Here is a 69,785-nt window from a genome sequence, read left to right on the forward strand (position 1 = left end):
GCTGATTCTCACTCTTCTCATACAACACATTGTTTTTGTTTACTTGTAAGATCTGTTAGTACATACATGACATAGAATCCAAGCTAAAGTCACTCCCCTTATGTAATAGAATTCTCCACCAACGGCCCTTACACATTTATTCTTATGTTAAACCTTAGACAGATAGACAGATAAAAAGAACTTTTCTTAAAAAAAGATACAAATATCTTGTTTTTTTAACATGAAAAGACAAAATTTATTCTGAAGCTAATCAAAAACTGAAATTGATCATAAAAAAGCTTATTGTCTTTTACACTTATTTTAAAATTTAATGTGCATAATTTTTCAACAGAAAGTCATCATAGATTGTATTCACAGTTGGCTGACTCCATGCAGGGGCTTCTTAAAAAGAACAAGCAGAAGTTGGCCTTTCCTTTCATGTTCATCTAGTAGGTGATATCTATCATTGAATAATTCAGTTTTTTATGATAATATTGACTATACATCTCCTATAGTTAGGTTCAATATGGCGTAATATGAGTTGGAGATATTCACCTTGATAATGTTTTTAGAGGTTTAAAATGGTTGATTTTCTTATATGACTCAACAAAACTTGATCCGCTAGATCTTAGTGAAAAATTGAGCAAAACTTTAAAGAAATTCAAGTTGGTTTTAATCCAAAAACATTAGTTCTCAAGAAAATTATATTTCCCAAGTGAAACTGCGAGCTACTGCTCACTGATGATACCCCCGCCGCAAGTGGATAATATTAATAGTGTAAAAATATGCAAGTGTTCGATTAACAGGAAGTTGTCGAGTGATGAATCTGAAAACGCATCACACTGTATAGCTGACTTATATAAATCCTGAAACCAAATTTCAGAAATCCTTGTATTGTAGACCCTGATAAAAATGTGACGAAAATTTTCAACTTGGCTATCATGTGTAAAACCATACAAGTGTTCGGTAAACAGGAAGTTGTCAAGTGATCAATCTGAAAACGCATCACACGGTATAGCTGACTTAAATAAACCCTGAAACCAAATTTCAGAAATCCTTGTATTGTAGTTCCTGAGAAAAATGTGACGAAAAATATTCATTGAACAGACGGACTGACGAACTGACGGAAGGACAGACAGAGGTAAAACAGTATACCCCCCCTTTTTTAAAGCCGGGGTATAATTATTATTGTCAAAAAATAATTAAATAAAAGACCCTATATCATGTATATTTTGAATGCATGGTCCCTTTTTTCAATGCTTAAAATATTAAGCAATTATGTGTGAAGGGAGATAACTCAAGATATTTTAGTTACAACATATACATATGTATCTGCAAGTCAAACTCATGACTAGTAGAAAATCAAGATAAAAACTTGTGAAATCAATTAACAGATATACAGTTGTTGTTAAAAGGAGGTAAGGTTAACAGCCCTTTCAAAGTTTCCGTGCACATTTTGGAATATTGATGCTGTCTTCTTCCACCAATTATGACAGAAAGGAAAATCATGACTATAGTATTATCATTTTTTTTATTCCTTAAATTACTATGATTACTAGAACATGTACAGAGATATCATACATGTAAAAAACTCATTTTACTTCCTTTGTATTTTTGTAAAACAAAATATTGTCTGCCTAAAACTTGGAATTCAAAAATCTGCAAATAAAATTATCTTTGGTTGATTGTCAATTATTAAATGATTATTACAGCATTTCATACCTTTGGGGCCTTTTTTCTTCTTCATTTTTTCCAATGATTTCTCTTTCTTCTTTCTCCTTTTCTCTTCTCTTTCTCTTTGTCTCTGAGCAGCTGTAATTGGCTTGTTTTTATTGTTCTCTTCGTTTAAAGATTCTGCAGTGTAAAAGTCAAACAGCTTAAGAAAATCTGACATACCAAAAGTGTAAAATTCAAATAGTTGAAGAAAATCTAGCATACATTTTGTCCAATAGTATAGATACCTGCCCTTCTGTTGACAGGTTAATCTTAAGACATTTTTTCTATAAAAACATGTCCTTCTAGATCTGTTGAAGGTTTGATCTTAAGACATATTTTTCAATAGATACTTGTTCTTTTGTTGAAGGTTTGAACTTTAAGACATTTTTTTTCTATAAACACTTGTTCTTCTAGATCTGTTGAAGGTTTGATCTTAAGACATATTTTTCTATAGATACTTGTCCTTTTGTTGAAGGTTTGATCTTAAGACAAAAATTTCTATAGATACTCGTCCTTTTGTTGAAGGTTTGATCTTAAGACATATTTTTCAATAGATACTCGTCCTTCTAGATCTGTTGAAGGTTTGATCTTAAGACATATTTTTCAATAGATACTTGTCCTTCTAGATCTGTTGAAGGTGTGATCTTAAGACACATTTTTCTATAGATACTCGTTCTTTTGTTGAAGGTTTGAACTTTAAGACATTTTTTTTCTATAAACACTTGTTCTACTTGATCTGTTGAAGGTTTGATCTTAAGACATATTTTTCTATAGATACTTGTCCTTTTGTTGAAGGTTTGATCTTAAGACAAAAATTTCTATAGATACTCGTCCTTTTGTTGAAGGTTTGATCTTAAGACATATTTTTCAATAGATACTCGTCCTTTTAGATCTGTTGAAGGTGTGATCTTAAGACATATTTTTCAATAGATACTCGTCCTTTTAGATCTGTTGAAGGTGTGATCTTAAGACATATTTTTCTATAGATACTTGTCCTTTTGTTGAAGGTTTGATCTTAAGACAAAAATTTCTATAGATACTCATCCTTTTGTTGAAGGTTTGATCTTAAGACATATTTTTCAATAGATACTCATCCTTCTAGATCTGTTGAAGGTGTGATCTTAAGACATATTTTTCTATAGATACTCGTCCTTTTGTTGAAGGTTTGATCTTAAGACATATTTTTCAATAGATTCTCGTCCTTCTAGATCTGTTGAAGGTGTGATCTTAAGACATATTTTTCTATAGATACTCATCCTTTTTTTGAAGGTTTGATCTTAAGACATATTTTTCTATTATATGTTGTCATTTTGCTAGTGGTCTCATACACCTTATCGCTAGTTGTCCACCATGATTGGACATCACAAAGGTTCCAGTAAAACTATGACCTCATAATACAAAATATCTGACGCCACAATGGAAAAAAATTTAATAGAAAAGCGACTACTGTGTGACGTCAATAGTTCAAGTGGGACAGATTCTCTTGGCAACCGGGACAGATTTCCAAATAGCGAAATCAAAGGTGTTTTGATATTATATTTCAAATCTAATTTTTTCACATTAATAATATTTCATTTTGCAACTGTTTTGAAGAGATGAATTATTATGACCTACCTTGTCTTTGTTTTCTTAGATTGGCATTCATCAAGGCTGCTTTTATTAATTCTTTTGTGTTGGAGGACACAGTATGACCTTCTTGACCCTTGACCTCAGGTTTTGTAGCTTCTTTCACTTTCTGTGAATCAACTGTATGAATAGTTTCCTTTTTGGAGTCTTCAACTTTTGCACTATGCATTTCTACATCAGTTAATGACCTTGGTTCCAGATTGCCTACTTCAACTTTGACCTTGCTTGATTCAGGTACAACCTGTTCTGTGGTTACCGTTGCCTTGGATACAGAAGGTTCCTTTGGGGCTGGACGAAGAAATGCATTGAATGTTTTAGGCTGATGATATTCCATACTCTCTGTATATATCATATCTCTTAACTGTTCTAAATTTAATTGCTACAAAAAAAAATCATTCTGTGGGTTCAGTTATTCACTTTGTATAAACCATAGATATTGTATCATTGGGTCATAAATTGGTGCTTTTTAAGTCCACCATTTTCTTCATAAGAAAATGCCTGTACCAAAGCAAGGATATGATAGTTGTTCATGTTGTTATAAATTTGTTTGATGTGGTTGAGCTTTTGATTTTGCCATTAAATTTTGATTACAAAAGTCTAAAATTTTCCTTAGACTTTATTAATTTTGTTAATATACCTTTTATCACTCCAAACGATCAACATAGTTCTGATGTTTTACCCAACACTGGTCACCAAAATAATTTATTGAAAAAATATTTAATTGTGAACTTTCATAAAGTTTTTTTAGTTTTAAAGGTTCTAACACAAGTATGTGGTTTACTCAAAGCAATCTTATTTACTGTTAATCTGATAGCCATCAGGTTAAACAGAGTTTTGAAAAATTGTGCTTAACATCATCAAACAAACAAATACCTTGCAAATTAAGGTAAAAGCTGCTACTAGATATAAGAAGATGTGGTATGAGTGCCAATGAGATTACTCTCCATCCAAGTCACAAATTGTGAAAGTAAAAAATTATAGGTCAAAGTACAGTCTTCAACACGGAGCCTTGGCTCAACCCGAACAGCAAGCTATAAAGGGCCCCAAAATAATTAGTGTAAAACCATTCAAACAAGAACAACAGTCTAATCTATAAAACTAGAGGCTCTAAAGAGCCTGTGTCGCTCACCTTGGTATATGTGAATTAAACAAAGGAAGCAGACAGTTCATGACAAAATTGTGTTTAGGTGATTGTGATGTGTTTGTACATCTTACTTTACTGAACATTCTTGCTGCTTACAATTATCTCTATCTATAATAAACTTGTCCTTGTAGTTTCAGTGGAAAATGTTAGTAAAAATTTACAAATTTTATGAAAATTGTTAAAAATTGATTATAAAGGACAATAACTTCTTAGGGGGTCAATTGACCATTTTGGTCATTTTGACTTATTTTTTAGTCTTAAATTGCTGTACATTATTGCTGTTTACAGTTTATCTCTATCTATAATAATATTCAAGATAATAACCCAAAACAGCAAAATTTCCTTAAAATTACCAATTTAGGGGCAGAAACCTAACATCGAGTTGTCCGATTCATCTAAAAATTTCAGGGCAGATAGATCTTGACCAGATAAACAATTTTACCCCATGTCAGATTTGCTCTAAATGCTTTGGTTTTTGAGTTATAAGCCAAAAACTGCATTTTACCCCTATGTTCTATTTTTAGCCATGGCGGCCATCCTGGTAAAAAAACACAAATTTTAAACTAGATACATAAATGATGATTGTGGCCAACTTTGGTTTAATTTGGCCCAGTAGTTTCAGAGGAGAAGATTTTTGTAAAAGATCATGGAGATTTACGAAAAATGGTTAAAAATTGACTATAAAGGGCAATAACTCCTAAAGGGGTCAACTGACCATTTTGGTCATGTTGACTTATTTGTAAATCTTACTTTGCTGAACATTATTGCTGTTTACAGTTTATCTCCATCTATAATAATATTCAAGGTAGTAACCAAAAACAGTAAAATTTCCTTAAAATTACCAATTTAGGGGCAGCAACCTGAACAATGGGTTGTCTGATTCATCTGAAAATTTCAGGGTAGTTAGATCTTGACCTGATAAACAATTTTACCCCGTGTCAGATTTGCTCTAAATGCTTTGGTTTTTGAGTTATAAGCCAAAAACTGCATTTTTCCCCTATGTTCTATTTTTAGCCATGGCGGCCATCTTGATTGGTTGGCCGGGTCAAAAAACACAAATTTTAAACGAGATACACCAATGATGATTGTGGCCAAGTTTGGTTTAATTTGGCCCAGTAGTTTCAGAGGAGAAGATTTTTGTAAAAGTTAACGATGACGGACGACAGACGACGGACGCCAAGTGATGGGAAAAGCTCACTTGGCCTTTTAGGCCAGGTGAGCCAAAAAAAGAAAAGTAATGTTCTTTTTTTTTGCAGGCACAATTGTACACATCTATCTTTTTTAGATTTTTTTGTATCCAAATTTGTCCTTTAAAAGACAGTCAGGGATATAACTCTATAGGGTTATTACAGGAAAATAACATACATTTGTTATTGTGGACTTAAAAATCAAAGAACTGTGATAACATATGTATGTTACATGTTTCAAAGGGACAATATACATCATAAATTTAGTTAAAATTTATACAAGTTCTGTTGATATTACTATTGTCTTTATGTTTACTTAACTATTGAAAGATGTAACAGTTCATAGAACTCCACTTTTGGATAGTACACCTATATGTTATTACAGAAAAAATATGTCTGTAATAACTAAAGGGTGTTATCTCAGCTTTTCTATATCACTTCAAAGCATTTGCTCAGATATAAATCATGCTTAATTACAATGTAATTTAATTTGTTGTAAGAAATAATGACCAGAACATGTAATGAGGTTCTGCGCAAGTTTCTCAGTAATTCCCAAGTGTCTTATATAATAAGTTACATTCATTTAATAACTAAGCCTTGTTATCACAGCTAAGTAATCCTTAATAGCCTTGTCATCATTGATTAACCATGGTTAATCAAAAATGTATTAATTTAATTTAGAAATTAATTATCAAGGCTATGCATTTAGTTTCTGCGCAAAGTCTCAAGAGTTCCCTAGAGTTCACTATAGATTCAATAATTTTACATATAACAAACATATGTTATTACAGATATAGAAAATTAAAGGAAAAGTATCTGTAATAACAGATGTAAGTTATTTTCTGTAATAACCCTATAGAGTTATATCCCTGACTGAAAGAAGGGCAATTCATAAACATGATAAAAGTAACACAATGCAACATGAATGTGATGTACATACCTGATTTTCAAATTCAAAATTAAATGCTGGAACACATACAGGTTCATCATCCGGGTCATGGTATTTTGAGAAATAATGATGTTTTAAAGCCTCCTCCACAGTTATTCTCTCACCAGGGTGCAGCACTAATATTCGACTCAATAAGTTTATTGCTTTACGACTTGCTTTTGGAAACAGAGTTGTCCATGCAATACCTTCTCTTTTACCAAGTTCTAAAATAAAGAACCAATATTATTGCATATAATATAATATTTCCCACAGAAAGTACCCAAAAGTTAGCGTGCAACAAATTATAATATTGCACTAGTGCAATAAATCTTCAAAATTCATGACGTCATCAACGACAAAATCTTAATTTAAACCAATTTTTACTTTCAAATATTATATTGATATACAATAAAAAGGGTTATTGCATGAATATTGGGATATATTGTCCCTGGTAGAACATATATTGCACTCGCAAGCTCATGCAATATAAAATTCTACTCAGGACAATTTTCCCCAATATTCATGCAATAACCCTATATCATCATACTGTGGATTCATTATTAGTCATAAGATGCCTATTAACTCATGGATATTTGTGGGTATAGGTAAAGCAAGGATTCAAATGTTCAATAAAGAGCATGGTGTGTTGAAGACCCATTGGTGGCCTGGGGCGGTTTTTGGTCTCTTTGGTTGAGTTGTTGTCTTTGTTATTCTCGTGGTGTATTGTCTATTGCTTGGTCCGTTTCTGTGTGCTGTTGCGTTTCGGTGTTGTGTCTTTGTTCTCCACTTATATTTGCGTTTCCCTCGGTTTTGGTTTGTTGCCCCGATTTTGTTTTTTGTCCATGGACTTATGAGTTTTGAACAGCGGTATACTACTGTTGCCTTTATTTACGTATTCCAATTTCCATTCTCAATTTTATTTTCTATTGGCTTGAATGGATATTTTGGCTATACCAGAAAAGTAATCCTCTATTGATCAGTGAAAATATAAATTCACGAATAATAAATAAATCCACAAATCAGTGTGGAATTCTCACAATTGTCATAATGGGATTTCTGGTGTATTGTAATCATTTTTGGCCAAACTACTTTTTTGGGGTTTGGAGGTAAAAAAATGGTATGCTAAAAATGAAAAATGTAATATTTGAAAAAAAATGTGAAATTTTCCATGTAAACATGGTAAAAAGGTACATGTATGACAAAAATCATCCAATTTAAAAAGAGGGCTTTCTTTCATTAATTCTATTTAACATGTTTAACATATTTAATTATGTATCAAATTTCATGAGAAGCGGTTTGATTTGAATTGTCATATTAATTTTTTATTAACAAACAGACTTTTTCAACTGTCTTGTTGTAAATTTCTGTGTCATTTTGGTCTCTTGTGGAGAGTTGTCTCATTGGCCATCAAACCATCTTCTTTTTTTATATTGTATACACAGTGTTCCAGCTAGGATTTCAAAAGGGCAGGGTGCCAATCCTGAAAAAGGGCATTTAACTCGCGATATGATAATATGAAAAGGGCATATTTTAATAAAAGATATTAATCAAACATAGTGTTTATTCGTTGAATCACAGGTTATACAAGAACAACATATAGAACTCTATCTTTCTACTTTTTAGGCTGAAAAACTTGTCAAGCAGCTTGTCACACAAGTTTTTTGATTATTGCTTGGCACAGTTGAACTTTATATGCAGTATGTTTTAATTTGAAAGGTCACCTGTTTCATTCTGTTTCTATGGTCTGCCACATTTTACAAGTTTTACCTTTCTACCCCTGCTGTGCTTCATGGTAATACAGCACAAAACAGATGTGCTCAGTAAATGCACAATATTAGGATATATAGCAACAGTGAAAATTGTATCAAAAATAAAGAATACAGAAAAAGATAACCAAGGTCCCCTACCAACACTGCTACTAAGACCCTCTTTAACTTTTCCCATAACTCAAAATAAATACCTAAACATATATATTCTTAAGCAAGAAGTATGTAGACATATTTTAGAATATGTAAATGGGTTACTCAATGCTAGGAGAAAAATCAGATTGATTTATCTTTCTTTATTCGGGTGTGCTCCTTCTTTGGAGGATTATAAACAGTACGTAAATATGATGTAAATAGGATCACAATATGGCGGCTGATTTTGTTATTTTCGTATCAAAAATGAAGGCAGTCAATGACAAATACGTCTGAATTTTCTATTTATTTCACGGAAAACAAGTAAAACAATGTCTTCAACGAGTTTATAATGGTTTTCAACTTTCTGTCATTACGTTTCCTCCATGAAACTACGGTAAACATCGCAAATTGTGCCCAAGTTGTTGTATGCACATTTCTTCAAAGATAATTGCCGACTTACCGATTCTATTTGAATGATCATTAATGATCCATCCGATAAACGGATTACCTATAACAACAGATTATGACACCAGTTGTAACCATTGATTAGCTTGGGGTCGTAAAAAAAATTATCAACTTTCCCCAGGTAAAATTTAGTAATTAGCGTATCATATCAATATGAACAAATTAATATACAATCCTTCTTCAAAAAAGGCAGGGCGCCCTGGAAACTGTAAAAAGGGCACAGGGCGCCACTCGGGAAAGGGCGGGCGCCGCGCCCTCTGAAAACGGGCTAGCTGGAACACTGATACAATTAAGTGTCCGGTGACTTACAAAAAATAGGAGGAGCACCAGAAATGAATACAAATGTATACTTGATATACATGATTTAAGTGTACTTTTATGCACATTGTCATGATTGTGAAGAGTGCATTCATTGTTGATACTTACGCTTTACAAAGTTTTTGATTAGATCTGAGTTACATAAATCCATGACGGCTTGCGATGGTGATCCTAGTACACCTATAATATATCTTATCTGCTGTATGTAATCTTTTCCTAAAATAGAAGATAACACACTAATAAATTTTGTTGTATTATAAAACTATTTCACAACTGAATGCTCCACAGGGAGCAGCTTTATATGACCACAGAGGTCGAACCTTGAACAGTTGGGGCAAGTATGTACACAACATTCAAGCTCGATACAGCTCTGAATTTGGATTGTGATAAAATAGTTGACACAGCAAAGGTTTCTGACACAGAATGGGTGTGGTCTAATAAACTGTAAAAAAAAAAATCTGAAATGAGAAAATTTTTACACCTCACCCCTCCCCACAGTCAGGGGTACTACTTGTACAAGTTATTTTTAATTACTTGAAGAAGTAATATTAATATACTTATATAAGTAAATTTGTAAGCCATTATACAAGTGAATTTTATTTACTTGTATAGGTAAAAAATAAAATTGGCTGAGTTATGTCATTCCGATTTTTTTTACTTGTATAAGTAAATAAGTCATCCTATCTTCTTTTAATGAATTCTGCGGACTTCTTTGCTCTAATGTAATTTTAAGTTATCTGCCCTTTGCAGATGTCTTTACTTAACATCTAAGTGTAATTTCATGGGCAATAAAAGTCCCATTTGTCTGTCAATTAAAAAATATGAGCTAACCTGCGAAAAATCATAAAAGCCCTGATTTTACATCTCAAAACTTGAGAATATTTGTAGGATTGTAAGAAAAATTTACTTATACAAGTTAATTTTTGAGAAAGTTAAAGGGAGATTTTTTAAACATTATTAATTCACTTATATGTGTATATTTTTTTTACTTCTTCAAGTAAATAAAAATCACTTGTACAAGTAGTACCCCTGACTGCCCCATTTTTTTTCACCTCCCCAATCCCTTATTCCAAAAATAATCTCATTTCAAATTTCTAATTAAGTTGGCAACAATAGCTATTACAGGGACAAAATTTAAAGGGGGCCCAGTCGCCCATGGCTCCTAGATTTTGAGCTTGGCCCCTAAACTTTCAGCTAAATTTCAGTTGAACATATAGAAACTAATCATAAAATATCTGGTCTGGGCTCCTAGCTTGGAATTCCCAAGTTTAGGCCCTGAGCTACTCATTTCAATACATCACAAAGTATTAAAATTTAAAATAACTTAGTCATGGTTAAAATTAATATTTTGATTAAACAGTAACTTCTAGAAATAACTTAACAGCTACACATCTCACAGCTACAATTATCACTTCCTTTAACATAATTTTCAAGCAGTGTAAGGGAGGTAATCAAGTAATCAGACATATATACATGTAATAGTATTCTTTAAATTTTAATTGGAATTGGATTACCTCCCTTACACTATTTTTAAATTGTCTAAATTATCCTTTAACCAGAAACACCCTTGTTTCCCCCCATTTTTTGCCCCTAATTGCTTAATGATTTGATCCATTACCCCCTATAACCATCCCTTTGTAGTATGGAAACTTGTGGTATAATGTCACAGAGATTTAAACACTTAAACACTTCTGAATTTACAGTAGATTCAATATTTATTCACAATACATGTATGTCTGTCATGTATATAATACCATCATGGTTATTTTGAACGAAGCAAATGTTTATACATATTGTCAGATTATTTTTTGTCTTTTTTTATATTTATAAAGATTGTACATGTACAGTATTATGCTGTTGAATTTTTTGCATATACCAGTACCCATATTTTCTTCCATTCATTTTGTATCAAATTCTTACGAGCCTTTTGAACCAAGTGGTGTAAGTTGTTGAACTAGACATGCTACAGTAACACTAAACTGCTAACACGGAGATTGTCAGTTGAACCCCCCGCTAGACAGGCATGATAGACTCCAATCTTATTGACAAAGGCTGTCAGTTTTCATGTCAAATGTCATGGTTTCTACAGGAAATCAAGGCATCCATGGCATCCTGCTTCCATCATCAGTAAAAATCTAACCGCCCACGAAAAAAAAAAAACGATCTGAAAGCAAAGTTAAACACCACAAATCAATCATTACAAGTTCTTTCAATTTCTTATCCTAACTATACCTGGGAAAAGATGTTTTCTTCCGAGCATTTCAGCAAATATACACCCGACAGACCACATGTCTACTCCCGATGAATACTCCACCATGGACAACATGATCTCGGGGGCTCGGTACCATCGAGTAGCCACATACTGTGTCATGTAATGGTTTGGTTCTTCTGGGTTCGACAATAAACCTCGAGCCATACCTAGAATAGAAATTAACATATATATATAAGTGTCAAAAGTCAGGATCCTCCGGCCTTTGCTAGTCTTGAATGTTTTTTAAGTTTAGTTCATTTACATGTTTTGGACTTTTTTTTTACATTTATTTTCACTGAACTACGTACATTTATAGCATGTACATGTAGTACACATTTTAGTTTAGGGGTCAACTGAAGAACACCTCCAGGTGCAGAATTTTATTGTTTTGTTGAAGACCCATTGTTGGTCTTGGGCTGTTTTCTGTTCTTTGGTCGTGTTGTTGTCTCTTCATTCTCTTTGACACATTCCCCATCTCCATTCTTAATTGTATGTGTTCAGTTTAAGAGTTTAGAGGATAAACTTTTAGAAAATATACCTATGAAACATTTTCAATATCTAGATTTATACAAATGTTCTCTTGTCATTCATGTGTAGGTATACCTTGATTATATACTGTGGATTTATTTGTTTTTGTGGATACCAATTTTCATTGTTTGAGGAAAACTTGCATATTCATGATATTCATGGATATCTAATTTTAGTGGTTTTGGCAAAGTCTGCAGACATTCCTTTAGAAAATTTGTAATTTGTTGGACATTTAAATTCGTGGTTTCCCTGTGTCCAAGAAATCCATGAAAATTGGTATCCACATGATCCAACAAAAATATTAATAAATCCACAGTACATGATATCGATAAACTCACCAAAATCACCTATCTTCAATTGACAGTCTTCATTTACCAATAAATTACTTGGTTTTAAATCCCTATGTATAACTTTTGCAGAATGAATATATTTTAACCCTCGTAACAACTGATATAAAAAGTAACGGACATGTTCTTCGGTTAATTCTTGTTTGGAATAAATTATTCTATGCAGATCACTCTCCATTAAATCTAACACAATATAAATATCCATAAATTCCGTCACAGAGCCTTTAGGTTTAAGAATATCTCGAATTGATATAATATTATCATGTTTAAAATGTTTTAATATTTTTATTTCTCTGTATGTTCTTGTAGCAATTTTTTCAAATTCAAATGCTTTATGAATTTTTTTAATAGCAACACGATCCTGGGATTTTTTATGAATGGCAGAGCAAACGACTCCATATGCCCCAATACCAATATTTTCAACGGCTGTATAATCACTTCCATCAAGGTCAAATTTTACTTCATATGATCTCTTTTTTAACTCAGCTAGTCTATTCAGGAAGTCTTTAGATTTCTCTGATCCGTTGGCTGCCATCTTTATTACAAGACCCTTTTATTTCTTTACCTGAAGTGAAAATTATGTATTTCAAATACCATGTATACCGTACTGTAAATTCAGAAATTATTGCGTGCATTTCTTTTTGCGATCATTGAAAAATGGACAAAAATGTGAGATTGATTATTGTGATTTCAAGAAAATCTGCATACAAAAATTCTGAATTTACAGTATATGAATTGTTGTCATGGTTGTCAATAGTGTTGTTACAGTATCATTTACATTGTACATTGTATAACATCATGACATCATGTACATTTGAATATTTCTAATTAATCCATATTTTGCCATAACAGTCAGTCAGATAAATACTTGTTTAAGTCATAGTAAAATAACATGAATAAGGAGAAGTGGTATAATTGCTAATGAGACAACAATCCACCAAAGATGTGGTATTATTGCTATTATTAAAAGACAAACTGAGCCAGTATCTTTCATTTCCTTTCTAACTGAGTAATGATATGTGCTAATTTCTCGTTTAATTTCCTATCAATCATTTTTGTCAATATAAGACATGATAAACACATGCCATGATACTTTTATCTTCGGGTCGTTTCATAAGCCAAAGGCTTCTACTGACCCCTCATCTTGGATTGTCATATATATGATTTCTCATCTTATAATAATATATTTATATATAATATATTAAACTTATCAAAAATACTTAATTATTTTAGGTGTGCACAACTGAAACGCTTAACACGAACATATGAATTAATATGGGTTCCAATTTTCGCCATTTAATGCAGACTTAAAATTGTTTGAAGTCTTTGCTTTCACCGTTAAATCTGACAGGTTATTCGACTGATCCACTACTCTAATTGAAAAAAGTATTTAGTCTATGTGTAGTCTTACACTGTTTTTTTAAAAGTGATTGATAAATGACATCACCTGATCACTGTGTCATCAGTAGTTCAATCGGGACAGATTCATTTATAATTGCATTAATGCCATTTATATTGGCTTCCATCAGTTGGATGACTGCTTCCTGTTTTCTTATATGAGGACGAAGTCCCCAATAACAGTAGAAAAATCAATAAAAAAAAAATACGAGAAAATTTCCCGAATTTTTCATTGTACTAATGAACTCAAAATCGTTCAAATCTTTTTTTGTCACCTTTTTGAAATCCCGGACTGGCGCAGAAATCTACAATGTACTTCCTTTTTCCGGTCTCGTTTGAATGAAACTTTTAGTATTTAATATATATTTATCGGTCTAGTATAAAATAGGCAGGAACGCAATACCAACTTCATTTTAATAATTATTTGATATGAAATAAACGTTACCTGATGAAAGCGTTTCTTTGTTTACATTGAACAGGACGTCATAACTAAAATAACGTCACAACGTCACAACTAAATCCGTAACAACTGAACCAAAGTCGGGAATGTTACGGTATTTCCGTTTCTTTTAATTTAAACATGTTTGAATTGAAATAAAAACTAATTTATACAAACTTCGTCCCCATTCACAGGTTATGCCTGCCTCATATTACTTGAATTACAAGTTATAAACACGACAACACACATATTCTTGCTGAAAATGAATGAACTATTTTGTAATCATGGGACAGCTACTAATACTTTTCTTGTTGGAGTTGGTCATGTTGTTCAAGCACCTTGGTATATTTATTTGATTCTGATCTGGCATGAAGTGTCCATAGATTTCTTTAAGAAGACATCCGAAGAAATAAGAGTTTACATGGTTGCAGGTACACTGATGAAGTGACATACATGTATCTTACCTGACAAACTCTAACAGAACACTGTCAAATTATACATGAACACAATTACTAGTCATAAGACTAGACACACGAAACAATTCGCTTAAAATGTTATAACACGAAGGACTGCCTGTTGTGTTGTGCAAGTTCTTTTAAAATCATCCCAAATGAGCCCTACCAATGAAAATTAGACTTTTAAAGGATTTGTTATTTTGCTATTTATAGCGTGGTAGATCTGAAGACCATAAATATATCTTGATTGGTTTTTGTTTTTCTAATTTTTTTATTTGTATCTGTCATAAACGTGGATTTAGCGAGCTAATCAGGTGATGCAAATCATTCGCAATTTATATTCCAACTAGAATGCCTTCTTTGTTATCTTTAAAATATGTTTTTTGTGGTAGTTAACAAGACTTATACTTTTCTTGTTTTTACAAAGAAGACTTAAGTTTATAGGAAAGAGGACAACTCGCCCCACTGGGAAATCGCCCCACACCATACTATCTCCCTCATGCAAAGCTCTGATTCCTTTCACGAATTTGGCTATACTTTTTGGACCTTTTGGATTATAGCTCTTCATCTTTTATATATACTTTGGATTTCAAATATTTTGGCCACGAGCATCACTGAAGAGACATGTATTGTCGAAATGCGCATCTGGTGCAACAAAATTGGTACCGTTGATTTTATTGCCTGACTTAAAAAATAGCGCCAAACACTGGTTAACGAACTCGATCGCCCCACTTATGGAAACGGTTAAATCTCGTTAAATTTATATCTGCCAACTCGTCCCACTTAAAACTTATATGCCGTATTTGTGTCATCTGCTTGACCAAAATAATTTCTGTTCATTAAATTAGGGATTAGAATATTTTTGTAAAAAAAAAATACAACCCCCTCTTTTGAAGTTAATTGTACCCTAAACCGACCGACCGACCAACCGACCGACCTACAGTAATCACTTGGTCTTCTTCCGACCGGTGTCCTATAGCCATTCTTCCCCCATGCCAAATTTTCCGGTGGGAAAGACTGGATCGATCCAATATTTCCCCCCGGAAAAATTGGCATGATCCCACTTTTCCCCATCAGTGTTATAGGGGGAAAACTAGGATCAGGCCAATTTTTCCCCCGTACTAGTGTGAAAAGCTAAATTTTCCGCCTTGTAATATAACGTCGGCGACGTCACGATAAGATTTTTTTAATGATAGTAACTTTTTTCTCAGTTTATAGTTACCAAAGCTTCATCGTGTGAATATACATTTGATATGAATTCATAAGTGTTTTTCTATGTTGTGATGTTATACCATTGTTTCAGAAAAAGGGAGAAGGTTTGGTACCATCAAAACGTTCAACCCCGCTGCAAATGTATGCACCTGTCCTAAGTCAGAAATCTTATGTACAGTAGTTGTCGTTTGTTTTCGTAATTTATACGTGTTTCTCGTTTTTCGTTTTTCTATATAACTAAGACAGTTGGTTTTCCCGTTGAATGGTTTTACAATAGTAATTTTAGGGCCCTTTATAGCTTGTTGTTCGTTGTGAGCCAAGGCTCCGTGTTGAAGGCCTATTATGGTTTACTTTTATAAATTGTTATTTGGATGGAGAGTTGTCTCATATTGTCACTCATATCACATTTTCATATATCTATATACAGCATGTTATATATTTATCCACACGAAGCATATTCTGATCACATCCATTCTCTTTGGTGGACCCTTGGTATCATTGACCAAATAAATACAAGTACTTTAACCACTTCTGGTCAGTCATAATTTTTTCCTTGTATGCGGACATAAATACAGTCATTTAAAAATGTAAAAAGACTAGGGGACACATAGAAAGACTGGTGTAGTGGTTAGTGCATCGGACTACCAACACAAAGGTTCCTGGTTCGATTCCCGTTTGGGATGAAAATTTCAGGAACTCAATTTTCGGCTCTCCCTTGACACCATTTGCGAGTATGGTCTTGAGGAATCGATGATAGTCCGTCGGAAGGGGACGATAAATGGCTGACCCGTGTTAAGAGAGAGCCATATCTCTTGCACGTTAAAGACACCCTTGTAGATTTCGAAAAAGAGTAGGCTAATGCCGCTACAAGGCAGCACTCGCACCCGCAAAGTGGAGAGGGATTAATATAAGTTGCAAAACTTGTTTCCCAATCCACTCTAAAATAAATATGTTTAAACTAATAGAAAGACTGTTGAATAAAGAGACAGACTTGTTGACTCATAGCCAGACTGATAAAACCTGTAGACAGATTTGTGTAAATGTAAATGGACAACAAATTTGTATATTTATAAATAAATCTGATTCTAACACTGTTCGGTTTAATTTCTAGACTCTATATAAACATAGTGAAATCTATGATGATCTATGATGGGGGAAAAATTGGCATGGGGGAAAAGTTACTATATGTATACGTATTGTCAACTTTCCGCAGGGGAAGAATCACAATGATCCAAAATTTCCCCGGGGGAAAGATTGGCTCATGCCAGTTTTTCCCCCGGGGGAAAAACTGGCATGGGGGAAGAATGACTATATAACACCGGCAGTAAAACTGACACTTGCGGCACCGTTTGCCGCTAAACGGGATGGATGTACATGTAATAAGTATCAAGTTTGCAATCACATCAGGTCAGAATGGGGACGTTATATCCGATGCCTCGTCCACGTTCTTTGCACGTTAAGAACCCTTGCAACAACTCATTGAGGGGTCCGTAGGTGGCCTGTTGCAAGTCACAATTTCTATTCTTATTCAATATACCCTCAAATTTCTCCGACCATCATCTCGACCTACCTATTGTATTTATTGTTAACTTGTTCTCGTCCTGAGCATGCATGACATATTTGCCACTTAGCAACCAACAATTAATCAATCAATTTAATTCATAAGTGGGGCGAGAAGTGGCATACTTAAATACTTTGTGTTTTTTCTTTCTATTATTCATAAGTTGGTCGAGTTTGGCAGAACTTTTTTTCAGTGTGATTTTACCCCTTTTTATAAATGAGGCGAGTTGTCAGACCTTTTTTCAATGGGATTTTAACAATAGTAGGGCGATTTTTGTAGAAAGTGGGCGAATTGGTCTCAAAGTATAGAAGAAAAATCAAAACCAAATCAAAGGGAGGGAAAGGCGATATGGAATGAACAAATAAATAAGGCACCAACATGACCAAAGCAATCAAAAATTGCATATAAAGTATGGAGGCAACACCTCAAGAAAGAAGTAATGAGTTCAAAATCAAAATGACAGCTGCAAAGAAAAATGGAAAAAACATCACTTAAATACATAGAGATACAGAACAATCTATTAAATGAAGCTCACCATATATGGAAAAGCGGAAAAAACAATAGTAAAGACGTAAAGGCAGGAGAAATAAAAGCAAGAATAAGTACTCAAACGTACATATTCCAAGCCAAAAGAGCTAAGCTCATCCGAAAGTTAACACGATGTGTACAATCTGTGAACAGGAAAATGAAGATCTAGAACATTATCTTCTACACTGCAAAGAATTGGAGCAAAACAGATCTAAATACTGTTCAAAAATCGAACAGACAATGGATGAAATTGATACCTCAACATACAAGAAGATCATACAACACGGGAATTTACTTTTTAAACATAATTTATATAGTGTATATATTTTTCGTATGTACTGAATTATATAATAATTATTGCCGTTATCTTGAAATTTTGTTTATTGTACTTAATTGGAGATGATTTTAAGTTGCTTTAACTTGCATCCAATCCGATTGGGTTTTTTAATTAATCTATGTTTTAACTAAACTAATCTATAGAGGAATAAAAGTCCACCAGCATCTGTATCGAGCATGTAATTGAAAATGAACATGACCATGAACACATTTTTGGGTCTCTTTATAGCTTGATGTTCGGTGTGAGTCATGGCTTTGTTTTGAAGAACGTACCTTGACCTATAATGATTTACTTTTACAAATTATGACTTGGATGGAGAGTTGCCTCTTATGTCTATAACACTTAATAGATGTAACGTTCAAAGCTACGCTTTTCGTAAGTTAATTCGTAAAAAGGCGTGCGATATATAACATAGCACTTATTAAATGCCCCATCCCCATAGGAGTTTGTCAGCATATGGTAGGGAGAACTGACAAACTTGAGATGAAAATATGAATCTCTTTTTAAAACATAATCTGTGTCAGTTCTATCCTCGATCCTCACGCTACTCGTTTCTTTCCGATTGCCGTTTACCCTTATGTGTACACTTCTCAGGTTAAAGGAAGTTAACTTTGCAACGCTGTAATGGATAAACTCACCATAGATACCAGGAACAAGCTTTTAACTCCGACGAAGTGTTAATTCGAACTTTTTAAAAGATATTCATTCACTACTGAGTCTTATATATTTTTGAAAAATATTCATTCACTACTGAGTCTCATTTATTTTTTGAATAACTGAAAATTCATATTTACAATATAACTCTGAAACATGTGTTCAGAATTTTTTTTTGGGGAAATTTTAATTTCGGAAAGGGTTCGGATTTCTCATAAATTTGATGTAAAATGACGAAAGCTGGCAATAAACAAGCTTTACAGAGAGATTGTCATGTCAACATTTGGCTTCAATTTACAAACCAGCCTAATAAAATACTACTATCAAGCAAATTTTTCTTGAACTAGGCTTTATTATAAAAACTAGCAAATATAGAAAATGATTTCAGAATTCTTCGACAATTCTCATAATTTTTTCGACAGCCCAAAATTTTATCTAGTAAAAACTTCATTTTAGAGAAGAAACATAAAATTAGATGAAACAGAAATATCTCATTCAAGTATAATTCTTGCTACTCTTCCTTGAAGTTTGATTATTTAAAAAAAAAAGTAATAAATTTCCCCAAACTGAACTACAATAGTCTATATATGGTAGAATATAATAATGCATAATTATGTGTATAGAAATCTTTTCTTAAAGTTTTTACAAGAGTGATATTTAATATGATATAATCTTACATAAATATATACGAGCAACATGTTCTTCCCAGCTTTTTTATATGCTCCCACCTACCATAGTAAAGGGGCATTGTGTTTTCTGGTCTGCGCGTCTGTTTTTATTTTTCATTTTTTTTTTTGGCCATTATTCCCTAATCCGTAAATCCTATCCGAACCCTTACAAATATACAAAAAATAAATGTTGGTACAAAAAGGTAACGAATTATCATATTAACTGATTTTTACTTCACTGATTATTCAAAACCTTTGTTAATAACTCGGAATGATAACCAAACTGAATGAGTTTCAGGAATGAAATACTTAAAAAATAAAGGAAACATAGTCAGGTTGTTTAAGAAAGTTTTAGTTGCGTATAATAGCGGGAAGTTTGTGGTTAAGGCGGGACTATACATGATAACGGTTTCAATCATCTCCACAACCAATGGTGCTCAATACTTCATTTATTGACTTTTGAAAGAATGGCAAAATTGAACTTCAGTTTTCCAAAAGTCAGTTAAGGTTGTTCAGGGGTAAAGAAAAAAAATGATAGAATTTTCTTATATTTTTTTAAAAATGAAGATGTTACTATTCTTAAAAAAACAAATATTTATTGGAATGAGTGTCGTCCCAAACAGAAAAATAAATGAACACATTGCTTTCAAATCGTATTCAAATCTCTTTCAAATCGTTATTCTGCGATTTGTTAGTACCATTTGCTTGCGATTCATTAAACAAATCATAAACAAATCAAAATTTCCAAATTCTCTTAAAATGATTTCTTTGTGATTTCTTTCTGTTGTATGATTTGTAAGCAATTTGTTTCTGTTTTTGTGTGATTTCTGAATGATTTGTTAACTTAGAATATCGTGTGAAATGATTTGAAAGAGATTTGTTATCTTTCTTAGCTAGAATGGTGTGATTTCGTTTTGATTTGTTAACTTAGAATATCCTATGAAATGATTTGAAAATGATTTGTTAACTTTGTTAGCCATCATGGTGTGATTCATTGATGATTTGCTACAATGAATACAATGTTAATGCATTCTAATTTTCTTTGTTTATCTATCTCTCTAACTTCCGGTTGAGGTCAAATTCAAATTTCAAATATTGTTCTTTATTAACTGAACAAAGGAGGTTGCAAGATGAGGAGTTTTATTCTGTCTATGAAAGATAACGGTGGTAAGGAATCTTAGTTATTTATCAATAATTTTACATATTCAACTAATTCAATTTAAACGTTAACCTTTAAAATTAAGAGTCTGTGTATTTTAGAATCTCGTTATAATCATAATAATGTTGTTCATGATGTTTACTAACCAGGTCCCGGGCAAAATGAGCAAAGCTACAGAATATTAAACTAAAGCAAGACTCAGAATCAGTCACATATTCGACACCATTCTACTAAGTACATGTGGAGAGACTAAGATCAAGGGGTGCAGAGGCTTGGCAGGCCGAAGCACATCTTCTGTGCGGAAGAACCCATGTTCATCTAGTTATGGAACGATGTATAATAAGACACCCCCAAGGTTGTGTGAGAGCGGGGGAGGATGAGCAACCTACAGGATTGGTAACACCGGAAACAACACAGGAACGAACAACGACTACGAATTTGAACAACGGAAATGTATGCATCTGTGGGAAAGTTTGCAAGAACCAACGTGGTCTGAAGATACACAAATGCAAGCCAAAATCAGAGCATAACACAACGCACAGGGCAACCTGGTGAGACGGAGAATAGGTGGTTCAGGATACAAACCACAGCGACCACAGCCTCCATGTGTTATACAATGAGGAGGACAGCATGGTAGAGGGGAATCAACAGGAAAAGGAGGGTTTAGACAACAACAGACAGCCACAAGAGCCAAAAAGAACATCAGACACAAGTGAGAACAACATAAAAAGAAAGAGAGTAAAATGGTCCAACAATAAAAGTAAAAGTGAATGTCAACAGTTTGATGAGGATGGGGATGCAATTTTGAACACAACATTGGCAGGTAACATAGACAGGAAGATAGAATCAATGACATCATTTATTTACAACATATGTATGGACAGATTTGGTGCAGATGAGAAAGAGGTGGTGAGGCGAGAGGGTCAAAAGAACAGACGAGAATCCAAAATAGCAAAGATGAGGAAAGACCTTAGGCAACTTAAGAAAAGATATATTCAGCAATCAGAGGATGAAAAAACAGCATTATCTGAACTGAGGGACACCATCAGGAAGAAAGTCAAGATCACAAGGAGAGCAGAGAGAACAAGGAAAAGGAGAAAAAAGAGAGAGAAAGCAAGAGCTCAATTTACATCAGATCCTTTCCAATTTACATCAAGATTGTTGGGAAAGAAAGGATCAGGACAACTAAAAGCTAGTAAAGAGGAAGTAGAAGAATATTTCAGAGAAATGCACAGTGATCCAAAAAGGGAAGAAGAACTCCCAGAGATAGAACAACTTATACGCCCGGAAGATTCAGAGCAGGCTTTTGATGAATCACCACCAAAGTCGAAAGGGGTAGTAGATGTTATCAAGAAAGGAAGGGCAGCATCAGCACCAGGTCCAAATGGAGTACCATATAAAGTATACAAGAACTGTCAGAGAATTACACGACGTCTATGGAAATTGATAAGAGTCATTTTGAGAAGAGGTCGACTAGCAGAGAGTTAGCACAAGACAGAAGGGTGCTTTATACCAAAGGAAGAGAAGTCAGAGACATTAAAACAGTTCAGAACCATCTCACTGTTAAATGTGGAAGGAAAGATATTTCTTGCTATTCTTGCTAAAAGGATGACAAACTACATGCTGTACCTGACGGAATAAGAGAGCTGATAAAAGAGTACTTCAACCATCTGGAGCTGAGATTTACCGTTGGAGATTTTACAACATCATGGCAACGTTTAGAAGTGGGAATAGTGACGGGATGCACAATATCTGTCATTCTTTTCTCAGCAGCAATGAATATGATTGTGAAGTCAGTAGAGAAGAAGAGCAGAGGTCCATTGATGAAGTCAGGAGTACTGCAACCACCAGGAAGAGCATTCATGGATGATATGAAACTAGTCAAAACATTTACTAAATTTTATCATCGGTATAATGACATCATTCGTAAATATAGCTCAACATGCAGACTTCTTATACGTTCAGGTATTTAACATCCAATTTTTTTTTATGGAAATATTCTTGATAAAGCACAAAAATGTCAGTATTCACCTCAGAAACTAACAAAAGCTTTAAATAGACTTATTAAGAAGGGATATAATTTAAATACTGTTTTCAGGTCATTAAAGATTGCATATTTTGGCGTTAATATTGATTCACTTATAGGGTATTTGCATCGGAACTTAACACATTTATCAAAAAACCAGTTTTTGGCATGACACGGGTTATGTTCTTCTCATATAATTTTATGTTATGATAGTATGATACTAAACCCCTAACGAGAAGGATTGTGCCTGATATTCATATGATGTAATCATAATCTTTCAATCAGTTTAATAGAAGTCTGGAGCTGGCATGTCTGTTAACTGCTAGTAGTCTGTTGTTATTTATGTATTATTGTCATTTGGTTTATTTTCTTTGGTTACATCTTCTGACATCAGACTCGAACTTCTCTTGAACTGATTTCAAATGTGCGTATTGTTATGCGTTTACTTTTCTACATTGGCTTGATGTATAGGGGGAGGGTTGAGATCTCATTAACATGTTTAACCCCGCCGCATTTATGCTCCTGTTACAAGTCAGGAGGCTCTTGGCGTTTTTAGTCTTGTATTATTTTAATTTTAGTTTCTTGTGTACAATTTGGAAATTAGTATGGCGTTCATTATCACTGAACTAGTATATATTTGTTTAGGGGCCAGCTGAAGAACGCCTCCGGGTGCGGGAATTTCTAGCTACATTGAAGACCTGTTGGTGACCTTCTGCTGTTGTTTTTTCTATGGTCGGTTGTTGTCTCTTTGACACATTCCCATTTTCTATTCTCAATTTTATGATAAATAGTAGGGGTCACCGCGCTATTTTTCAAGGTAAAAGTCGTTCAAAATTGCCAAAATTTATAAATAACATTTGCATAAAAATGAATTATTTTAAATGATCAGGATTTTCTTATCCAAAGCAGATAAAGCCGTATTTGGCACGACTTTTTGGAATTTTGGGTCATCAATGCTCTTCATCTTTGTTTTGCTATCTTTACTAATTTGGCATGAGCGTCACCGATGAGTCTTATTTAGACGCGTCTGGTACTAGTATATCAAATTATAGTTTGAACATATTTTATTGTTCAAAATGACAAATGGATTAGACACAAGTTTTACAACTTAGTAACTTATTAAGTTATAAGCCTGTTACTTCGAATAACTACTAGTATTAACTTGTTGTATGTTCTATTGTATTGTTAATTTGTGTATTTCTCATTACTGAATGATCTTCCATTTTGTTTTTGGTATTGTAGTCATGTAAAGTTGCCACTTTAGTGTAATTTTTAACATTGCCATAAAAGCGAGAAGTTTGGCTACATAATCATATTCAACCCACCATTGTTTCTTAAAATGTCCTGTACCTTTGTTGAATTCCACAAAGGTACAAAATAATTTGTATTTCTTTGAGAGGTATAAATCAACAAATGTATACAGTATTACAATAACAATTATTTTACCAATAGTCGATTGTGATATTTTGAAGCTAGCTTATGCCTTGGAAATTAAATGTATAGTGCTAGTCTATTGTTCAAAATGCCTGAAATTTTTTCCCCCAAAACAGCACATTTATGCAATTGCTTTACAATTCTTTGGTTCATTTTGGTTGTGTTTGTTTTTAAAAACAGGATTGATTATACCAATATTTCAAGGGAAATACCTCTGTAAAAAATATCATCACTAGCTTTTGATTTTGTTACTTTTTATAGACTACTCCTTTTTAATTTGCATTGGATTCGTTATACTGTTTTTAACATGCATGTGGTATCATACTATGCATTAGTTTTCGTAATTGCATTGTTTTATATTTTTCATGTCATCCTTTTATAGAGTAGTCTACACGGTATGTGCCGTAACAGTTATAAAGTATAGTTATCAAAGGTACCAGACTTAAAATTTGATACGCTAGTCATAAGACTCATCAGTAACGCTCAGATAAAAAAAAATCTTATAAAGCAAAACAGGTATAAAGTTGAAGAGTAAATAAAGGCAACTGTAGTATACCGCTGTTTGAAATTCACAAATCGATAGAGAGAAAAAATCCGGTTTACAAACTAAAACTGAGGGAAACGTATCAAATATAAGAGAACTACGAAACAACAGAAACACAACATTTTAAAATGTTACACACACAGAAACAATCTATAATATAACAATGGTCATTTTCCTGACTTGGTACATGGCATTTGAAGAAAAAAATGGTGGGTTGAACCTGGTTTTGTGGCATGCCAAACCCCCCGCTTTAATGGCAATGTTAATTATAACATTAAAATGACAACATTACATGACAGGACTACAATACAAATAAATTGGAGAAAGAGCATTGAGGACACAAAACTTTAAAATGTTGTGCCGAATACGGCTAACATCCACTTCTTTTGAACTTTGGTGAATAGTTATCTCATTGGCAATCCTACAATATCTCTACATTTTATACAGTATATCTTATATATATATGCATTGGCTAACATGTCGATAACACTAGCTTTTTTCAGTATGTAAGTCACATTTTTAATTACAGTTTGAGAAATAGCAGCATCTAGTATTTTATTATAATCTTTCATATTGACACCACCAAAATTTATGCAGGTTTCAGGAGTGCTTTTATATCGTTTTCTTTAGTAATATAGGGTGGACATAATATTTTAGAAAATGAAATATGCATGAAACTACAGGCAAACAATCTTTGGATGTCTATTTGATATTATCTAAAACACATTGTAAAGCTATTCATAAGTATCAGCTGATATATATATATATATATACAACATCAACGTATTCATTAGCAACTAGTGTAGTTTGAAATAAATATATATTTGATCTGCCTTCTACAAAAAAATAATGTTTTTCTTAATTAGTCATCTTGATTGGCACTAATGAAGTCTGTCAAAAACAGGGTGTTCTAACCCTTGTAATTAACCTACATTCGTAATGATTAATGATTATATAAGATCTAAAGGAAGAACTTGGCATTAAACAACAACTATATTTCGGTAAAGCACTCAAAGTCTGCATACACAAAGAAAGGAATGATCCGATATCTGATTCGACAGTAGTCTAGACATGCTAGATATGTTATGTATGCAACCATTATGTTTTACCTTCACCTTCTATCAGAACCCATTGAATATCTATTTGAACATTAATAACAGATTTTTTTCTTTCATCCATTTTGGTACAGATACATGTTGCGAACCGACTAACGGTGTGAGTTTGTTGATCCTAAGTCCCAATTTCACAATTTCCTTCAATGTCCTGTCAATCTTGTCAGACGTCCGGCTTATCCACTGAGCAACTTTTTCTATAAACATTTTATAAAGTATATCTTATATATATACATGTATATGCATTGGCTAACATGTCTATACCACTAGCCTTTTTCATTATGTAAATAACATTTTTAATTACAGTTTGAGATATAGCAGCATCTAGTATTTTATCATAATCTTTCATATTGACACCACCAAAATTTATACAGGTTTCGGGAGTGCTTTTACATCGTTTTGTTAGTAATATAGGTTGGAAAATGAAATATGCATGAAACTACAGGCGAAAATTCTTTGAATGCCTATTTGATATTATCTAAAACACATTGTAAAGCTATTCATAAGTATCAGCTGCTATATATATATATACGTATCAAATATATATATATACAACTCGTCTAAACATCAACCCAACAATGTTAGATCTGTAAATTTGCTTTCGCAAATTATTTGTTCTTCCCTCGCCGGGATTCGAACCCATGTTACTGAGATATCGTGACACCAAATCGCCTGCACTGTATCCGGTGCGAAAGACCACACGACCACCTTGGCTTCAAAATAAAGCTTCGGTGGCCGTGTGTTACCTTTCCTCGTCAGTTTTAATCTAGCGTCGTAATACAGTACATGATATATAAGGCATGGAGATGTTATTGTTACAGATCAGCTCAATTATCTATAGTAAAGGATCCTTCAAATTAATGCAAGATACAGTCATAGAAAATAATTATATTTATAAGTACGTCTGAGTCATTGACAACTCTACAACATATTTATCCATCGGATCACCAGCAATGATGGTGATACATGGCTGTGTAGATATATATATATATATACAACATCAACGTATTCATCAGCAACTAGTGTAGTTTGAAATAAATATATCTTTGCCTTCTACAAAAATAATGTTTTTCTTAATTAGTCATCTTGATTGACACTAATGAAGTCTGTCAAACACATGATGTTCTAATCCTTGTAATTAACTTACATTCGTTATGATTAATGACTTTTGTAAGTTATATAAGATCTAAAGGAAGAACTTGGCATTAAACAACAACAATATTTCGGTAAAGCACTCAAAGTCTGCATAAACAACGAAAGGAACTCTCATCAATCTGGAATGGTTCTCAAAGCTATTGTAGGCTCCTTTACCAGCGTCTTATTTTTTTTTGATTTGTGATTTACACAATACACTTTTGGTTTCTTCGACGCCTTTTTTCTGTGACGGTTGTTTAAACATCTGTAGCATAAATGAATTTTCGTTATGATCCGAGATCTGATTCGACAGTAGTCTAGACATGCTAGATATGTTATGTATGCAACCATTATGTTTTACCTTCACCTTCTATCAGAACCTATTGAATATCTATTTGAACGTTAATCACAGATTTCTTGTCTTTCATCCATTTTGATAAAGATACATGTTGCGAACCGACTTACGTGAGTTTGTTGATCTTAAGTCCCAATTTCCCAATTTCCTTCAATGTCCAGTCAATCTTTTCAGAGGTCCGGCCTATCCACTGAGCAACTCTTTCCCCAATCTTTTGAACCACTTCTTCCAAAGTTTAAATGAAGTCAGCGGCTTCTGTTAAAGTTTGCCTCATTCTCATCGATTTATGTATGGGTCGATACCACTGCTGGTGCACGTTTCGTCCCCGAGGGTATCACCAGACCAGTAGTCAACATTTCGGTGTTGACACGAATATCAATAATGTGGTCATTTTTTTTTTATAAATTTGCTGTTTACTAAACTTTGAATTTTTCGGAAAACTAAGGATTTTCTTATCCCAGGCATAGATTACCATAGCTGTACATTTGTATTTGGCCAAACTTTTGGGAATTTTGGATCCTCAATGCTCTTCAACTTTGTACTTATTTGGCTTTATAAATATTTTGATACGAGCGTCACTGGTGAGTCTTATGTAGACGAAACGCGTGTCTGGCGTACTAAATTGTAATCCAGGTACCTTTGATAATTATTTACCTTTGGGGTTGATTTTCCTAGTAAAACTATATAAAGTTGAACCCCTTTCAATCCACAATTTATAATGATTTCCATCCTTTTCCCTAGTGTTTATACTGCAGCAAAGGTCTGGATGTTCATTTCAGCATTTTCGGTGTCATGTTCCAGGAAGTTAAAACACCTTTTAAAGATAACATGGGTTCATGTACCCGAATCATTGACACTTGATCTTTCTTGATTTTACCTTTGTTAACAATAGATTTTAAGGTAACCTACTTATACCTTTCAACCCATTTTGTTTCGCCTCAATCATGATCTGAAATATCGTCGTTGGTTGAGAAATGCGCTCCAACTCATTTTCTGTCTTCATGTCAATCAATTTAAGCAGCTAATCTTTTCTTCATTATAGAGTATACTTTAAGACCGTTTTTTTTTGTATCCATACTTCTTTTAAAACTGTTTTACTGTTTCAACCAACATCGTTCTCATTTTAATTCCTATACCGATGTCTTTTATTATATTTTTTTTCAATTTCAACACATCTTTCTCCTATTTTAAAAATAACATTTCCAATAGTGTGGCAAAACTTTCACAACGGTATAGGGTGTTTTTAAAAACAATAACTAGTTGAAACTAGTTTCTTACTTATTCTTTAAAAGATGGATGACCTACTTTCATTTTCAATTTTTTAGAAAAAAATGTTGAAAGTGAAAGTAAGACAGAATCTCAACTCTCTACGACTAACAAGCACTCTGTCACCCATACACTACAAACTGCTTAGAGTAAAAATTGACCAGTTTTTGTGCTCGACCAGTAAAATCGAGCACACATTTTACTCGACTGTACTTAATTGTACTTTAGTGTACTCGACTAGGTCTCAACTTGTCTGATTCAGTACTTGATGATCTTGGTGTAGTCTGAAATGGTCTCGACCAAGGCTCGACCTGTCTCGACTAGTCTTGACCTTCAAATTTAGTTTTGACTGGTGTAAATCAGCTCATCTAACTAAATTAAATATTGATCTAACAAAATTCAAGTTTATTTGGTAGTTTGATTTATTGCTGTGAAATGAAGAATTTTATTTTCAATAGGTAAAAATAAAAATAATTATATAAATTCAGATAGGCATCTTTGTTCCAATTACAACACGCTGATGTCTATCTGTCGAATACGACTTAATTCATTCGAGAGCGCAACCAGTTATGCCATACGCAAACGACAGACATTTCAGAAGAATTCTGTCATCTATGACATCGAATGCAGCGGATAGGTCCAAAAGCACTAAAACCACTGATGAATGTTTGTCTTAAGCTGCATTTATATCATGATGTACTCTAGCTAATGCTGTTTCAGTTGAATGGCGTGGTCTGTATGCTGACTGAAGTGGATCACACAATGAGTTAGAGTCCAAATGAACATCCAGTCTCTTATCAACTTTCTTTTCTAGAGTTTTTGAAATAAAAGGTAAATTGGACACCGGTCTTTAGTTTTTGTAAATTTCAGAATCAAGTCTCGGTTTTTTCAGAAGAGTCCTCACAAGAGCCTGTTTGAAGTCTGACGACACGATTTTCTCGTCAAATGATGCATTTACGATCGATATCTGAAATTAGTGGCACGACAACTTCGGAACACTGTTTCTATGAAACGAACGATTCAAGTCCCAAACATTTTTTATCACTGTGTGTGGAGGTTACCAAAATATGTACAACAATGGGAACAAGGCGGCTAAAGGATAAGATGATTTTCGTCTCTAGATGAGCTTACCAGTGTTCAAACGACAAAATGTATACCGGAAAAGTTTTGTACGACAAGTAAAATGTCTTGATCTGATTATTACTTTTGACTTTTTCAAAGTATCCTTCACATTATTTTGTGTTGACAACTCAATAATAAGATACAATTAGTTATACGCATATTTTTGTTCGTTATATCAGGTAGCTGTAACTTTGTTTATTTGGCGACTTGTGAATGATAAACTACGGTGACCTATAGTTGTTAATGTGTTTCATTTTGGTCTCTTGTGGACAGTTGTCTCATTGGCAATAATACCACATCTTCTTTTTTATATTTGGAAAGAAACCACACAATCTCAGTAAATTTGTTGTGCTAACAGTATTAATCTTCTGCAGTGGGATAGGCAAAAATTAAACCCGATTGGTCGCAACGTGGTCCTGAGAGGAGAAGCAGCTAATTACCCGTTATGAGTCAATCATAAAACTGTTATTATATCAGATAAATGGATGACTGGGTATTGTGAGCAATTTCTTATATATGATATGACAAAAACAATTTACTATTATATTGGATAAAATAAGTTGGATCATACTTAGTGAATCAGTTTTAATTATTGCACTTAAACACTCAATTTGAAGACATATCTCGAAAACAACATCGGTGAATCCAATTCGTTTCGCTTAAAATTCCGAAATAAGTATACTATAATGGTTTACTTTTTTGTAGATTGTTATTCGAATGGAGAGTTGTCTCATTGGCTATTACACCACATCTTCCTATATCTGTCTAAGTAACCATCTTTATGCAAAATTTCAGTGATTTATTATTAAAAGACCAAGTATGAATAGTGTGATTTCCCTTTAATCTCAGCCATCCAAGTCTATTTTCTGATCCCATACTGCTGTCTGCTAATATATACGGATGATAAACATATTAAAAATTAAAGTCTTTTGTTTAATAACCTGAACAAAAATAAAAACGCGATTTCTCAAATATGAGGCTAGCACGCTAACCACTACTACTCCACATTAGATAGGATTCCAACTACAGACCGTTGCATTTAGCTAGTATAAACATGCAACGTCAAAATTAGACCATCGCATTTCAGCGTACCCACCAACGCACGTCAGCATTTTAACAACATCACAATGTCACCATCGCAATTCAGCGTGATAACCAACGCACTTCAGCGTGACCATCGCGGTTCGGAGTCCAACATATATACCAGATATAACCCCGAATAAGTACACATTACATAACAAAAAAGCATTACAAAAAGAATCATCAGGTCAAATTAACAAGAAAGTACGATTTGAAAGTACTCGAAGTTACTGACAGCTAGTTAAAAGCCAAAAACAATTCGTACTAAATATAAAATCATGTATCAGAGACTAAAATCATCTAAAACATATCACAGGGATTAAGTAATTTAACGTCATGGACAGTCAAAGAACGCGTTACTTGTGCAATGCCAAAAATAAATGTACCAACAGGCAGTAGGATACATGTAGTTAGAAGTAAACCTATTTATAGACAAAAATGAACGTGAGTGTGTTTATTTACATATCATTTGAAAAGAATACAAATTTAGTTATGTTTTAATTTGCTGATGACAAAATTGATATTAGTGTCAATGTAAACTATATTCAAAGATCTAATTACAAAATTGTAAAGATAACCTTTATTAATAAGTTTGTTTAGCGGTTCGATTAGTTTACATGGATCATATAGTGATTTTCGCGCTTTTAAAAAGTAAAAACACAAAAATACTGAACTCCGAGGAAAATTCAAAAAGGAAAATCCAAAATCAAAAGGCAAAATCTAAAGTCCAAACACATCAAACGAATGGATAACAATTGTCATATTCCTGACTTGGTTAATACACTATTACCTTACATTTAGTATGTGAGATACCGTTTTCAGTGTATATAAAGTGCGAATCCAGCTAGTTCATTTTTACTGTTATATGCGGGTATGTCTTTTGTAGAATAAAGGATCATGGGAAAACTGTATTTGTTTACGTTTTGAAAATATCAAGTTAAAGGATTTTAAGTTAAGTTTTAACATATTTTCATTGTGATATGTCTTTATAATATACAAACATAGCATTAAAGTTCAAATAAGTGTTATAAAAGCATCATAATATAGCATATCGATTATTGAAAGCGATCCATTTTAACTATAGATGCGATGAATTATCACTGTTAGTGCAGTCATTATTAATGTAGAATTTTCAAAGATGCGAGGAATTTTTATTGTAGAATTATGTAATAAATGCACTTGCAACAAATGAAAAAAACTTAGTTGATGAGTTTAGGATTTATGAAACATGTATTTTCAAATTGAAATACAAACTCCGCATTCATTCTTCATCAAATATATCGCTTTTCAAACTTGTAACAAAAGCGATTCTCAAAATGTCATATTGTATTCTTCAGATTACGTTTCTCCTTGATTTTAACTTATATAGGGAATCACTGGAGCGTGACAGCAGCGGGCCCTCTTAGGCAGTCAGTGGGCCCCTACTTATGAAAAATTCTAGATCCGCGAATGGATACTACCGCAGTGATAAAACCATGCACATTTGGGTTATTGTACACGAAATGCATGCTACAATTCATTTTTGTTGATTTAAGACCCTTTGGAACTATATGTGGGCTATTTCAGCAACTAGGCAAAAAATCCCCAAACTAGATACACGGTTAGATTCAGCATGTCAACGAATTACAAATATCTATATTAAAGAACTTTTGTCTATAAATTTTGACCCCACAAAATTGAATGGGACCAAAAATATAAAAAAAAATGCATGCATCGGATACATTTGTTATTGAAGGCATGACTGTAACAATAGGATGAATATACAAAAATATCTTATTCTGGGGTCTATTTGGGGGGTTCTGATCCCGGATCTTGCTTACTGTTTTGGCAGATTCCCGTATTCCGCTTATTGTTTTGTCAGATTCCCGTATCCCGCTTATACTATGCAGTTCTAATTTTTTGTAATTATCCGTGTCCCGGATTAATGCAAGATACAGTCATAGAAAATAATTATATTTATAAGTACGTCTGAGTCAGTGACAACTCTACAACAGATTTATCCATCGGACCACCAGCAATGATGGTGATACATGGCTGTGTAGATATATATATATATACACAACATCAACGTATTCATCAGCAACTAGTGTAGTTTGAAATAAATATATCTTTGCCTTCTACAAAAAATAATGTTTTTCTTAATTAGTCATCTTGATTGACACTAATGAAGTCGGTCAAACACATGATGTTCTAATCCTTGTAATTGTCTCTTGTGGTAACAATGTGTTCTTAGAGATGACATTACCCTATTACCGCGCATGTACCCGTTCCAGCGCTCGGTTAATACCCTGTTACATATTCACTTATAATACGTTTGTTGTACGTTGCACCTTTTAGAAAAGGATTTTTAATTGTCTCCATGTCTCTTGTGATAACAATGTGTTCTTAGAGATGAAATTATCCTATTAGCACTCATGTACCCGTTCCAGCGCTCGGTGTATACCCTGTTACCTATTCGTTACCTATTCGTTACCTATATACATTGCACCTTGAAATAAATCGTTTTTTAATTGTGATCATGTCTCTGGTGGTAAGAATGTGTTCTAAGAGATGAAATGACCCTATGAGCGGGTATGTACCCGTTCCAGCGTTCGGTTAATACCCTGTTACCTTTTCGTTACCTATTCGTTACCTATTCACTTATAATACGTTTGTTGTACATTGCACCTTTTAGAAAAGGATTTTCAATTGTGCCCATGTCTCTGGTGGTAACATTGTGTTCTAAGAGATGAAATGACTCTATTAAAGCGCCTGTACCCGTTCCAGCGCTCGGTAAATACCCTGTTACCTATTCGTTACCTATTCACTTATAGTACGTTTGTTGTACGTTGCACCTTTTAGAAAAGGATTTTCAATTAAATTCATATCTCTGGTGGTAATAATGTGTTCTTATAGATGAAATACCCCTATTAGCGCGTATGTACCCGTTCCAGCGCTCAGTTAATACCTTGTTTCTTATTCGTTCCTTATTTGCTTTTTATGCACGAGGTATACGTTGCACCTTGAAATAAATCGTTTTTTGATTGTGTTCATGTCTCTGGTGGTAAGAATGTGTTCTTAGAGACGAAATGACCCTATTAGAGCGCATGTACCCGTTCCAGCGCTCGGTAAAAAACATGTTACCTATTCGTTACTTCTTCGCTTTTAATGCGCGGGGTATACGGTGCACCTTGAAATGAATCGTTTTTTAATTGTTTTCAAGTCTCTGGTGGTAACAATGTATTCTTCGAGATGAAATGACCCTATTAGCGCGCATGTAACCGTTCCAGCGCTCAGTAAATACCCTGTTACCTATTCGTTACATATTCACTTATAATACGTTTGTTGTACGTTGCACCTTTTAGAAAAGGATTTTCAATTGTGTCCGTGTCTCTGGTGGTAACAATATGTTCTTAGAGATGAAATGACCCTATTAGCGCGCATGTATCCGTTCCAGCGCTCGGTTAATACCCTGTTACCTATTCGTTACCTATTCGTTACCTATTCGTTACCTATTCACTTATAAAACGTTTGTTGTACGTTGCACCTTTTAGAAAAGGATTTTTAATTGTATACATGTCTCTTGTGGTAACAATGTGTTCTTAGAAGAGAAATTACCATATAAGCGCGCATGTACCCGTTCCAGCGCTTAGTAAATACCCTGTTACCTATTCGTTACCTATTCGTTATTTATTCGCTTATAGTATGTTTGTTGTACTTTGCACCTTTTAGAAAAGGATTTTCAATTAAATTCATATCTCTGGTGGTAATAATGTGTTCTTATAGATGAAATACCCCTATTAGCGCGTATGTACCCGTTCCAGCGCTCAGTTAATACCTTGTTTCTTATTCGTTCCTTATTTGCTTTTTATGCACGAGGTATACGTTGCACCTTGAAATAAATCGTTTTTTGATTGTGTTCATGTTTCTGGTGGTAAGAATGTGTTCTAAGAGACGAAATGACCCTATTAGAGCGCATGTACCCGTTCCAGCGCTCGGTAAATAACCTGTTACCTATTCGTTACTTCTTCGCTTTTAAAGCGCGGGGTATACGGTGCACCTTGAAATGAATCGTTTTTTAATTGTTTTCAAGTCTCTGGGGTGGTAACAATGCATTCTTTGAGATGAAATGACCCTATTAGCGTGCATGTACCCGTTCCAGCGATCGGTTAATACCCTGTTACCTATTCGTTACCTATTCACTTATAATACGTTTGTTGTACATTGCACCTTTTAGAAAAGGATTTTCAATTGTGCCCATGTCTCTAGTGGTAACAATGTGTTCTCAGAGATAAAATGACTCTATTAGAGCGCATGTTCCCGTTCCAGCGCTCGGTTAATACCCTGTTACCTATTCGTTACCTATTCACTTATAATACGTTTGTTGTACGTTGCACCTTTTAGAAAAAGATTTTTTAATTGTGTCCGTGTCTCTTGTGGTAACAATGTGATCTTAGAGATGAAACAACCCTAATACCGCGTATCCTTTACTAAAAGGTGCAATGTACAACAAGCGTATTATAAGTGACTAGGTAACGAAAAGGTAACAGGATATTAACCGAGCGCTCGAACAGGTACATGCGCGCTAAAAGGGTCTTTTCATCTCTAAGAACACATTGTTACCACCAGAGACGTTGACACACTTGAAAATCCTTTTCTAAAAGGTACAATGTACAATAAACATATTATAAGTGAATAGGTAACGAATAGATAACAGGGTATTAACCGAGCGCTGGAACAGGTACATGCGCGCTAATAGGGTCATTTCATCTCTAGGAACACATTCTTACCACCAGAGACATGAACACAATTAAAAAAGGATTTATTTCAAGGTGCACCGTATACCCAGCGCATTAAAAACGAATAAGTAACGAATAGGTAACAGGTTATTTACCAAGCGCTGGAACGGGTACATGCGCTCTAATAGAGTCATTTCATCTCTAAGAACACATTGTTACCACTAGAGACATGGGCACAATTAAAAATCCTTTTCTAAAAGGTGCAACGTACAACAAACGTATTAAAAGCGAATAAGTAACGAATAGGTAACGAATATGTAACAGGGTATTTACTGAGCGCTGGAACGGGAACATGCACGCTAATAGGGTAATTTCATCTCTAAGAACACAGTGTTACCACAAAAACATGGAGACAATTAAAAATCCTGTTCTAAAATGTGCAACGTACAACAAACGTGTTATAAGTGAATAGATAACGAATAGGTAACAGGGTATTAACCGAGCGCTGGAACGGGTGCATGGGCTCTAATAGGGTCATTTCATCTCTAAAAACACATTGTTACCACCAGAGACATGAACACAATTAAAAAACGATTTATTTCAAGGTGCAACGTATAACTCGTACATTAAAAGCAAATAAGGAACGAATAAGTAACAGGGTATAATCCGAACGCTGGAACGACAACATATGCGCCAATAGGGGTATTTCATCTATAAGAACACATTATTTCCACCAGAGTTCTGAACTTAATTGAAAATTCTTTTCTAAAAGATGCAACGTACAACAAACGTATTAAAGCGAATAAATAACGAATAGGTAACGAATAGGTAACAGGGTATTTACTGAGCGCTGGAACGGGTACATGCGCGCTAATAGGGTAATTTCATTTCTAAGAACACATTGTTACCACAAGAGACATGTATACAATTAAAAATCCTTTTCTAAAAGGTGCAACGTACAACAAACGTATTATAAGTGAATAGGTAACGAATAGGTAACGAATAGGTAACAGGGTATTAACCGAGCGCTTGAACGGGTACATGCGCGCTAATAGGGTCATTTCATCTCTAAGAACATATTGTTACCACCAGAGACACGGACACAATTGAAAATCCTTTTCTAAAAGGTGCAACGTACAACAAACGTATTAAAAGTGAAAAGGTAACGAATAGGTAACAGGGTATTTACTGAGCGCTGGAACAGGTACATGCACGCTAATAGGGTAATTTCATTTCTAAGAACACATTGTTACCACAAGAGACATGTATACAATTAAAATCCTTTTCTAAAAGGTGCAACGTACAACAAACGTATTATAAGTGAATAGGTAACGAATAGGTAACGAATAGGTAACAGAGTATTAACCGAGCGCTTGAACGGGTACATGCGCGCTAATAGGATCATTTCATCTCTAAGAACATATTGTTACAACCAGAGACACGGACACAATTAAAAATCCTTTTCTAAAAGGTGCAACGTACAACAAACGTATTATAAGTGAATAGGTAACGAATAGGTAACAGGGTATTTACTGAGCGCTGGAACGGGTACATGCGCGCTAATATGGTAATTTCATCTCTAAGAACACATTGTTACCACAAGAGACTTGTATACAATTAAAAACCTTTTTCTAAAAGGTGCAACGTATAACAAACGTATTATAAGTGAATAGGTAACGAATATGTAACAGGGTATTAACCGAGCGCTTGAACGGGTACATGCGCGCTAATAGGGTCATTTCATCTCTAAGAACACATTGTTACCACCAGAGACATGGGCACAATTGAAAATCCTTTTTTAAAAGGTGCAACGTACAACAAACGTATTAAAAGCGAATAAGTAACGAATAGGTAACGAATATGTAACAGGGTATTTACTGAGCGCTGGAACGGGTACATGCGCGCTAATAGGGTCATTTTTTCTCTAAGAACACATTGTTACCAAAAGAGACATGTAGACAATTAAAAATCCTTTTCTAAAAGGTGCAACGTACAACAAACGTATTATAAGTGAATAGGTAACGAATAGGTAGTGAATAGGTAACGAATAGGTAGTAAATAGGTAACGAATAGGTAGTGAATAGGTAACGAATAGGTAACAGGGTATTAACCGGGCGCTGGAACGGGTTCATGCGCTCTTATATGGTCATTTCATCTCTAAGAACACATTGTTACCACCAGAGACATGAACAACAATTAAAAAACGATTCATTTCAAGGTGCAACGTATACCTCGTGCATTAAAAGCAAATAAGGAACGAATAAGTAACAGGGTATTATCCGAGTGCTGGAACGGGTACATGCGCGCTAATAGGGTAATTTCATCTCTTATAACATATTGCTAACACCAGAGATATGAACTAAATTGAAAATTATTTTCTAAAAGATGCAACGTACAACAACCGTATTAAAAGCGAATAAGTAACGAATAGGTAACAGGGTATTAACCGAGCGCTTGAACGGGTACATACTCGCTAATAGGGTCATTTCATCTCTAAGAACACATTTTTACTACCAGAGACCCGGACACAATTGAAAATCCTTTTCTAAAAGGTGCAACGTACAACAAACGTATTATAAGAGAATAGGTAACGAATAGGTAACGAATATTTAACAGGGTATTTACTGAGCGCTGGAACGGGTACATACGCGCTAATAGGGTTATTTCATCTCTAAGAACACATTGTTACCACAAGAGACATGGAGACATGGAGACAATTGAAAATCCTTTTCTAAAAGGTGCAATGACAGCAAACGTATATATTATAAGTGAATAGGTAACGAATAGGTAACAAGGTATTAACAGAGCGCTGGAACGGGTTCATGCGCTCTTATAGGGTCATTTCTTCTCTAAGAACACATTGTTACCATAAGAGACATGAACACAATTATAAAAAGATGTATTTAAAGGTGCACCGTATACCCCGTGTATTAAAAGCGAATTAGTAACGAATAGGTAACAGGTTATTTACCAAGTGCTGGAACGGGTACATGCGCTCTATTAGGGTCATTTCATCTCTAAGAACACTTTGTTACTACCAGAGACATGGGCACAATTGAAAATCCTTTTCTAAAAGGTGCAACGTACAACAATCGTATTATTAGTGAATAGGTAACGAATAGGTAACAGGGTATTTACTGAGCACTGGAACGGGTACATGCGCGCTAATAGGGTAATTTCATCTCTAAGAACACATTGTTACTACATGAGACATGGAGACAATTAAAAATCCTTTTCTTAAAGGTGCAAAGTACAACAAACTTATTATAAGTGAATAGGTAACGAATAGGTAACAGAATATTAACCGAGCGCTGGAACGGGTTCATGCGCTCTAATAGGGTCATTTCATCTCTAAGAACACATTGTTACCACCAGAGACATAAACACAATTAAAAAACGATTTATTTCAAGGTGCAACGTATACTTCGTGCATTAAAAGCAAATAAGGAACGAATAAGTAACAGGGTATTATCCGAGCGCTGGAACGAGTACATATGTGCTAATAGGGGTATTTCATCTATAAGAACGTATTATTGCCACCAGAGATATGAACTTAATTGAAAATTCTTTTTTAAAAGGTGCAACGTACAACAAACTTTTTAAAAGCGAATAAGTAACGAATAGGTAACAGGGTATTTTCCGAGCGCTGGAACGGATACAAATGCACTTATAGAGTTATATCACCTCTAAGAGCCCAAATCTTCCACCAGAGACAACAAAACAATTGAAAATGATGTTTTAAAAGGTGCAATGTAAGTATTATAAGCGAAATATAAGTGAGTGATCGAACGAATTAAACAAGGTAATAGCATGCTCCGAAAAGATGTACACCCTGCTTACATGTTTAACTCCACCACATTATGTGAGTATGTGCCTGTCCCTAGACAAGAGCCTGAAATTAAGTAGTTATTGTTTGTTTTTGTGTTACATATTTCCTTTTATTTTTTTGTATATGAAATACGGCGGTCAATTTTGTTGTTTGAATTGTATGAGGTTGTCATGCCTGGGCCTTTTTTTTGACTACACGGTTAGGGCTATGCTCATTGTTGAAGGCCGTACAGTAAACTATAGTTGATAATTTCTGTGTCATTTTGGTCTAATGTGGAGTGTTGTCTCATTGGCAATCATACCACATCTTCTTTTTTATGCAAGCGCTAACACGGTGATTTCATCCCGTCGAACCAAGATCCATCTTCAAACATACGGACATAAAACAGTTAAAAGGTAGAACGTATAAAAAAAAAAAAAGTAAGGAACAAATGCGTATCGAACATGAAGTAAAAGGATCGGTTGAGCACAAACACATATAAATAGGTCATAAAAAGATCGTTTTACCTCAACAAATTTAGAACTATTACCATATGTAAGAGTATTAACAACTAGATTTGTAATTGCTAGCAATAACGGATATGGCACCCTTCCCCCTATTACCAGGTGAGCGGCAGTCATTTTGACAATTCCAAAGTCAAAGAGAGCATCTACAGATGTCTAGTAACATTTTTGCAAAGTTTCATTAAGTTTAAACATTTTGAAATGTTTTATATTTTTGCTGTTTCCATGGTTACGGCGGCCATTTTGAAAATTCTAACTTCAAAATCCAACTCTGCCTATGCCAGTTACCATTCCTGTAAAGTTTCATCCAGTATACTCAAAATTCTTATTTTTGAAATTGTTGACCTTTTTGCATTGTTTCCATGGTAACAAGACCTATTTTGGAAATTCAAACTCCAAATGCCACATCTACCATTGTTGTTCATCATTACTGTGAAGTTTCATGAAGTTTTGAGCATTTTGAGAATTTTGAAAATTTTGGTGTAGTTTCCATGGCACCATAGTAGTTCCAATGATCGCCAAAGTCATCCAACACCTGTATATAGTGGGCACCTACATTGTTTTAAAATATGATGATTCTGAGTTGAAGCATATCCAAACAGTTCACCAAAAACCAAAAACAGATTTTTTTTTCACAATTGTGCCGTTTCCATGGCAGCCATATTAAACTTTTCCATGCCATAATTAAAAAGGGGGAAGGATATTAAAAATCAAATAAGTAACGAATAGGTAACGAATAGGGAATAGGGAATAGGTAACAAATAGGGAATAGGGAATAGGTAACGAATAGGTAACGAATAGGGAATAGGGAATAGGTAACGAATAGGCAACGAATAGGGAATAGGGAAAAGGTAACGAATAGGCAACGAATAGGGAATAGGGAATAGGTAACGAATAGGCAACGAATAGGGAATAGGGAATAGGTAACGAATAGGGAATAGGGAATAGGTAACGAATAGGGAATAGGGAATAGGTAACCAACTTGACGCCCATGCATTAAACAACAACAATGTTTCTTCAATTGGCTTTTTTCTGTGACGGTTGTTGAAACATATGTATCATAAATGAATTTTCGTTATGATCCGAGATCTGATTCGACAGTAGTCTTGACATGTTAGATATGTTATGTATGCAACCATTATGTTTTACTTTCACCTTCTATCAGAACCTCTTGAATATCTATTTGAACGTTAATCACAAATTTCTTGTCTTTCATCCATTTTTGTAAAGATACATGTTGCGAACCGACTAACGTGAGTTTGTTGATCTTAAGTCCCAATTTCACAATTTCCTTCAATGTCCAGTCAATCTTTTCAGAGGTCCGGCCTATCCACTGAGCAACTCCTTAATCTTTTGAACCACTTCTTCCAAAGTGTAAATGAAGTCAGCGGCTTTTGTTAAAGTTTGCCTCATTCTCATCGATTTATGTATGGGTCGATACCACTGCTGGTGCACGTTTCGTCCCCGAGGGTATGACCAGCCCAGTAGTCAACATTTCGGTGTTGACCAGGACATCAATATAAATTTACTGTTTACTAAACTTTGAATTTTTCCGTAAACTAAGGATTTTCTCATCCCAGGCATAGATTACCATAGCTGTACATTTGTATTTGGCACAACTTTTTGGAATTTTGGATCCTCAATGCTCCTCAACTTTGTACTTATTTGGCTTGATGAATATTTTGATATGAGCGTCACTGATGAGTCTTATGTAGACGAAACGCGCGTCTGGCGTACTAAATTGTAATCCTGGTACCTTTGATAATTATTTACACCACTGGGTCGATGTCACTGCTGGTGGACGTTTCGTCCCCGAGGGTATCACCAGCCCAGTAGTCCACATTTCGGTGTTGACATGAATATCAATAATGTGGTCTTTTTTTTTTTATTATTAATTTGCTGTTTACTAAACTTTGAATTTTTCGAAAAACTAAGGATTTTTTTATCCCAGACATAGATTACCATAGCTGTATTTGGCACAACTTTTTGGAATTTTGGATCCTCAATGCTCTTCAACTTTGTACTTGTTTTGCTTTATAAATATTTTGATATGAGCGTCACTGGTGAGTCTTATGTAGACGAAACGCGCGTCAGGCGTACTAAATTGTAATCCAGGTACCTTTGATAATTATTTACCTTTGGGGTTGATTTTCCTAGTAAAACTATATAAAGTTGAACCCCTTTCAATCCACAATTTATAATGATATCCATCCTTTTCCCTAGTGTTTATACTACAGCAAAGGTCTGGATGTTCATTTCAGCATTTTCGGTGTCGTGTTCCAGGAAGTTAATAAACCTTTTAAAGATAACATGGGTTCATGTACCTGAATCATTGACACTTGATCTTTCTTGATTTTACCTTTGTTAACAATAGATTTTAAGGTAACCTACTTATACCTTTCAACCCATTTTGTTTCGCCTCAATCATGATCTGAAATATCGTCGTTGGTTGAGAAATGCGCTCCAACTCATTTTCTGTCTTCATGTCAATCAATTTAAGCAGCTAATCTTTTCTTCATTATAGAGTATACTTTAAGACCGTTTTTTTTTTGTATCCATACTTCTTTTAAAACTGTTTTACTGTTTCAACCAACATCGTTCTCATTTTATTCCTATACCGATGTCTTTTATTATATTTTTTCAATTTCAACACATCTTTCTCCTATTTTAAAAATAACATTTCCAATAGTGTGGCAAAACTTTCACAACGGTTTAGGGTGTTTTTAAAAACAATAACTAGTTGAAACTAGTTTCTTACTTATTCTTTAAAAGATGGATGACCTACTAAAAATGTTGAAAGTGAAAGTAAGACAGAATCTCAACTCTCTACTACTAACAAGCACTCTGTCACCCATACACTACAAACTGCTTAGAGTAAAAATTGACCAGTTTTTGTGCTCGACCAGTAAAATCGAGCACACATGTTACTCGACTGTACTTAATTGTACTTTAGTGTACTCGACTAGGTCTCAACTTGTCAGATGATCTTGGTGTAGTCTGAAATGGTCTCGACCAAGGCTCGACCTGTCTCGACCAAGGCTCGACCTGTCTCGACTAGTCTTGACCTGCCAATTTAGTTTTGACTGGTGTAAATCAGCTCATCTAACTAAATTAAATATTGATCTTACAAAATTCAAGTTTATTTGGTAGTTTGATTTATTGCTGTGAAATGAAAGAATTTTATTTTCAATAGGTAAAAATAAAAATAATTATATAAATTCAGATAGGCATCTTTGTTCCAATAACAACACGCTGATGTCTATCTGTCAAATACGACTTAATTCATTCGAGAGCGCAACCAGTTATGCCATACGCAAACGATAGACATTTCAGAAGAATTCTGTCATCTATGACATCGAATGCAGCGGATAGGTCCAAAAGCACTAAAACCACTGATGAATGTTTGTCTTAAGCTGCATTTATATCATGATGTACTCTAGCTAATGCTGTTTCAGTTGAATGGCGTGGTCTGTATGCTGACTGAAGTGGATCACACAATGAGTTAGAGTCCAAATGAACATCTAGTCTCTTATCAACTTTCTTTTCTAGAGTTTTTGAAATAAAAGGTAAATTGGACACCGGTCTTTAGTTTTTGTAAATTTCAGAATCAAGTCACGGTTTTTTCTGAAGAGTTCTCACAAGAGCCTGTTTGAAGTCTGACGGCACGATTTTCTCGTCAAATGATGCATTTACGATCGATATCTGAAATTAGTGGCACGACAACTTCGGAACACTGTTTCTATGAAACGAACGATTCAAGTCCCAAACATTTTTTATCACTGGGTGTGGAGGTTACCAAAATATGTAAAACAATGGGAACAAGGCGGCTAAAGGATAAGATGATGTTCGTCTCTAGATGAGCTTACCAGTGTTCAAACGACAAAATGTATACCGGAAAAGTTTTGTACGATAAGTAAAATGTCTTGATCTGATTATTAATTTTGACTTTTTTAAAGTATCCTTCACATTTTTTTGTGTTGACAACTTAATAATTAGATACAATTAGTTATAAGCATATTTTTGTTCGTTATATCAGGTAGCTGTAACTTTGTTTTATTCGGCGACTTGTGACTGATAAACTACGGTGACCTATAGTTGTTAATGTGTGTCATTTTGGTCTCTTGTGGACAGTTGTCTCATTGGCAATAATACCACATATTCTTTTTTTATATTTGGAAAAAAAACACAATCTCAGTAAATTTAGTGTGCTAACAGTATTAATCTTCTGCAGTGGGATAGGCAAAAATTAAACCCGATTGGTCCCAACGTGGTCCTGAGTGGAGAAGCAGCTAATTACCCGTTATGAGTCAATCATAAAACTGTTATTATATCAGATAAATGGATGACTGGGTATTGTGAGAAATTTCTTAGATATGATATGACAAAAACAATTTACTAGTATATTTGATAAAATAAGTTCGATCATACTTAGTGAATCAGTTTTAGTTATTGCACTTAAACACTCAATATGAAGACATATCTCGAAAACAACATCGATGACTCCAATTTGTTTCGCTTAAAATTCCGAAATAAGTATACTATAATGGTTTACTTTTTGTAGATTGTTATTTGGATGGAGAGTTGTCTTATTGGCACTCACACCACATCTTCCTATATCTATCTAAGTAATCTATCTTTATGCAAAATTTCAATGATTTATTATTAGAAGACCAAGTATGAATAGTGTGATTACCCTTTAATCTCAGCCATCTACTCTATTTTCTGGTCCCATACTGCTGTCTGCTTATATATACGGATGATTAGCATACTAAAAATTAAAGTCTTTTGTTTAATAGCCTGAACAAAAATAAAAACCCGATTTCTAAAATATGAGGCTAGCACGCTAACCACTACACCTCCACATTAAATAGGATTCCAACTTTAGATCGTCGCATTTAGCTTGTATAAACAACGTCAAAATTATACCATCGCATTTCAGCGTACCCACCAACGCACGTCAGCATTTTAACAACAAGTAAATTAGCATCACAATGTCACCATCGCACTTCAGCGTGATAACCAACGCACTTCAGCGTGACCATCGCGGTTCAGAGTCCAACATATATACCAGATATAACCCCGAATAAGTACACATTACATAACAAAAACGCATTACAAAAAGTATCATCAGGTCAAATTAACAAGAAAGTGCGATTTGAAAGTACTCGAAGTTACTGACAGCTAGTTAAAAGCCAAAAACAATTCGTAATAAAAAAATCATGTATCAGAGAATAAAATCATCTAAAACATATCCCAGGGATTAAGTATTTTAACGTCATGGACAGTCAAAGAACGCATTACTTGTGCAATGCCAAAAATAAATGTACCAACAGGCAGTAGGATACATGTAGTTAGAAGTAAACCTATTTATAGACAAAAATGAACGTGAGTGTGTTTATTTAAATATCATTTGAAAAGAATACAAATTTAGTTATGTTTTAATTTGCTGATGACAAAATTGATATTAGTGTCAATGTAAACTATATTCAAAGATCTAATTACAAAATTGTAAAGATAACCTTTATCAATAAGTTTGTTTAGCGGTTCGATTATTTTACATGGGTCATATAGTGATTTCCGCGCTTTTAATACACTATTACCTTACATTTATATTTGAGATACGGGTAAACCGTTTGCAATAAGCTTTCTACAGGTACAGCGAAATTTACTAATCAAATCTTTCAATTGTATCTATGAAATATTTAGTAAATGTAAAACTTTTAATTAGTACCAGCTGTTTTATAATTATTTATATAATATCAATGAACTTATCAACAACTATTATCGTTTGAAATGAATAAAAGTTTATCTGCCATCTGCCATCTACAAAAAAATACTGTTTTTCTTAACTAGTCATCTAGATTGGCACTAATGAAGTCTGACGTCCTTGTATCTTACATTCGTAATGATTAATTACTTTTGTAAGTTAAATGTATATAACTTCTAAGTGGAAAAGAACTTGGCATTAGCTAGACAACAAACATTGTTCTGCTGCAGATTTAACATACAATTCTATTGGATAACACGCCATCACGCAACAAGGAATAATTATACAGTGTTCTGCTGCAGATTTAACAAACAATTCTATTGGATAACACGCCATCACGCAACAAGGAATAATTATACAGTGTTCTGCTGCAGATTTAACAAACAATTGTATTGGGTAACACGCCATCCCGTAACAAGGAATAATTGTACAGTGTTCTGCTGCAGATAATTTCCATTTTTACTTTTGAAGTTATTGGAAATAAAGTTGAAGAATTATTTTCATTTAATTTCAAAATGTTGAGGCAGAAGTATTTTTCGATTTTGTATTTAATTTACACAATATATTCGTGCAAATGTCAGTATTTAGAGAAGTTTGTTGCCCCGATACTGAACAACCAAAACGCGCCACTTGTTGCAATAGTCGATACGACGAACATTAGTGCGCATATTGTCCGGTCTATCGAAAGGCCGCTTATGGACATTATCAACACAACGATATCGTGCAAAATAAACGAAGAACTAAAAAAAGACATAGTTTCCGGTCAAGTGTTGAGTGACGTAAATAGTCAGCTCGAAACCTTACAACACAAGATTGACAAACATATTGGAGATAACCAGGTCAAACTGACCGACGTTAAACAGGACATTGTGTCATTACGGATAGACACAGAAGAGACCATTTCACATGAACGTGATGCAATCCTTGAACAGAAAAAGGATATGGCTAAGCTGGTCGATAATCTCAAGACAGATCATGATGAAAAGAACAAAAAATTATCTAGCAATGTTGTTTTAATGCAATCAGAAGTACAAAAGAAAGTTGACGAACATATTGGAGATAGCCGAGACGAATTTACTTTACTTAAACAGGACATTGCGACATTAAGGAAAGAAATGGAGATTGTCAATACTGCGAACAAAAATCTGGATGAAAAAGTGAGGAATTTAACCACCAATATAGAAATCATACAATCAGAATTTAGGGAAACCATACTGCCTGTGGATAACAATGCGTCAATTTTAGTAGAGACACTGGTAAAACACTCCAATAGATTGGATGCGCTCCATTCAAATATCCAAGACTTTTCTGGAAAAACAAGCGCAATACAGAGTGATATCAATAAAGTTATATCTACAGCTAACATTAATAATGGATTATTAGGAGGTCATGAATCTAAACTGGTCGACTTAAATGCTAAATTCAACGCCATGAACTCACGAGGTAAGTTTTCTAGGCAATATACAATTAAATGTACTTTTAAAACATTCTTTAAAAGTGTGGACACAGATCAGTTTGGATAGTTTTGGTTTGATTAGAGTTACATGAGGGGGGATGGGACCTTTATCGGGACTCTGGAATCGGGTGTTTTTAAGCTCGGGATTTTGGGATTGACCCTTCCGGGATCCGGAAATTCTTTTTTTCGGATTTCGGGACGGCGGGATTTACTTTATTTAAATTCGGGATTTCGTGTTTTTAAGCCCTGGATCAGGGCCCCTCCTATCCCCCCTCTTACATTGCAGTTTGTTTTACCTTGCTGAAAACTTTTCTCCGGTAATTAATTTATGTTTATGACCCTCACCATTTTTTCCCCGAGCATCTTCTTAGTTGTTCTCATAGTTTCCGATTTTAAACTGTGTCTATAGCGAGAGAGAAATTGGATAAATAGCAAAAACTTAGAATTAGAATAGTTTTCCGTCGAACCATATTTGTATAAAATTTTTAAAACTATTGCGGCGATTTTCAGTATGAGTCCTTTGTAAACTTTGTGAGAGTAGTAGCAATATTTTGTCACCTTGATATTCATTTATGATTCAGTTTGGCAATAACAACTGCAAATTAAATATGTCATCCCCTTATCATCATAAGTGCAATATTTCATTTAACTGTTTAAGAAGATGTTTTGAGAACTATGTATGCATGGTATTTGTATACATACTTATTTCTCTTGCTTTTATGTTCATCCTTGCCCAATGGTGCAAGTGTTAGTGGGCATATGAGTTTTGGCCATTGATAAAATTACTGTGGTACAAAGACTGTCAACGGATCATTCCTGCAATAATCAAAACAATTTTAGACAATCACAAAATTTGCATTTCTAAATTCAGATTCTCAAATCGTACTCCTACATCATTTGTTTTCTGGTGGAGTGTTGTCTTATTGACAATCCAATTACACCTTGTCATCTTTATTTCTTAATGAATTGAAACATTATTGTTCCAGTAGGCAAGAACGATTTTGTAGATGATTAAACAGTAGGCAAGAACGATTTTGTAGATGATTAAATGCGAAAAATTATGTACCGGTATAAGACAATACTTCGAACTATGGTCTAGGTGAACTAATATACTATTATGCAGTATATTGTCTTGTTAAATTTTCATTCTTCCTGCCTTGACTCCGAAGGCCTGATTAAAGTGATGCAAGGGGTTTCTTTTCAAATAACAAAATGTATTCTTTTCAAATATGTTTTTCTTTTCATGATTATTCATTTTTTTAAGAAGTCAATAAGGATTGATTGTGTAGACTTCAAGATTTATTAAACTCGAACTATAGCACATTACTGATTTGTAAATGATTTTATTATGAACAATATTTTTTGAGAGCTCATGTCCCCACTTTGCGTCTGTAGTTGTCGTAATCATTGGCGTCATCGTTAACTTTTTCAAGGATCTTCTCCTCTGAAGCTGCTGGGCTAATTACATTCAAACTTCAACTGATGTACCTGATCCTATCTAGTTTATAAAATGTATCCACAATTATGTTCTATTATCATACATGGCCGTCATAACTAAAAATAAAATAGAATAGGCAAATGCAGTTTTTGACTTATATCTCAAAAACGAAAGCATTAAGAGCAAATCTGACACCGGATGAACACGTTTTAATAGGCCAGGATCAAATCAGCATTACAATTTTAAGACAAACCGAACAACCCGATGTTGGGTTGCTGCGACTAAATTGGTCATATTAAGGAAATTTGGCAGTGTTTGATTATTATCTTGATATTATTGAAGATACAGATAAAATGTGATCAACACAAATGTTCAGCAAGTCAAATGTACAAAAAAGTTTATAACAACAAAAATTGTTAATTGACCCCTTCAGAAATTGTTGCTCTTGACATTTTTACACAATTTGTTCATTATGTTTGCTGACATTGAAAAAAAAAATTTCCTCTCAAACTATTTGGCCCAATACTAATTATCTTGAATGTTCCTAAACTTGGTAAACTGGTTTATAAACTGTATCGGAAGTTTCGATCCATTAACAGACATGGCCTCCATATATAGCTAAAAATTGAACAAAAGGGTCAAATGCAGTTTTTTTTATTTTTTTTATCTCAAAAACTTAAGCAGTTACAGTAAAATGTGAATGGGATTTATAGTGATAAATGGGTCATAATCTCTGTTATGAAGTTTTTAAACAAGTTCGATAACCCATTAATGGGTTACTGTTGGAAGTAATTTATTTTTATTAAATTTTACTGTTTTGTTATTTATATCTTCAATATTATTATATATAAAGAGACATTGTATATTGCAAAAAATGTTCAACTAAGTAAGATCTACAAATACGTCAAATTATCGAACACTCAACTAACTGCTTTAAAAAGAGTTATTGCCCTTGAAACGTTTATTTTTGTTTTTGTTGGCCAAATACTTACAATCTTATTCTGAATTTTCCTTATGTATCTTTGCATCCAAAGTTTCGACCCATTTACAAACAAACCTAAAATAGAACACAGATCTTTTCAAATATGTTTTTCTTTTCATGATTATTCATTTTTTTAAGAAGTCAATAAGGATTGATTGTGTAGACTTCAAGATTTATTAAACTCGAACTATAGCACATTACTGATTTGTAAATGATTTTATTATGAACAATATTTTTTGAGAGCTCATGTCCCCACTTTGCGTCTGTAGTTGTCGTAATCATTGGCGTCATCGTTAACTTTTTCAAGGATCTTCTCCTCTGAAGCTGCTGGGCTAATTACATTCAAACTTCAACTGATGTACCTGATCCTATCTAGTTTATAAAATGTATCCACAATTATGTTCTATTATCATACATGGCCGTCATAACTAAAAATAAAATAGAATAGGCAAATGCAGTTTTTGACTTATATCTCAAAAACGAAAGCATTAAGAGCAAATCTGACACCGGATGAACACGTTTTAATAGGCCAGGATCAAATCAGCATTACAATTTTAAGACAAACCGAACAACCCGATGTTGGGTTGCTGCGACTAAATTGGTCATATTAAGGAAATTTGGCAGTGTTTGATTATTATCTTGATATTATTGAAGATACAGATAAAATGTGATCAACACAAATGTTCAGCAAGTCAAATGTACAAAAAAGTTTATAACAACAAAAATTGTTAATTGACCCCTTCAGAAATTGTTGCTCTTGACATTTTTACACAATTTGTTCATTATGTTTGCTGACATTGAAAAAAAAAATTTCCTCTCAAACTATTTGGCCCAATACTAATTATCTTGAATGTTCCTAAACTTGGTAAACTGGTTTATAAACTGTATCGGAAGTTTCGATCCATTAACAGACATGGCCTCCATATATAGCTAAAAATTGCCACATGCAGTTTGGGCTTTTATCTCAAGAACTATAGCAGTTATAGCAAAGGTTAAAGAGAGTTACAGTGATACCTGGGTCAAGATCTATGTGTAATGAACATAGAGGTCATATGCAGTTGTGACTTTTATATCAAGAACTATAGCAGTTAGAGCAAAAGTTAAAGAGAATTACAGTGATAAATGGGTCACGATCTATGTGTAATGAACATAGAGGTCATATACAGTTTTGGCTTTTATATCAAGAACTATAGCAGTTAGAGCAAAGGTTAAAGAGAGTTACAGTGATAAATGGGTCACGATCTACGTGTAATGAACATAGGGGTCGTATGCAGTTTGAGCTTTTATCTCAAGAACTATAGCAGTTATAGCAAAAGTTAAAGAGAGTTACAGTGTTAAATGGGTTATGATCTATTTGGAATGAAATTTCCAGATAAGCTCGACAACTAATTGTTGGATTACTGTTGGAAATAGTTTTGTATTAATTAGATTTTACTATTTTTTGTTATTTTCTTTAAGGTGGTACCTAACACTACAGGGAGATAACTCTGTAAAATCAGCGTAACGTTTTAAATACGTTGTGTTGTAAAAGGAATATTAAGTTTCTCAGTGATCAAAATAGGTGTTTGGCAAACTGCTATATAACCAGTGTATTTTTTCTGACAAAACGCTTGGTTCAAAATTTTTGATTTTTTTATATTTTTGTTAAAAGGTCAAAGTAAATACTTTGACAAAATTTTATGACAATTAATTATAAACTACGGGGCGCCGAATGGGACTCTTGTGGTTTTGTACAAAATTCAATTCTGTCATAACAAAATCATTTTTGTCTTACAAAACTATGTGCTACAGACTTGTTTTGTGAGAACTTCAATTTTGTGATGACAAAATTCATTTGTGTAGACAAAATTCATTTTTGTCATGACAAAATTCATTTTTGTAGACAAAATTCATATTTGTCATGACAAAAGTCAATTTTGTCTACAAGGTATGCAAATATAAACATATTTGCATACAAAATTGACTTTTGTTACCTGATATGGAAATTAAATCACAAAAGTCAATTGTGTAAGGTAAGATTCAATTTTGTGAGACAAAATTGACTTTTGTGAGACAAATTTGACTTTTGTGAGACAAAATTCAATTTTGTCATTTTGTTGAGACAAAATTCAATTTTGTCATTTTTGTTGAGACAAAAGTCAATTTTGATTATTTTGTTGAGACAAAAGTCAATTTTGTCAATTTTGTTGAGACAAAAGTCAATTTTGTTAATTTTGTTGAGACAAAAGTCAATTTTGTCAATTTTGTTGAGACAAAAGTCAATTTTGTCAATTTTGTGACGACAAAATTCATTTTTGTGACGACAAAATTCAATTTTGTAACAACAAAATTGACTTTTATGAGACAAAATTGACTTTCGTGAGACAAAAATCAGTTTTGTTGAGACAAAATTCAATTTTGTTAATTTTGTTGAGACAAAATTCAATTTTGTCAATTTTGTTGAGACAAAATTCATTTTTGTCAATTTTGTTGAGACAAAATTCAATTTTGTTAATTTTGTTGAGACAAAATTCAATTTTGTCAATTTTGTTGAGACAAAATTCAATTTTGTTGAGACAAAAGTCAATTTTGTCTCACATTGTTCAATTTTGTCTCACAAAAGTCAATTTTGTCAATTTTGTCTCACAAAAGTCAATTTTGTGTAACAAAAGTCAATTTTGTGTAACAAAAGTCAATTTTGTGTAACAAAAGTCAATTTTGTGTAACAAAAGTCAATTTTGTGTAACAAAAGTCGATTTTGTATGTAAATTAGTTCACAGAAACCAAACTAAACTAATTTGAATACAAAATTTACTTTTGTCGCTCAATTTTCAAATTAGGTAACACAAGTCAATGCTGTGTAACAAAAATGAATTTTGTCATGACAAAAGTGAATTTTGTCCGCTGATAGATAATTTTGTATGACAAAATTACAAATTTGTAGTATGATACAAATTTTGTTAAACTGAACTCATTTTTGTTGAACAAAAGTCACTTTTGTACATACAAAATTGAATTTTGAGTACAAAACCACAACAGTCCCATTCGGCGCCCCGTATAAACGACCCAAATTAATTTTAGTGAAAGTGTTGGGTACCACCTTAATATTATAATAGATAGAGAGAAAGTATTATTGACAAAAACTGTTCTGCTGAGTAAGATCTACAAATGAGTAAACATGATCATGATAGTTAATTGACCCCTTACAGACTTATTCCCCTTAAAACGTGAATGGAAATTGGGAATATGGTAAAGTGACAACAACCCGACATAAAGATCAGATTAAAATAAATATTTAAAAACAAGGCTTTAGTTTTTAAAATAAGAAAAGGGTCAAATGAAGTTTGAGGCTTTTTTTAATAAAACCAAAAAAGGGAGTAAAGTCAAGGTTAATATTCTAAATTTATATTTTTGTTTATTTTTACTATTTGTTTATTGAAAAGGTACCTTGATATTTTATCAGAGTTTTTTCCCCTTTTATATACTTAATATTGCGCTTACATATAATATTTCGCATAAGATGATATAACTCATTTACAATATATTGTAAAGATCTAGGGTCTATTGATTTAAGGATCTAGGTTGACGACCTTGAAATTGAGGTCGAGGTCATAAGTAAATTAAACGTTCTAGATTTTGATTTTTGTTTGGACTTCGTATGTTTACATGATAAAGCCATGGCACTTTACACTTTATGCATTAGTTGCAAGCAATATATCCTTGCAAAATTAAAAAAAAATCGCTATGTTTGTACTTATTTAATTTAAAGGTGTATAGAATTGTATATTTTAGAATCAGTGTCAAGTAAACAATCAAAATAAGTGACATTTATCAAAACGGAAGTAACAAATTATCTCCTTTATTTTTGAAAAAAAACGTGTTATAAAACCCTATATTTTTAATGACATTTAAAAGCAAATTTTAATATTTTTATGTCAAAGTATATTGTTTCGAGTTGACAGAACTTTAGAATGTTCTCTGAACAATTGGTTTTTAACTATGCTTACTTTTATTTGACTACCTGATAGACTAAACAAAAACATTTAGTAAGCAAGCTCGCATACAATGTTACCCGGGACTCTAGTTGACGGCTACATATTCTGTTTTCTTCAAACTAAGGTACGAGTTTAGATGGATAAACTGTGACATCCCATTTGTCCGACAACCATTATTCTGACAGCCCATTACTCCGACAGCCCACTATTCCGACAGCCCATTACTCCGACAGCTCATTATTCCGACAGCTCTTTATTCCGACGATGCATCTGTCTTAAGTGTTTTGGGAAAATTTCGCTAGAAAGACCAACTGCGTACTTAATATTTGTGGTTGTCTGTTTTGCTTTCGATTAGTCTTCTGATGCGGGATAGTTGTCTCAGTATATTGGAATTGATACACATGCATATTGGAATTGATACACATGCGTATTGTAATTGTTCAGTCCTTACCCTCGTCCCTCTTTCGTTTTACGGGTCTGGGTCTTTTATTTGTCTTTATATTTCGGGGTTTGTGTGTCTACTGTCATTCTCTGCTGTTCTAGTTTGCTCAGATTTTTTTTTTGTCTTGTTCTCTATTCATTTCACTATATCTTCGGTTTTCCCCTTTCGCGTTTCAGGGGAGTGATCTCGAGGTTTCACCGCTATAAACTACAAAGATAAATACAAACTCAAGTCCTATAAAAAAGAAATATGTGCTCCTAAACGATAAGCAATAAACTCAAAAACACCCACCCGTGCGATTTCTTGAATATCATGTTCCGTTATATGAATCTACAAAATACGGAGACAGTACACAGCACTTCCAATAACGAAAGATCTAGTCTGAGAAATGGCACTTAATATATTTGTAGGGGTACAAATTTTATATCCCGAATTTATTTTTAATTTCTTGAAAAACATGCCTCTTTTATAATTCATCGTTGGGGAGAGGGAGAACTGATGAATTACAACAAAACTATTCACGAAAATAAATCCGCTTTAACAGACATGAGCTATGGACGACCACTTAACTACCAGCTACTGACTTGGGATAGGCATATTAAGAAATTGGCGGGGTTTGAAATTAGTTGAAAAGCGCTTAACTCATCAGATCAATACAAAGCACACACACTTTTAACACTTTTAAATACCGGACGTAACAGGCAAAGTACAGATCTGAGAGTATTTGCAGTTATTGACAGCTTTCGTTGCATCTTTCTCATAAACTACATTACAAGGATTTCTGAAATTTGGTTTCAGGATTTATATAGGCATGATATTTCATCTATACAATGTGATGCTTTTTCAGGCTCACATCTGAACTACTTCCTGTTTACCGAAATATTTGGGCGGGGTATCATCAGTGAGCAGTAGCTCGCACTTTCACTTGTCCTTGATTTATTCATGTTAAAGACCCTGTAATTTAGAAAATTAAATATTCTATTCTGATCTATTCTATATACATAGTTCGAATTAAGTATGTATAAAGTATTCGATCTACTTATGTAATATATACAGAGTTATATATAAAAATATGTTATAGCATATACGTAATCATTCAGAGACATTTTACTCTACCCTGATACCCTGATAATTGATAAATGTCGGATTAATCGGATGTCGGATTATTATGCTGTCGGAGCAATTGGTTTTCGAAATATAGTGTTGTCGGACTGATGGGTTGTCGAACCAATAGGCTATCGGATTATTGCGCTGTCGGACTAATGTGCTGTCGGAATAATGGCGTGTAAACACAATATTGTAGAACTATTATATTTTTGATTTGTAAAACTTGTTAATGTGTAAAACTCAGATATACTGCACAGCTCATATCTATTCCTAACTTAAGGGGCGTTTCCTGGATTCTGAAAGGGGTGCTACATGTACTCTATAAAATTTAAAAATATCATCGTTTGTAGCGAGACTTTAAATGTAACGTTGTCCAATTCAAGGATGATCCTATTCGCCCCCTCCAAAAAAAAATAATTAAAAATTAAGATAATATCCGCCATCTGACTTGAGTTTAACCAAAGTGAATTAATTAAACACTTTGTACAAACATCGTAGTTTCAAAATAAGGGAAAACACTATTGTTGGTGTTTTAATGTCACTTTTCAGCGCCATATTTCGGCTGTTTTGTGGCGCCCATTTTAGTTAGTAGAGGGAGCCAATGTGTCCGGAGAAAGCCACACACCTTTGAAAGGAAAACTGACAGTGCTAATCGATTAATACTCGAAAACCCCCGTACGGGCGGATATTGCCCTCAAACCCTCAGTGTTGACTGTCTAGCCTAGTGATTACAGTAGAAGAACTACTTAGACTTTTTGTCAAACGAGGCCTCTGATGAAAATCAGAAAGGTTTCTCCTACCTTTTTTATCTAAACTGGGACATAATATTTTTTTTTATTTTGCGCACACAATGTAATTGAAAATCTTAAATTAGTGTTTTACAGGCAAAAAAGATAATAACGATTTTTAATAGTCTCTGCCAAACAAATAAACCATGTATTTAAGAATATTCAAATACATAAAATATGATTTGAATAAGTTTAAGACTCAATACATTTAGGGTCGGGGGAGGGGTTAAAGATTGGGAAGAGAATCGTTCTTTCTGTTTATCTAACATTTTAAATTTATGTACTAATATGTTTCTCGGTTCATCTTTCCCTAAGCATAATATCACTAAGGAAAGAAAAGCAATTAATCTTTACTCAATAACATCGATTTGAAAGTACAATATGTCAAAGTATTAATAGTCACTTATTTCAAAAAAAATATTATGATTAAATTTAACAGAAACGTTCGAAAAAAATTACAATTAAAAATAGCAAATAATATAAAAATTTAGGTAGAAGTCTAATATAAAAAAAATATGAATAATTTAAAACTTACCAACCTCTACTATATAAAGGCTCATTTCCCCCTTGCTATACTCTACATGAAACATTCCTCTATGTGGATTGCGGAATATCGTTTGCATATTTCTAAAACGTTCATATAAGTTAATGGCGTCATGTGTTAACACAGTAATTGGCCAATCAAATCGGTATATTGGATTAATTTGCAAGGCTCGCCTTGTGTGACCCTTTAACCAGAACTCCTACGTCGTTCGGGTTAATCAGGGTCACCCGAGCCGTGCAGATTAAATCCAATATACCGACTTGCTTGGTCAATATTAACTATAACAAAATTGCAATACACATTTAAAAAAAGTAACATTTCACATTTATCAAGCTGAAATGTAAAAATACATGCAAAAGATGTAGAAAATACATGTTACAAATTAAGAAATAACATTTTAAAAATTAAGAAACTGCATGTAACAAATTAAGAAATTGCATTCAAAAATGGAATAATTATGGCGGATATTCCCTTTTGTAGCAATAAACCATAGTGATGGTTTATAAGTATACACATACATTAATTTACTGTACAAACATGGGTTACATATTTATAACTTCTTTACTTTAAATATTATATAAAATCTATATTGATAACAAAATAAATGAGTTTCACAAAATGCAATTGCTTCTTTGGTAATAGAAATATAGTCAGTTGGTAAGCAAAGATATTATGTATGATTTTTCAGGGAAAAACATGTCACACATGTCGTATACTATTGTTTTTAATATCAGATGTTTTATAAGATAAATAAAATTGTTTTCATAATATTCAATTTTTTTTTTCAGTGGCCATGACAGCTCATATTTCATCAGCTTCAACGTTGTCCGGTATAATAAAGTTCGACAACGTCATATTCAGCGTTGGTATCAACAACCTACCATCATTTAAAAGTACTGGGAAGTTTGTGGTGGAGAAGGAGGGACTTTACACGATATCGGTAGCAATCTTCTCCGATACCAATGGTGCTCAATACAAAATTTATCTGAATGATAATGTAATATCGTACACAAGTATTGCTTATAACAGTAGTCCTGATACTGAAATGGTCCATACCGGTACTGTTGTTGTAGTAAGACAGTTACGTCCTAATGATAGTCTGTGGGTATACTTTCCTGGTAACTATTTTGTATATGGCGGATTCTCGTCGATATTAACGATTGTAAAAATCAAATAAAACATTGACTCACATCTTAAGCAAAACCATGTTCTCCCTATAGACAAAAAACTGATTGTTATTCTTCCATCACATTTATGCGAATTACAACACAAAACTTATAACAATCGCTATATCAAATAAGATATAGGGTGTTCAATGAAATAGTGACATATATGTCATGCTATATGGAATTAAATATTTCTTATTAAAAACAAAAGGAAAAAGAGAATTGTTTTGGGATATTTATATAGGGTAAGATTGTTGTCACATGTTAACTGTTTTTTTTATTCATTTTGAATGTTTTGTGTAGTGCTTTCCTTTGATATTTTTCATATTTATCTGTATTTTGCTGTGTAGCAAGTCTGACGTGTTTTTTTTGAGAAACTACATTTTTTTTTATGTTGTTTCAAAATACTATGTTTAGTTATTACTTTTATTTAACGTAAGTTTTTAATTCCATGAATGGTCTCCACAAAATCTGTAGTGTAGCAGAATAGCTACAAGGCCCCAACTTTTCATATAATACACTTGTGTATACTAAATAGTTTTTTTTTTTTTTTTTTTTTTTATTGTTTTGGAAAATCACTTAATAGGCTTAGATTCAACATATTTTTTTCTTTCTAAATCCTAGCTTTCTCCGTCGAGTGCAATGTAACAATTTACCTAGCAGTCACTCACATAGGTCTTTTGATTTGAAGTCTGAATTTTGATCATAACATTGAGGTAAAGGTTTTTCTGGATCACATTGTAAAATTTATATTTTTTTTTGTGTAATGTTATTATAACACAGACTTTAAAACTTTACGTAAAACCTGCAATTTTTGTCCAATATTTTCCATTTCAATTAAGTTTTAAATCGTCTTACCACAAAACACCACAGTAATCATGCCTCAATGTTTTCTGCAATAAATCATAAATAATTTCTAGCGAATTTTTATTTGCCTGAAACTTTTCTGACGCTGTGAAGTTTACATTAGACTAGTTGCGTTTGGTGTGAAACTCGGTTGAAAGTACGAGGGAGTGGATACGCCGCTGGTCGTTAGTTTCAGTTGATAGCCTAATAAACTGTATAAGATTCAAGATTTGTGACCCTTATAAACTGTATAAGATTCAAGATTTGTGACCCTAATAAACTGTATAAGATTCAAGATTTGTGACCCTATTAAACTGTATAATATTCAAGACTTGTGAGTCTAATAAACTGTCTAATATTCAATAAAATTGAGAATGGAAATGGGTAATGTGTCAACTGAGAGACAACAACCCGACCAAATAAAAAAACAACAGCAAAAGGTCACCAACAGGTCTTCAATGTAGCATGAAATTCCCGCTCCCAGAGGCGTCCTTCAGCTGGCCCTAAACAAATATATACTAGTTCAGTGATAATGAACGCCATACTAATTTCCAAATTGTACACAAGAAACTAAAATTAAAATAATACAAGACTAACAAAGGCCAGAGGCTCCTGACTTGGGACAGGCGCAAAAATGCGGCGGGTCAAACATGTTTGTGAGATCTCAACCCTCCCCCTATACCTCTAGCCAATGTAGAAAAGTAAACGCATAACAATACGCACATGTGAACCTAATAAACTGTATAATATTCCAGACGTGTGAGCCTAATAAACTTATGTTTGTGAATGTTGAGATTCATGACTAGAAAAATAGAGAATAAGCCAAAGATACCTCAACCTATCGACACAAACAATAACTTATGATATTAAGAGGTTAATATGTTGCTAAGGTTCTATACAATACATGTATTTAAGGAATGACGGAGGACGGTAAAACAAATCTGTCTTTGAAGAAATAATTACATTATATGTATGTTTCATTATAATACGTACTTCTGATTGGCTAACAGCACATCACGTGTTATTCCTCAAGTAATTGCATTACTCAATAAAACTTTTCATACATGATAACACGTGGTCCCACAATAAAGTGCACAGGTGAATTAAATAAAACAATGATAAAATTCGTGTTTTCATGATCCTAGCTTCCGCGCTTCATACAAAATGTACTTCGGTCAACGCTTTTACACCCCAATGAAGATACAAAAAGAAGCATCAAATTCTTAAATAAAATTAAAAATGTGGTTCACACGAATTAAATAACCCGCGTAGTAGAGTATAATTATAGATTATACCAGATAAAGAACTGAAGTTTATAATATTGTTAATAAAAACTCAAAGAAAAAGAAAGTAAGGTACACATAAAACTGAAAGCAGAATCCTAGTATATATCCTTCTACATGTTATTATGAATATTGGCAACCGTCCATTTCACTATAATTGTCTTCTTTGTCGACTTGGTTACCATCTTACACTCTAAAGTTTGCCAATTTCTATTCCTCTGTGATTATTAAAGCGTTTGGTATATTTCGGTAAAAATTAAAGGCGAACCAGAGGGCAACATATAGTAAGTAAACGTAGAAATATTCAGGTGTCTATAAAATATCTTAAGTTCAAAATCGTTCCCGAATATATAAGAGTTGTAAAAAAAAATCGAATAACAAACACCATTTAGACTAGATATAACTTACAGCATCTGCGAAGTGATTCCAAATTACGGATTACACATACAAATGTGGTTGTGGTTGTGGTTGTGGGAATTAACTCAGTCCATTGGCGGATCCAGGGGGGGGGGGGGGTCCGGGGGTTGGAACCCCCCTTTTTTGGACGATCAATGCAGTTGTTTGGGAGCATATAATTAGACCCCCCCCCTTTTTAAAATGGCTGGATCTGCCACTGCAGTTTAAATACAATCCCATTCTTCACTTTATTCCCAAAGATTTGTTTGTCTCTCTCGTATATCATCTGCACATATTTCATAAAGGACTTTCACTGAACTGGCATTCATTTATGTTTAGGATACAGCCAACCCCTGGCGAAACGAAGCGAAGCCTATTGGTGGCATGAGCTCTTATCTGCTGTTATTAAGCATTCACTCAAGTCTTTCCCATCAAATATTCGGTATATTATTCCTGACTGTTAAGAATATTGTCCGGTAGTATGCAAAATACAGCCACATTTACTAGTAGTCTAGAAATTCGATATCCAAACTACTAAATTTCTTGAAATTGCATTGTTCTTACTGTACACATTCAAAACATGGGCAAAACAGTTTCGGTATTGCGTCCAAGTTCTATATTATATTTCGTACGTTGATTTTTTAATCATTATAACGTTGAAATGTATACTTTGTATGCGAGAAACCCCAACTCAATGATAAGGGCATACGATACAGTTACAGGGGAGGTAATGACGTTGCTAACGTAAAATGTTATTTTCGCGACGTCAAACTGTGACATATCGGGAAAAGATGCATTTTTCGACTGCTTTTTATCATTCAAACTGATTTAATTTGAAAACGAGTTCATGGACCCCTATTTTTGAAAACATGGTTTTGGTTTTTTTTCTGGACAAATTTTTTCGCGACAAGTCGAAAACAATTTTTTTTTTCAATGTTAGCATTACATATAGTGGCAGCTGAGGGTGAAATAAACAATTTTTTTTTTCTCAGAATCAAAAACAAATTATTTTTTCTCCAAAAACTGGAAACAAACTTTTTTTTCCAAAAAAAACCATAGCCCCCCCCCCCCCCCCCCCCCAGAAAAACAAATGGTTGCTGCCTAAATAGAGGATTTTTTTTTATTTTGATAACCATGCAGCAAAAAATGACCTATTTTCCTCAAAAAAAAAGAAATTACGGCCACAAATCTGAATTTTGAGCAAATATACAAAATTTCGACCTCATTTTACTCAAAAAGTAGCACATGAAGGTATATTTTTCATTACATATTTGATTTAATCAGGTAAAAAATAGCCTGTATGCAAATTTTCACGACCTTGTAAATACAGGATCAAAACTGTATCGTATGCCCTTAAAATGTGCGTGTAGGTTAATATACATAGAGATATAGGAAGATGTGGTGTGAGTGCCAACGAGACAACTCTCCATCCAAATAACAATTTATAAAAGTAAACCATTATAGGTACGAATATGGTAATTTAGTCAGTTTTCATATCGAGTTAGTTATCAATCAAAGGTACCAGGCTAATAATTTGATACACCAGATGCACATTTCATCTACATAAGACTCATCAGTGACGCACAGATTAAAATAGTTAGAAGCAAAAACAAGATTTCTGTTTCCCATTTGTGAACTTTCCATTTTTAATATAGCAACATTCCAGGACGCAACGTTAGGTATTGCTACTACCATGAAAAATAGCGTTAAGTAATTATTTGACGGGAATTTTTTCTTAGATATGCTGAAACAAATATGTCAAATAATATATGAAAATAAAGATTGCTTCTTGAATTTTCACATTATGATAGAGAAAGAATAAAAAAAATAATATTCACAGGCATCGGAAGACACAGATTATCAGAAAAAAAGTTTACTTACCGTTGTCCGATGTAACAAACTCGAAACATAAAACTCGAACAATTCGCAAAATGTTCACACAACTCTTCGAAATTTTACACAAACGTTCTACGACGTGATATATTTCAGTACTGGTTTACATGGCTGTCTCCATTTAAAATTTGCATAGATATTTTGAAAAGAATATGATGAAATGGAATGTCCCAGTGGAAATTTAGTCTAGAAATTTGAAATATTTTAGTTAAAAAAAAAAATTGACAGATAATTTAGTAAATTTTTGCACGATTGTTTTGTACTAAGTGTAAGTTTATTCACAGGCATCGGAAGACACAGATTATCAGAAAAAAAGTTTACTTACCGTTGTCCGATGTAACAAACTCGAAACATAAAACTCGAACAATTCGCAAAATGTTCACACAACTCTTCGAAATTTTGCACAAACGTTCTACGACGTGATATATTTCAGTACTGGTTTACATGGCTGTCTCCATTTAAAATTTGCATAGATATTTTGAAAAGAATATGATGAAATGGAATGTCCCAGTGGAAATTTAGTCTAGAAATTTGAAATATTTTAGTTAAAAAAAAAAATTGACAGATAATTTAGTAAATTTTTGCACGATTGTTTTGTACTAAGTGTAAGTTTCTTAAACACAAATTATCAAACAAATTTAGCTACATATTTAATTTAAAACAATAGGTTTGCAATCTCTTGCGGAAATGTCCGAGTTAAACGTTCATGCCTTCATAAAACTTATACGGGCCGGCCGAAAAACAGAGAGTGAATTTCTTGAAGACTATTTTTCGTCTTTGAAAACTATACTAATAAAAAGTACTTAAAAAGATGTTATTGGTTCACCAAATTGTTTCAAGATTATAGGTTATCTATAAAAGATACGAATTAATGAAAATGTCTTGCAAGTTTGTCCGTTAACATTATTTGACGTCGCAACAAGCGTAATATCCATATGCTAGGGATTACTTGAACTGCATTCGCGGGTTCCTTCCTCCGCTTACTGTAAATGTCCTGCTTTTGACAAAACGAAATGATACACAAATATTACAAAGAATGCACATCTATAAGACCACCAAAAAGAAAGAAAAACTTCAGTATCATATAACTATATACTTGTATTGTCTCTTGTACCACAGCTTGAATGACATCATATTCGTGTTGAATATATAATGCAGACATATTCCACAGTAAAATCTGGTATCCTATTTAAATTATAAAATCATATTGGATTGGAATCTCACAGCATTTATATATGTGTGTTATACTTTGCGTTTACCCAACAAGGAAAACATTAATAGTGCGTGTTTCCAATTAAAGTATTTTTTCTGTTACAATAAATGGTAGCAATATCTTACATTGCGTCACGTGGTCGTGATATTCTGAGCATGCGTTTCCTAGCATTATTTCTTTTGATAGAGAGTTGCTGTTTACAGGGAAGTTATGGCACCAGGCATTCCAAGACGTAATGATGTAGTCACCCATTTAAACTTCAGTGGTTTTCATTGGTTCATGTCTGTCACTTTATTTGTTTTTCGTAAAATGTTTTGTTATATATTAGGCCGTTGGTTATTTCGTTTACATTTGTTTCCATTTTCCATGTCGGACTATATACAGCCGACTATAAGGAAATAGTGTTGTCATTGTTGAAGGCCTTGAGGTTGCCTATAACAATTGCCCCCACCCACTTTATTTGAACTTTGGTGAGTACTAAAGTCTTGTCTCATTGTCGAGCACTCCACACCTCTTAATTTTATATTATACTAGATGGTACATTTGAGTAAATGTAGAATCATAGAATCATCGTTGACTGAGCATGTTTGAAAGCGTTTAACCCTTTCCTCCATTGATTTTTTTTTTTTGCATACTTGATTCGCATAGGACTTTTTGGATAAAATGCTGAACTTATGCTTTGAAGTATAAAGGCATTGTGAAAAACAACTATTTCATCAAAATAAATTTAAGTCAGATATTCCTATGATATTCCTTTTCATATTGGATACAAACTTTATTAAGTCAACTGCAGACACTTTGTAGTCAAATTGTTTCAACTGAGGTACTACACAGGCGTCAAAAGGCGTCATTATGGAGTAAGGGGGGTGGCGTCAAGAGGCGTCATTATGGGAGTCTAAATTAAAAAGGAAAGAATTTGTTCATACTTTGCCAAAATGTAGTATCTATTGATACATGTTGAAAAATATAATAAAAATGATAGGTCACCGCGCGTTTTCTCAAGCTGCAGGAAGTGACAAAATGACACATTTTGTATGGATTATACAGGAAAAAAAACCATTTTGTGATTAGAAACTAAACAAAATGATAGAATTGTTAAATACTTAAGGAACAGATAGCTTTCAGACAATGCTTTGAAAATATCAAAAGAAAAAATAGGGTCACCGCACGTTTTTTCTGGCTAAAATACAAAATAGAAAAATTCCATGTAGAATCCTTCAGAAAATGCACTGTTTTAGAGTGACCTCCCCTTAAAATATCAATTTTTTTTTTTTTTAAACAACCAAAAATAATCAACATTTGCAAAAATATTAATATTGATAAGTTATATTCTTATAAATTGGTTCTTTTAAATGAAAAATCACATTAAATATCTGAATTCCTGCCTCAAAATTTTCTAACTCGAAAGAAAATCTGGACCAATGGTTCTCTGATTTTTACAATCCAAAATGGAGGAAGACACCCATACCACCTTAATTGGCATTTTTCTGTGCGGAAACACAAAGACAAATTCAGTACAAAACACTACATGTATATGTCATGTCACAACTATTTGTTGTTAGGACTTTTACATAGCCAGAAATTAGTAGTGCTTTTGCTAATTAATATTCATAATATTTAAATGAGAATTGTACCACGTGATAATAGTTTGAACTGGACTGGCTTGATATCACCAAAATCTTTCAAACACGGATATCATAAGTTGCCCGTCACAGTGTCCTTATTTACAATCACTTTGATATTTCGTTTATAGTTGTCGGGCCGTCAAAATCAAAACAAAGAACGCGAATTTAGTAATTTTTCATGTTTTCATGAGTTAATTCTTCGTGAATTAGTGACATTTTAACTTTACGTGTAACCTAGTGTTCACCGACCACACATACAAGGTTTGGACTTGCTTATTCTTTGGACATTCAAGTTTAAAATTTCACCCGGCACCTATTTTTCTAATGACCCCGTAAGCCAATTTTTAACACGAAGTTTGCAAATTTGACGTTTCAGTCTGTATTTCACACTGCAATGTTAAAAGCCTCTCGCTTCGATTTTTAAAATAGCTAAGGAACCTTGATTTTTGCAACATCAGTCATTATGTTTCGTTTCAATGGTGTATATTGTTGTGTATACTTATTTTTTGCCCCGGCAACCTGTATATCACTTAAATTAAAACTAAATCAGACATTTTTTTAAAAATTCCATATAATTTTTAAATAATTTCCGTGACCCGTATCTGATTTTTTTAGTATAATATTCAAATAAGCAAAAAGTAAAATCTCAAAAATACTGAACTTCTAATAACTTTCTAATAACAAAACGCATAAAAAACGAATGGACAAGAACTGTCATATTCCTGACTTGGTACAGGCATTTTCTAATGTAGAAAAAGTGGCTTTGATTTCTGGATATGATTGAAATCATGGATTCCTCGTTCACTTTTGTAGCTTGGTCAATAGGACGGCGATACATATTTTTTACTATATTAAACAACAAACAACGCATGGTGAAATAATCATTTTAAAGAATCATTGAACCCCTCAGCTATTATATTTGCGATGTTTTGGTAGTGTCTATGAGCCACTCAATATCCCTCGGAATCACGATTCTCGGAACGTCTCTAAAATTTCCCATCATTTCAACAGGTAGTTATTTATGTCTTTGATACGGTCCCCACGTGGCATTGTATACATTTCAACAATCTGGTAAACTTAATTTGTAGATTTGAAAGTAAAACAATAAAATACTTGGTTGCATTCTAAAAAAACATTTTTATGTTATAACCTATTTGCCTTTTGACAAAAATCGCCTAAAAGAAATAATCCACAATGCCTTTCAACATAAAAATGGTAGCATACGCTATAAATTTATTAATTTGGGGTTTCATAAGGCATATTTCGTTAATAGTGACAAACAAAAAGGTAATAATCATTTTAAAGAATCATTGAACCCCTCAGCTATTATATTTGCGATGTTTTGGTAGTGTCTATGAGCCACTCAATATCCCTCGGAATCACGATTCTCGGAACGTCTCTAAAATTTCCCATCATTTCAACAGGTAGTTATTTATGTCTTTGATACGGTCCCCACGTGGCATTGTATACATTTCAACAATCTGGTAAACTTAATTTGTAGATTTGAAAGTAAAACAATAAAATACTTGGTTGCATTCTAAAAAAACATTTTTATGTTATAACCTATTTGCCTTTTGACAAATATATAGATATTTTTAATAATGTGAGTGTTTATTAAATACCCAGTATAATGATTACGTAATCGTATAATTCATGCTTTGAGATGGCCCCTCTACGCGTTGTATGTGTAGTATTTAAAAACAACCGGGGAATAGTTTATTGATAAACAATGTCCCAGAATAAACTGATTATTTCTCAACGATTACCATCATCAGGTCCGAGACCACAATTGTCGTCCCTTGATTTTCACGAATATAGTCCCTAGTGTTAACAGTGGGTTACTTGCCACTAATTTTTATACCCCTTCCAAATTTATTTCTCCATGTTTAATGCCTCAAATTGTAAGAAGGGGGTGAAATTACACTGTAAAAAATTTGGGTCCAGAATTTTACAGGAAAGTAGTGATTTGGTCCAGCTGAAAAAGGTTACATATAAGCACTTCGGAAGCTGTCAAAAGATTTCAAGACACCCTAAACACAAAATTGTCCATATTTTGAGTTAAAGGCGATGAGGTTTTCTATAATTTTGATATAATTTGTCCCAAAAGTAGTACAACACACTGTAAAAATTTCATTGAGAAAGCGCAAGTGGGATTTTTTTAATTTTTCATTTATGTTCTAAAAGAAATGCACTACGAATAAATTGTGGTATCGGACCATCATAGCCATTCCTTATAATTATAAAATATAATCAAAATTTTAATGTATACGTGCATTATGTCTCGGAGGGTCTTCAGAAATACTGTGAAACTGTTTACTCGCGTAGTGGTATTAACCATATGTTGATTCTTAAAAATTCTAAAGAACTTTTAGACAATTTTAAATCTCGGGTCTTTTTCTGAAACTAGTTCCATCAAAACTTTTGATTTTTCAACCCTGTATACCACCATTCCCCATTAGAAATTGAAAAATCGCCTAAAAGAAATAATCCACAATGCCTTTCAACATAAAAATGGTAGCATACGCTATAAATTTATTAATTTGGGGTTTCATAAGGCATATTTCGTTAATAGTGACAAACAAAAAGGTAAAACATGCTACACAGAAGAACAAGTGGTCAGTATGCTGGAGTTTCTTATCGACAACATATTTGTTGAGTTTGGAGGTAGACTTTTCCAACAAGTTGTCGGTATTCCTATGGGAACAAACTGTGCGTCTTTTCTTGCCGACCTTTTCTTATTTTCATATGAATCGGAGTTCCTCCAGACACTTGTCAAAAACAAAAGGATCAAAGAAGCCAGATTATTTAATTTCACTTTCAGATATATTGATGATGTTCTTTCCATAAACAATCTGAACTTTTCTGATTGGGTTCCATTAATTTATCCCCCAGACATGAGATTAAAGAAACAACACACACGCCTTCCTCCGCCTCATTTTTAGACTTATATCTCAAATTTGACTTACACAGTCACCCAGTACCAGAATCTATGACAAACGAGACGATTTTAATTTTGAAATTATAAATTTCCCCCAACTTAGTAGCAATATACCAACTTCACCTGCATATGGGATATATATTTCCCAACTTATTCGATATTCAAGAGCTTGAAGCTCCTACTCAGACTTTGTTAAACGTCATCAGTGTCTGAGTAAAAAGTTGATGAACCAGGGGTATGTCAAAGAACGTCTCGTCCTTTTTCTAAAAAAAGTTCATCGGAAGGTACCAAGACCTTGTTGATAAATATTCCGTATCAACTTCTCAAATAATACACGATGGGTTTGATGTATAGATTCTGCGTACTGATGTTGTTTATCATCTTAACAACGTGTTTTATTGTTCTTTCGTTTGTCTTTGTTCTATTATTAATATTACTTTTACTCGGTAGAATGGTTTTATGTAATATCCGTTTGACGTGGCTCGGTACTTATACATCTCGTCAATGTGTTTGTATTGGCCTCATTTGTTGGTGGTTTGTTTTGTAAATGCGACTTTTTGTATTTCTTTTGTTCTTTTACGTGACTCTGTACTTTAAAAGATCCCGTCAGTATGATATTGTTTCATAATATGTCATTATGATAAATTTCTATTATAAACTAATATATACGTTGAACCACAAACGTCAAAATCATTCAATCGCGTAGTGGAATTACTTATAAATTCTATATATAACTTTTGGACTAGTTTAAATCTCGGGTCTATTTCTGATATTTATTCTTACATACTTTTAATTTTTTTACCCTGTATTCTAACTTTACCTATGTAAATTTTAAAATTGTTTTTATGCACATTGAACGACAAATTTATGTGACGTATAATAATTTTCTGACGTCAGACACTCAAATCAATCAATGTGTTCGTAGATAGTAGATGTTTTTTTTCTGTTAAAATGTTCCTTTTAAAATTGTAATACGAAGATGACTGATGTACCCATAGTTTGACTATTTTATTTATTGCGGTTGTTTATTTAACGCATCAATGTAAAGATAACGGAATTTGATGAGACTACTATTGAAGTGAGAGGGTTAGCGCTATAGAACCAGGTTTAATCCACCATTTTCTACATTTGAAAATGCCTGTACCAAGTCAGGAATATGACAGTTCTTGTCCATTCGGTTTTGATGCGTTTTGTTATTTGATATTGCCATGTGATTATGGATTTTTCGAATTGATTTTCCTCTAAGTTCAGTATTTGTGTGATTTTACTTTTCACAGGTTTGATCAGTCATTAAATATGTAACGTATGAGCACCAATGAGCAGGGATGCCTACCCAAAGAAGTATTAAGAATTTAAACGGTCAGGAATGAGAAAAATATTTGCGTGGTAAGTAACTATTCAACATTGCATTCAACTGACTTGTGCAAGAATGTTAACACTAGATATATACTTTCAATTCAAAAACAAACAAAAATTTAGCAACAATCTTTTGGTTATCAGTCAGCGGTCTCATGTTCACGTATTGCTTTATTCTTTAAAGAAAGCAACTTGTTATTTTTTTTTGGTTTTTTTTATTAATATTTTTTTTAATAAGTATTGTAGGAAACGAATACATATAGGGAATCAACTGATCATAGATACCAAGCTTCAAAGTGTGTACGACAGACACGAGTTTATTCTACGAAAAGACTCATCAGTGACACTCGAATTAAAAAAAAAAAACCAAACAAGTACGTAGTTGAAAAGCATCGAGGATCAAATATTATTGCTAAAATAATAAATTCTTACGGATGCTAATGATGAACTGTTATCTTTTAGAAAATTTCAACAGTATTTAATTTCTAATTTTTATTATCTCCTACCCATCAACCAACGGCTCAATTACCTCCCCCCCCTCTAAAACCACCACCACCATCACCCCCACCACCAAACGTAGCACTTATTTCATTATATAAACCTTAGCGATCAACAATTATATAAAATTAAACACAGAGACGGATTTA

The 69,785-nt window shown here is 33.4% G+C and overlaps 2 protein-coding genes across 2 annotated transcripts in view; one reads left to right on the plus strand and one right to left on the minus strand.

Annotated features, from left to right (window-relative positions):
- The window catches only part of LOC134681202 (mitogen-activated protein kinase 7-like), a 19,712-nt gene extending 4,755 nt beyond the window's left edge, over positions 1-14,957 (minus strand). Inside the window, exons 1-7 of the mRNA XM_063540702.1 lie at positions 14,692-14,957; positions 12,382-12,955; positions 11,497-11,682; positions 9,373-9,480; positions 6,593-6,804; positions 3,310-3,700; positions 1,702-1,833 (exon numbers count right to left, since the gene is read on the minus strand). Coding sequence (XP_063396772.1) covers positions 1,702-1,833; positions 3,310-3,700; positions 6,593-6,804; positions 9,373-9,480; positions 11,497-11,682; positions 12,382-12,925 — 1,573 coding nt within the window. The 5' untranslated portion in view covers positions 12,926-12,955; positions 14,692-14,957. The remainder of the gene's footprint in view (positions 1-1,701; positions 1,834-3,309; positions 3,701-6,592; positions 6,805-9,372; positions 9,481-11,496; positions 11,683-12,381; positions 12,956-14,691) is intronic.
- A 31,049-nt stretch (positions 14,958-46,006) lies between these two features.
- On the plus strand, positions 46,007-57,599 carry LOC134727815 (uncharacterized). Its single transcript, XM_063592207.1, has 2 exons — positions 46,007-47,134; positions 57,211-57,599. The coding sequence occupies exons 1-2, from the start codon at positions 46,207-46,209 to the stop codon at positions 57,597-57,599; spliced, it is 1,317 nt and encodes a 438-aa protein (XP_063448277.1). The 5' UTR covers positions 46,007-46,206.
- The last annotated feature ends 12,186 nt before the right edge of the window (positions 57,600-69,785 follow it).

The sequence above is a fragment of the Mytilus trossulus genome, chromosome 8 (genome assembly GCF_036588685.1).
Source record: "Mytilus trossulus isolate FHL-02 chromosome 8, PNRI_Mtr1.1.1.hap1, whole genome shotgun sequence".
Lineage (NCBI taxonomy): Eukaryota > Metazoa > Mollusca > Bivalvia > Mytilida > Mytilidae > Mytilus > Mytilus trossulus.

Bases quoted from the DNA above. Each gene is read 5' to 3' on its own strand.
- LOC134727815 (XM_063592207.1), top strand. From the start codon at position 46,207: ATGTTGAGGCAGAAGTATTTTTCGATTTTGTATTTAATTTACACAATA. The intron at 47,135-57,210 runs GTAAGTTTTCTA...TTTTTTTTTCAG, and splicing joins CAACGCCATGAACTCACGAG to TGGCCATGACAGCTCATATT.